The sequence below is a fragment of the Zonotrichia leucophrys genome, chromosome 19 (assembly GCF_028769735.1).
Source record: "Zonotrichia leucophrys gambelii isolate GWCS_2022_RI chromosome 19, RI_Zleu_2.0, whole genome shotgun sequence".
Lineage (NCBI taxonomy): Eukaryota > Metazoa > Chordata > Aves > Passeriformes > Passerellidae > Zonotrichia > Zonotrichia leucophrys.
Window position 1 is genome coordinate 10324606 of NC_088188.1, and position 69422 is coordinate 10394027.

A 69422-nucleotide genomic window follows, 5' to 3' on the forward strand; every position below is an offset into this window, starting at 1 on the left:
CACAGGGACCCTGTGTTTTCCCCACAGTGACACTCAGCCGTCCCCATCCCCACAGGGACCCCGTGTTTTCCCCACAGTGACACTCAGCCGTCCCCATCCCCACAGGGACCCCGTGTTTTCCCCACAGTGACACTCAGCCGTCCCCATCCCCACAGGGACCCCATGTTTTCCCCACAGTGACACTCAGCCGTCCCCATCCCCACAGGGACCCCGTGTTTTCCCCACAGTGACACTCAGCTGTCCCCATCCCCACAGGGACCCCATGTTTTCCCCACAGTGACCCTCAGCTGTCCCCATCCCCACAGGGACCCCGTTTTTTCTCCACAGTAATACTCAGCTGTCCCCATCCCCACAGGGACCCCGTGTTTTCCCCACAGTGACACTCAGCTGTCCCCATCCCCACAGGGACCCCGTGTTTTCCCCACAGTGACACTCAGCCGTCCCCATCCCCACAGGGTCCCCCTTATGTCCCCACCGGGACCCCTTTTCCCGTCCCACTGGCCCAGGCCGCGCGGGCCCGGCGGCGGCGGCGGCGCCTTTAAGCGGGGCCGGTCTCCCGGAGCCCCCGCCCGGGGGCCGGGCCGGGCCGCCCCCCGTAGCCTGGTAACGGCGGCTCTGCGGGCGGGGGCGGCCCCGGCAGCCGCGGTCAGGTGGCACCGCCGAGACGGAGCCGGCCGAGCACGATAAAAGTCCCGGCCCGCCGCCGCCACGGCTGCGAGGGAGCGCGGAGCCGCCGCCCGGGAGCCATGGTAGGGACGAGCCGGGCCGGGCGGGGGGAGCCGGGGCGCTCGGGATGGGGGGCCCGCCGTTCCCCGCCGTGATCGCTGTGCCCAGCCCGCCCCTCTCGCTTACGGTGCCTCCGGAGGGGCCCCCGGCGGGCGGGACGGGACGCGGGGAGGCTGCGATCCCCGGCGGGCTCGGGGCACCGGGGCTGTGCCGTGGGACAGCGGGACGGGCGGCGCTGCCGGGGCGCCCCGGGGAGCGGGACGCGGCGGGAGAGCGGGGGGCAGCTCCGAGCGGCACCGGAGCAGCCGCGGGCACGGCTCCGGGGGCTCCTCGACGGGGAACGGAACCAGCCCCAGCACGGGCTGTGCTCTAACAGGGCTCCATCCCCGCATCCTGCGTCGGCACCCGCCTCTGGCTGCTGCTCTCGGCACCCCCAGCTCAGCATCCATCTCTGGATCCTGCTCTTGCACTCCTGCTGAGGGTTCCCATCCCTAAATCCTGTCCTTCCACCCCTGCTGAGGGCTCCCATCCCTGGCTCCGGCTGAGGGCTCCCATCCCTGGCTCCGGCTGTGGGCTCCCATCCCTGGCTCCTGCCCCCGGCATCCCCAGCTCAGCATCCATCCCTGGATCCTGCCCTTGCACTCCTGTTGAGGGCTCCCATCCCTAAATCCTGCCCTTGCTCCCATCCCTAAATCCTGCCCTTGCACTCCTGCTCTGGGCATCCAGGCATCCATCCCTGCCTCCTGCCCTCGCTGCCACCCCAGGCTCCTGCCCTCCCCGCCCCGGCTCCCAGGGCAGCCCGGTGTCCCCAAGCCCCGGGGGTGCCTGCAGCTGCCCGGCCTCGCATCCAGCCCGGCTGCATGCACGGCCCTTGACTCAGCTCCGGAGCAGCTGCTTTGAGCAACACTGGTAATCAATGAGTGGCATTTGGCTGTAGGGAGATGGGGCAGGATTCTAACCTGTTCGACTGGGCAGCAAATGAGCCTTTTATTCTGGAGGTTTGAGTGTTGGCAGATGCCTTAATATCATGTTGCAAGTTCAGTTTATCCCTAATGCCCCTGCCTCAGGAATGGTGGAGGATTAGCACTGGCAAAACACTGTTTTCCCTTCTGAGACACCGGATCAGCTGCCCTTCTCTGGCAGGGAGTGCATTCCTCCCCCAGGCCTCGCTGTAAACCCTGGTGTTTGCTGTGTTCCCGGTGGCTGGGACGGGCTCTGTGGCACTCTGATTCCCAAGGAATGAGAAGGAAGGATCCCTCATTTGGGGGACACGTGCTGTTCCCCTCTGGCACAGAGATCTGATGCCACGGCTCGGCTGCCGTGACCCTGGTGAGCGTCAGGGGAGCAGTAATGCAGCAGGTTTTAATCAGTTTGTGCCTGGAAGGTGTGAACGTGCAGCTCTGCCTGTCCTTCCTGCCCCCGAGGGCTCGCCTGGGTCCTGGGCAGGGACACAGATCCCGGGTTCCTGCAGGAACAAAGGTGAAATCCCGGGGATTTCATCCGAGCCCTCCCTGCGGGGTCTGCTCTGGGCTCTGGCACTGCTTCCTCCTTGGTCAGGGCAAGATGGAAATTTGCATGGCTTAACTCAATACCTGATCCCAGCTGGAATCTCGGAGCTGGAAAGCCGGAGAGCTCACGGTGCTCTAGTGCTAGAAACGTGCAGGGTGTGGGGAGGGAGCAAAGGGGTGCAGAGCCACCACAAAAAAGCGTCAGGTTTGTGCTCTGGGAGCCAGAACCAGCTTTGTCCCATGGAACCAGCACACCTGGGCATGCAGGGAAAGGCTGGGAATGAGGAGTGGGGAAAAGGCCCCTGGGCAGGGCAGTGGGGCCTGGCAGCACCACTCACTGACCCCACCAGGGCCATGAATACAGGCTGTTCACCAGAGCAGCCTTCCAGGCTTCCTGCCACGGCTGCAGGACTTTCCTTCCAGGGTGGTTTTCCCTGGAAGGGAGGGGTAACACCTCAAACCAGCACAGGAGCCTCTCCCAGCCCCTCCTCTCCAGGTACACAGCGCACACACACACCCATTTATCGCTCCAGAAGGACACTCTGAGCAGACATAACATGCAGGGAGGGCTCTGGCATTCGGAAATAGCTGAGGAATCTCTGAACAGGAGCCCCAGCTCCCTGGATGCTTGGGAAGAAAGCCAGGAACTGGGAGGCAAAGGCACTGCCCACCCTTCCCGGGGCACCTGTGGTGCAGGCAGTGCGTGGGCTCAGCTCACACAGCTACTCCCCTGCTTTAAAAATAGCATAAAATTATAATAACCAGGCAGGTTTGGGGTTCCCAGCAGAGAGGATCAACAGGTGCTGCCACAGCCACCCCTAGGCCAGATGGGTCAGGGCTCCCAGGCCAGGGAGAATTAATTCTCATTTATTTTCACCATCCTGCCCTGCAGTGTGGGGGGTCTGCAGGTCCCTCCCTTCGGGGGCAGGAGTCCTTCATGGAGGAAATGTGAATTTGCACAGCATCCCTGGAAAAGGGAATTCCCCCAGCCTGGAGCAGCCAGAGGGGCCTCCTGGGAGCCGAGGGGTGCTGCCCACAGGGAAGGAGGGCCCATGTGTAAATTCAATGTCCCCGAACTGGTTAAAGTGGGCCTCTCTGCCTGTTACCCGACACAACCCCAGGGATGTGCTCAGGGCTGACCTCATTCCTCCCAGCTGCTGTGGGCACATCCCTCTGCTCCCAGCCTTGGGGAGCCTGGGCAAGGCTGGGCAGCCCCTGCCCGCCAGGAGTGCCTCCAGAGGGGAAGGTGCCACCATCGGGTGCCAGCTTTGGTCCCCCCTGGAAGCCAGGCAGCTGAGAGCACGCAGCAGTTGGCACTGGCCCTGGAAAAGGCCCGGGTGAGGCCAGCACGGAGGCACCGAGCTGTTTCCAGGACACGTTGCAGTGAATTTGCAGCTGCCTTCGATTTCATGGGCTCTGGGGTGGGCTGGGGCAGAGCCCCACGAGCAGCAGGCACAGCCCTGGGCCCGGCAGGGTCACACACGAGCAAACACACCAGGTCCCTGTGTTTTGTTCTGCTAACAGGGAAGAGATTGTGTCCCTCCTGTCAGCTGTGACCGCGCAGGGCACGGCTCCGGAACAAACAAGGCTCCATCTTGCAGCACCCTGTGAGCCAGAGCCAGGCCTGGGTCTGCCCCCTGAATGTGCCCCCATCCACCTCCCCCGGGTCACATTGGACACGGGGAGCAGGGCATGGAGCTTTCCCAAACTCCACCTGCAATCCAGATGCCATCAGCTGGCGCTGGAACGATCTGTGGCGCTCCAGAGGAGGCGGCGTCGCCTCTCAGGGCTGGAAAACAGCCCTCAGTGCTCAGCCCAGTGGGGAACCGATGCTGCCCGCCGCTGTGAGGATCCCTTCGTGCCTCCTCACAGCTTGGGTCTGGATTTTAAAGCATTTCACACAGTTCTGAAGCAGGATGCAGGTGGCCACGCCACTGCCGCGTGCTGGGGTAGCCCTGTCCCCCAGCCAGCAGCACACGGAGCCCGTGGCTCTGGAAGCACAGACGTGGCGTTTCAAGGGAAGATGGTTTGTTTTTCTTGCATCAAATCCTCTCGCTGCTTGCCGAGGGAGGCTTGTCCTCGCAGCAGAGCGAGGGTTTATGAATACCAGCGTGCCCCAGGTTGTGCCCGCTGCCCGTCTCGCTCTGTCCCTGCGGCCAGGAGCCCTCCCTGCGGCCAGGGGTTTGGCTGGCAGCTGGCAGGGCCCAGCTGGAGAGGGAGCAGTGCCTGTTCCTGCTGTGGAGGGGATGGCTGCATGGCAGGGACCATGGCAGGGTGACAGGGATCACAGCATGGCAGGGTGACAGGGATCCCAGCAGGGATCACAGCGTGGCCGTGGGCAGCGCCGCTGTCCCAGGAGCTGGTGGCAGTGGCAATCCAGAGCTACTGCCCTGCCTGGCAGCTGGGACCCTGCCCATGGCACCAATGGCATCCTCAGAGGAGTGCTTGCAAAAGCCTCACCGCCCATGTTTCCTGCAGGGCCAGGGAGGGATTTTGGCTGGCAGAGCACTCAGCCACTGCTCAGCCGGGCACTTTGGGCTGGGTTGGAGGCACCACCCTGAGCCTGGTGCCAGCCCGAGGCTCGGTGCTGCCATGTGGGAGCAGAGCTGTGGAGCGAGACAGGAGGCAGTGGGTGAGCCTTGCCAAGCCCTGGGACACAGCAGTGTCAGCTGCCACCCCTCTGGAGGCAGCAGGCTGGCATTGCCAGCAGGCTGGGACAGGCTCCTGAGGCACTGCCAGCCCTGCAGGAGCTGCCCTGGCTCGGGGGGCAGGCCGGACGCTGTGCTTGCAGACCAAACTGCTCACTCTGGGGTCGTTGAGCTTCCCAGAGAGCCCAGGGTGCCTTGTTGTGCGTTTTGGGCACGATTCCCCTTTTTGTGGATCCTCTGGGAAGTTACTGGTGTGTTCTGGCAAGCGCGGGGACCCAGCTGTGCTGGGAGCTGCACAGGCAGCCAGGCCTGCTCAGAGCTCCGGGCAGACAGATTATTATCTTGATTTAACATCTGACAGCTCCCATCCTGCTCGGAGAGGCCAGCCCAGGCTGCCAGCAGAAGCAGTCGGGGGTTGGTCGCAGCATCCTCTGTCTCAGCCCAGATCACCCCGCCTGCTCCCCTTCCTCCTTTCCCGTTCCAAACGGAACCACTCGACCTTTCCGTGGTGAGGATGTGCTGATGGCTCTGACCCACGCCTGTAATGGCTCCAGGAGCACAACCAGAGGCAGGAGAGCAGAGCCAAGGGCTGGGAAGAGGAGCCGGCGGCTCCCGCTCGATCTCTCCCCTCCCGGCTCTGCTTTGGGCTCCCTTGGACTCAGCACAAGCAAGCCCTGACCCCAGAATGGCTGCAGTTTGTGCTGTCTGCTGAAATTTATTTGAAATGCCACTCTCCAGGACCATTTCTGCAGCAATTTGCTGTTCAGGCTGGCTGGGAAGAGCCCTGAGCAGGCTCGTTCATTCAGCGCCTGCGATATTGACTCTTCTCTTTACTGCAGGATTAGAGAGCATTTGTCATCTCCAAAATGAATAACTTTTCCTCTCCTGGGAGGGGGGAGAAGCCTTGCCTCAGTACTGACATTTCGCACACCCAGCCCAGAAATCTTCTCCAAATCCCAGATGATGATCTGGGAATTAAAGCAGGGGCTTCAGTGTCTCTGTTCCCTGAGCAGAGCAGGGCCCACCCTGCACAAAACCCATGCTCCAGAGGGACAGAGGCCTGGGGAGCTCTCACCTGTCCAGGTAGCAGCCCCATGGTTGTGTTCCTGCCACACAACCCAACAGAAACTCAAGTGCCCCAGGAACGAGCCACAGCCTCAGCTCTCAAGGCAGAGGAGCTGCGTTAAAAAACAAACAAACAAAAAACCAAACCCTTAAAAATGAGAGCAAACCGCCCGGCAGCACCAGAATAAGAAGGCAGAAGCTCAGACTTGCCAACTCATTGTCTAGAGCCCGACCAGTTCTCCCTCCTGTCCTGGAGATCACAGTACTCCACTCACAAACTCACCCTGTTTGTCATCTGAGCTTCCAGAGGTGTTTTCAAGTCTTTCTCAGGAGGTCCAGGAGCCAGCAACGCTTTCCCGTGGGAATTCCAGCCTTTGTTAACAGGACTGCCTTCCCAGGAATGAAAGCAAGAGAAACAAACTCCAGCTGTTGCAAGATTTGGAGGAGCAGAGCCACGAGCGTTGCCGGCAGCAACCTTTCCAAGGGGCTGCACCACCAAAACACCAAGCACGGCTTTGGGATCACTGCACTGCTCTGGAAATCCTCTTACCTGCAAAGGAGCAGCTCTGGGGCCAGGAGATCCAGCCCAGGTGGGACACAGCCAGCCTTCCATGGGAGCAACTGCCCGGGCTGGGCACCTGCCTCTCCTCCTGAGACTGGGGAAGCACAAAGCTCAGCCTGGAGTGCGGCAGGAGCTACACTGAGAGCTGGAGATCCTGGCTGCAGGATGAGATCCGGGTGGATGGGGCTGCAGAAGTGTCCCCTCGCCATAAACCCGAGGATGGTGCTGGCCAAGAGCGCTGGTGAAGGACCTGGAGGCTTTGAGGAGCAGAGTGTTCTCCAGGCTGTAATTAGCCACTGGCTTCCCCCACCCCTGATTATGCAGAGGAGGGAAATGGCAGAACCCACCAGTCTGCCGGGGAGGGAGGAGGCTGCTCCAGTCCTGCCCTGCTGCATCAGGGTCCCCCTGCCACCCCAGGGTCCCTGCCCTCCCTCTGGGCACTGTCTGGGCTCAGTGCGTGGCAAGACCAAGGCACAGTCTGGAAAGGGATTTACTGTGGGTCAGGGCTGCTGCAAGATTAATTAATTCATTAACTGGAGTCAGCCCAGAAAAAGGAGGATGTGATGGCAGGAGCACCTGGATGCCAACAGCCCACTGTTCTCCTCAAGGACCATCTGCAGCCTCTGGGGATGTCAGGCCTTTGCAGGAAACCCCAGTGACATTCCAGCTCCTTTGGAGAGCGCTTCCAGTGCTGCTTTGGGGACAGTTCTGGCCCCAGCATCCCGGGGCTTTGGGCTGCTGTGACTGCCCAGCCTATGCCAGCACTCAGAAACCCAACCAAGGAGAGCTGGGGTTTTTATTTCACATGAGGTGATGCTCCCTGGCTGTACCTGGCAGTGCAGAGGCTGAAGGGGCAGTGGTGCCCCTCCCTGTGCCCTGCCAGGAGCCCCTTGTGCCACCAGCCCTCCCAGGCACAGCCATGCCAGGCTGTGTGAGGGCTTTGTTCCATCTCCTGCGATTTTCTCCTTTTTTTTTTTTCCCTGCACTCGGCAACGGCTGGGGAGAGGCTTTTCTTTCCTTTTCTGTTCCTCTGCCCCAGCACAATGAGGGGAATGGCTGCGTGAAGAGCAGCAGTGTTGGATTACAGGGGGTGTGCTGGGAAGGGCAGAGGGATCTCACAGGAGCACACAGGGGCACTGGGGCCGGGCAGGGTGCAGGGTACAGCCCTGGGGACAAAGAGGGATCTCACAGGAGCACACAGGGGCACTGGGGCCGGGCAGGGTGCAGGGTGCAGCCCTGGGGACAAAGAGGGATCTCACAGGAGCACAGCAGGGCCCTGGGGTCAGACAGGAGGGATGTGGGTGCAGCCCCGGGCACAGGTGAAGGCTCACACCTGCGAGCCTGGGGGAGCCAGAGCTGCTGCCAGCCCAGCCCCTTCCATGCCCAGCTCCCTGCTCAGCAGCAGCTGCTCAGCCGGGTGTGTGTGGGCAGCAGCGTGGCTCTGTCACATGCCTGAGCCAGCAGCCACAGCCGGTGGCATCGCGGCAGCTCCGCCGCACGGGAGGGACGCGGTGCCCGCCCTGCTGTGCCCAGAGCTGGGCACCGTCACCCCCAGGCACGGGGCTGTGGGCACAGCAGCCTTATCTCTCGCTGCAATAATGAGATTCTCTTCCAAATATTCCCTCCTCCTGGCTGAGAGCTGCTCTGGCTCGGGGGGAGCCGTGTGGGCCATTCCGAGCCCCGGGGATGTCGTGTGTGTGTGCCTGGGGTGTAACAGGTGGGACAGAGCAGCTGTGGCTGCCCCTGCGTCCCTGGAGGTGTCCAGGGCAGGCTGGACGGGGCTGGGAGCACCCTGGGATGGGATGGGATGGGATGGGATGGGATGGGATGGGATGAGCAGGTGTTTGCTGCCAGTGCAGCAGCCCCGGTTTGCAGAGCGAGCCCAGCCTGTCACATGCAAATCCCCGGATAAGTTCCTGCCTGCAAACAGGAACCACTTTATGGAAAGCAGCAGAGCCCTTCCCAAACCACTCCAGCTCCCCCAGGAGCAGCTGGAGGCTCTGCCTTGCCCAGAGCTGCTTTGGGGTGGCTCTGCTCTCACCCAGCAGCGTTTCCCAGGGGATTCCACTCTGGGGGCTTCTGGGGAAGGAAGGGGATGTTGGGAAGGGGATGTTGGCCCCATCCTCAGCTTTTTGGGAGCACGGTGCTGTGGCTCTGGCATCAGCTCTGCCCCTTCCCATTCACAGGAACAGGGGGTCCCTGTGGGGGGCTTGGGCACCATCAGAAGGACACAGACCTGCCCCAGCTGTCTGGGCTTGGGCAGATGCTAAAGGAGACATTAGAGTAAACCAATTACTTAAATGACTTTATTTTTTTTTTGAGCCATGACTTCTGTGCCAGCCTCAGATTCCTCAGGGCTCACTGTGATTCTGAGTGCCGTGTTGGCAGGAATTGGTGACATTCTGGTCTTGGCAGCAAGTGCCACCCTGAGCCCTCATCTCTCTGTGGGGAAGCCGTGGTGCTCCCTCCCAGTTCTTGGGCACCCCATATCAGATCCAGCACGGATCCCAGTACAATCCATGCTGTTTGGGCACCCCATGTCAGATCCAGCACGGATCCCAGTACAATCCATGCTGTTTGGGCACCCCTAATCAGATCCAGCACAGCTCCCAGTACAATCCATGCTGTTTGGACACCCCTAATCAGATCCAGCATGGATCCCAGTACAATCCATGCTGTTTTGTCTCCCCAGCCCAGCGTGGGACACTCTCCCTGAGCCACCCCAGCCCCAGCAGCCCCAAGCTCTGCAGTGCCGCGCCGTGACCGAGAGCGGGACCTTGTCACCAACTGTAAGTGCCCAAACCCTCTGCATTGTCAGTGAGAGCTGACAGAGCAGGGATATCCCCTGCTCAGAGAAATTTATTCCTCTGGAAAAACACCCCTTTCCTTGCTGCTGCAGCTGGGTGGCTGCACTGGGGGGAAGCTGGGCACTCGTAGCTGCAGCAAAAGCCTTGTTGGGGCAGGAACTTTTGCAGCTTTAGTCCTCAGCTGCAGGAGCTGCTCAAGTAGCTGCCAGCAGGGAAGAGTCACAGGGGAGGCCACGTTGTGCTCATTAAGTTTCTATAGCACAGAGCCAAAAATCCACTGGCAGCACCACCAGCCATTGCTGGGACCTGCTGGTGCCTCCCAGAGCACGGCATGAGGGCAGGGAAGCCACAGCCCTTTAAAGGAGCCTTTTAACATAATTAGGAATTCTGGAGGGGCAGATCCCTCTCCCCAAGGCCCTGAGCATCCCAAGTCCCCTCAGCTCTGCCAGTGCCACCAGGGTGGGCTCAGAGGTACCTGGGCAGGGACTCCCCAGCCTGCACAGACTGAGCCTTTCCCGTGCCCTTCTCCAAACAGAGAACACAGACTGGCAAATTATTGATGCTCCAGGGCTCATCCCCTTGCCTGCAGCTTCTCCCTGGCTTTGGAGGTGCCCCAAAGGAGCAGGAGGGTCAGAGCAGGGACCCTCCAGGCCCGTGTGGCTCTCACAGGCACTCCCAGGCCTCTGCCAAGCATTAGTCAGGCATTGAAGCAGGACAAGAGCCTCCCCTGTCCCAGCCTCTGCTCTTGGGTTTTACTCCCAGCTTCTGACATAACCAGGTCACTCTTTCCACACTTCCCCTGCCTCTGTGAGAGCTGATGACTGATGGGGATGGACGTGACTCACCGCCTTTCCTAATGAGCGACTTTCCTCTGTTTATGTGCTTTGGCGGGGCCTTTCCTGCACCTAAAAAGGAGAAGGGTGGCACTGGGGAGAGGGCAGCCTGCTGGAAATTGCTGGCATCTGCTGTTCCTCACCATCCCTTTGAACCGTGGCCAGCTGTGAAGCTGCTGTGTTTAGGCATGGAAGAGGTGTAGCTCATCCTCCACGTGCTGGGCCGGCTGAGATGCTGTCCGGGCCCACAGGTGAACCCTTGACGAGTAATTGGAGTTAATTAGGCTGAAGATTTTTTTGTTACTATCTGTCCAGGCAGTGCCTGGGGGACGGCAGTAATGAGCACTGTGGGCCCAGCCCCACATTCCCCACGGAGCCGTGCCAGGCCAGAGCAGGGCGAGCTGGGCTTTCCTGTTCCCTGGCTCAGGTCAGGGCCAGCTCCCGCTCACGGCCTCCCTTGTGTTTTGCAGTGACTGAGCAGCGGGAGCTCTCGCTGTCCTGCCGCCAGCGGGCCAGACAATCCTCCCTTGGCTCTCTCCCCATGATGGAAGCCTGAGCGCCAGGATCCTCCATGACCTCCAGAAGCCACAACTCCCTGCCGAGAACTCTGATGGCTCCGCGGCTGCTCTCGGAAGGCGCCCTGGGGGGCATCGCCCAGATCACGCCCTCGCTGTACCTGAGCCGGGGCAGCGTGGCCTCCAACCGGCACCTGCTGCTGTCGCGGGGCATCACGTGCATCATCAACGCCACCATCGAGATCCCCAACTTCAACTGGCCCCAGTTTGAGTACGTCAAAGTGCCTTTGGCCGACATGCCCAACGCGCCCATCTCGCTCTACTTCGACAGCGTGGCCGACAAGATCCAGAGCGTGGCGCGCAAGCACGGCGCCGCGCTGGTGCACTGCGCCGCCGGCGTCAGCAGGTCGGCCACGCTCTGCATCGCCTTCCTCATGAAGCACCACAAGGTCTCCCTGCTGGAGGCCTACAGCTGGGTGAAGGCGCGGCGCCCCGTGATCCGGCCCAACGTGGGCTTCTGGCGGCAGCTGATAGACTACGAGAGGAAGCTCTTTGGCAAGACCACGGTTAAAATGGTACAGACGCCCTACGGCATCGTCCCGGACGTTTACGAGAGAGAGAGGAGACCCCTGATGCCTTACTGGGGAATTTAACGGGACTGCAGATGGGAAACGCGAGTTGAGCAGACTGGAGATGTTCCCTTCTCCTTCTACAGCCAACTTTGGTTCTCTACCACACAGCAGAACCTCAACTCTCACCTCACTGACCCGCAAGGCCAACGATTCCCTTCGAAGCGTTTTTCTCTATGGGGATTTCCCATCTGCATCTCTGATTTAGTAAATCCGGGTCTCATTATAAGTTTATTCCTTCCATAAAGCCTCCATATTTTTTTCCTTTTTGTTTTTTTTTAGTCAGTTTATTAGGATCCTCCAGGGAAGGGCCTGAGAGGCATTGGGCAGAGTGGATGGCCCAAGTACGCTTCCTGCCTCAGTAGTAGCCTGGATATTTTGTTCTAGCTTGTTTGCTTCCTTGCACAACCCTGTAGTGGCTCAGGAGCAGCACTGGCGAGGCCCTGCCCCACAGCAGCAGGTTTTCCAAGCACCAGGGAGGCAGGAGCACAGGGGCTGTGGTGCTGGTGCTGGTGTTTTCTTTAACATCCGTAGTGACTCTCAGTATATAGTGTTTGAGACCTTTAGTCAGCTCTTAATCGTATTCAAAGTTAGGGGGAAAAAGGGAAAAAAACAAACAAACAAAAAAGATTGAATCAGTCCGTGTCGGCCACAAGTAAAATAAAAATTGAGCAATTCAAATCAAATAAATACAAGATCCTTTTTCACTCATTCCATGCCGGGGCAATAGTCCTGGAATACACTTCAACCACTGGAAAATGCTGGTGTGTTCTGTGGGTGGAAAGTTGACAGATCTTGTCCAGATGTGGCTCAAGGCAGAAGCAGGAGGGATGAAGCCTCTGGGGCAGCCAAAGAGACGCTCAGGAATGTGTGCATGGCCCTGCCAGGGCTGGGCGTGTGTGCCAGCATCCAGCAGCAGCCCAGAGCCCTGGAAGGGGTAAATCCCTCCAGGAGGGGGCGAATTCCCTGGGTTCCTGGGCAGTGTATGTGTGTGCCAGCATCCAGCAGCATCCCAGCCCCAGAGGGGCTCAATCCCCTGGGTTGCTCAGCTCCAGCTCCCCTCAGGACCTGCCTTAGCCACTCCTGCCTCGCTCCATTCTGTCCTCGAGGTGATGCTGCATCCCAGGGCTGCTCCTCTCTGTCCCCAGGGTGGTGACAGAGGCCTGGCCTCGCCCAGAGCGTGCCAGGAGCCGCTCCAGCCCCAGCCCTCCCTGGAGAAGCCTTGCTGGTTCCTTGGAGTGTGGCTGGAGCCCAGGAGAGCCCCTGGTGCTCCTGAGAAGGCACCAGAGCTTCTGTGGCCTCTGGAGGAGGGGGAGCAGGCAGAGCGCTGCGATCGCTGTCTGATTTCAATGAGATTCTATACTTGTAAAAAAACCAAAATCAATAAAGATTAAACCAGAACATGTGTTGGTTTCCTGTTCCAAACTGTGCTAGTGGAGCTCCAGCAGCAGCCTTTAAACAATTGTGCCTGAAGGATGTTTTCTGCTTTTCCCAGTGAGTTCTGCCCCACTGGAATAAAGGTGAGGTTCCATGGCTGCATCCCAGTTCCAGTTCAGGCAGACACAGACTCATCTTCCAAATTTATCAAACTCCAGCCAGGGAAATGTAAGTGAGGAACTAGAGAGTGAAAATCAGGATTAATCACTGGTCTGGAGATGTTCCAACACATGACATTTTACAGGGAAAAAAAAAAAAGCTAAAAACTGAAATCTGCTCACAAAATTAAACTTTACCTAAAAATGGGCAAAGTAGGGTTTTACAGCATTTCTGGTATTAAAAAATAGAAGGTTAAAAATTCTCCACTTGGAATTATTCTGTAGATTTTATGCACACACAGCCCGAGGAGTGAGGGGAGAGGGAAATGCTGATGTTCAGCCAAGAAGGCACCAAAGGCTGGCTCTAAACACAAGGGAAAGTTAGACCCATAAAAAGTGAAATTGCCTAATAAAACACATGAGAAAACAATTCACCTGAAATCCCCATTCACGGTTATATTACACTCTTAGTGCTTGTGGGAATTTCCTGCAAAAGCTCCTCTTGTATTCACTACAGCAAAATATTCTACACAAGTGTTTTCCCCCTCAAAATCCAGGTTTTTCTCCATTCTCAAATCCACAGAAACCAAAGAAAAGAGAGCTCTGGTTTAGCTTGGATTGCTCTGAGCGCACCCCTTCTCCTGCTCCCCACAGGCTTTTCCAAGTGGTATCTAAATCATCTGAAATATATTTTATATCTTCCAGTACTTGGTGAGACACCTTCCCCATCCCAGCCACAGAGCAGGTTCCACTTACATTATGATATAAATATGATATAAATATTTCAGCTTCCCAGGCTGGTCAGATATGAAACGAGCTTTTTATTGAACACCAGGTTTGAATCTCAACACAGGATTTATAAATCATTGCAGGAATTAAGGGAGTAAACAAGGTACTAAAGTCAATTAATAACACTTATTCTCACTGGATTTAAAATATCAGCAGCAACTCCAGCACAGCACAAACCCAAACAGCTCCAAATAATAATCACAAAACCACTTCTGGAAGCAAAATAACATTTGCCCAGAGGGCAGGAGAAGAATCACAATAGAAAGAGAACTTTTCTGATTGCTCTCCTTCATAAAATTATGACATTCCTATTTTAACACTGAGAACTGGAATTAAATACAGGTGCAGAATCAAAAGCAAATCCAAAGCAGCAGTTTGTACAATAGCAGCTTTATTGGAAAGAGAGGTTTTGTTTCAAGTTCATGGTTCCCAGTGCAGCTGCCAGGGCTCTGAGCAGCCCTTGGGTGTGCAGGGGCTCCTGCTCAGCCTGGGCTGAACCTCAGCCCCTCACCCCGAGCCTCTGCAGGGATTCAGGGCAGGAGCTGCTCCCACCAGCCCAGCCTGGAGCAGCTGCTGCAGGGGAAACGTCTGGAATGAATGGAGAGGGCACAGGTGACAATGGCAGGGCACAGTGACATCCCAGGGCTGCAGGGACACAGCCAACACCAAACCCAGCCAGGAAAGGTCTGGAATGAATGGAGAGGGCAGGAGGTGACAATGCCACAGCACAGGTGACATCCCAGGGCCACTGCAGGGACTCACAATAACACCAAACCCAGCCAGGAAAGGTCTGGAATGAATGGAGAGGGCAGGAGGTGACAATGGCAGGGCACAGTGACATCCCAGGGCCACTGCAGGGACTCACACCAACACCAAACCCAGCCAGGAAAGGTCTGGAATGAATGGAGAGGGCAGGAGGTGACAATGCCACAGCACAGGTGACATCCCAGGGCTGCAGGGACTCACAGCCAGCACCAAACCCAGCCAGGAAAGGTCTGGAATGAATGGAGAGGGCAGGAGGTGACAATGGCAGGGTACAGTGACATCCCAGGGCCACTGCAGGGACTCACAATAACACCAAACCCAGCCAGGAAAGGTCTGGAATGAATGGAGAAGGCAGGAGGTGACAATGGCAGGGCACAGTGACATCCCAGGGCTGCAGGGACTCACACCAACACCAAACCCAGCCAGGAAAGGTCTGGAATGAATGGAGAGGGCACAGGTGACAGTGCCAGGGCACAGTGACATCCCAGGGCCACTGCAGGGACACAGCCAACACCAGGAGGGAGGGCAGGGCAGAGGCTGGAGCAGCCCCAGCACCAGGGGGAGCTGCCAGGGCAGGGAGCACCAGGAACACAACGGGGTTAAGCCATAAATACGTTAAATAACTGAGCAAATAAATCCTCAGAGCTGCAAATGTACACACAGAGACAGAAACCCCACTTTGCACAGGTCACGCCAAGGCAGCCCCTTTTATCTAGCTAAAAAAAACCAAACAAAACCTCATTTCTCTTCTCCAGTGAGAGAATCCATGCAGGAAAAGGAGTTACAGGTCTGAAATCGGGCCCAGGCAGAGGGAAGGTGGGCTGTGACAATCCTGTCACCTTGGAGACAGCTTGGAAGGACACTGGGCTCTGGCTGGCAGCGGCACCCGAGGATGCTGAATGCTCCAGGGAGTCACTGGGACCTGCAGCTGGTCCTGCTGTGCCTCTGTCCAGGCTCCAATGCTCCAGGGAGTCACTGGGATGGCTGGGATCTGCAGCTGGTCCTGCTGTGCCATGCCTCCATCCAGGGATCTCCCTGCAAACCCTCCCTGTGTGCCCAGGGCTGCAGCTGGGAGCAGCATCCCTGCCCCACAAGGACAGGATGGTGCCACCACCCTGCAGTGAGCTCTGCTGCAGCTGGAACTGGAAATGTCCTTCCCTTTTTCATGGGCCAAAGGACACGAGAGGGGCTGAGCTGGTGACAGGTGCTGAAAAACCAGCATGGAAACGCCCCTGTGACAGCTTCACACCATGGCCTCTTATTTGTGGCATCTTCTTTCAATTAAGGGGGACAAAATCCTCTCTAGCAAAGTGCTGGTGGCTGACATAAAATCCCATTTCCCAACACAGCATTCCCTCAGCACCAGCCTCTCCCTGTCCCCAGGCTGCTGAGGGAACACTGCTGAGGGCACAGCACCTCACTGTGCTGCACAAGGGCTGTGGGCACAAGCTGGGCTGCTGCAGCTCCTTCCCACCTGATAAAACAAAGGGAGAGAAGCAAGGAGCTGTCTTCCTGCATTTTTGGAAATTGCTGGGCAGGATGTGGGAAGCAGAGCACGGGAAATCTGCCTCTGGATCAGCTGGAGCTGCAGGCACACGGGGCTGCATTTCATGAATGAGCTAATTTGAGGCAGCAAGGAGATTTATTGTAATTGGTGTAAGGAAGGAGCCAGACACCTCTGAGCCAAGATTCTTTCATTTGGGCTAATTAATAGTTTCATATAACTAAGCCTGTTTGTTTTTTAAATACAAAGCATCGTTTTCCTCATTGTAATTTCTGTTTCAGCAAATAACCACAGGTCAGTGTCAGGTACTGGTAATGGGGGCAGGATTAGCTTGGAGAGGCTGGAGGAAAGGAACAGATGTGAGAGACTAAGCCAAGGAATTAAGGAGAGAGTTGCACCCTATGGATTTACAGCCCATTGCATTCCCTGCAGCCCCAGACAGGGGGTGGGATGGCTCTTGTAACACCATGAGGCTGCCCCAGGTTTAAATCCTGTAACCAGCACTTCATTGCCTGCACTGTCCTCTGGATACTGGATCTGAAGGAGGAACCAGGTGACATTTAGTGAGAGTCTGTGACACAAACCTGTCCAGAGAGGCACAAAGCAGCAGGGACACAATGGCTGTTCAAGCACAGCTTGCTGAGACCACCAGATTCCAGGGCTGGTTCCCTCTGGCTGTTCAATCCCACTCCCTGCTGCAGGAGCCAGCTGTGAGTCACAGAACACGTTGCTACAGGTAGCACAGACTGCAGGATCACACAGAGCCATCCCATCCCATCCCATCCCATCCCATCCCATCCCATCCCATCCCATCCCATCCCATCCCATCCCATCCCATCCCATCCCAGCAGGAACAGCATCTCCACAGCCAAAAAAGGGAAAGAACCTCCAGAGCACAGATGTGCTGCATCAGCAGAGCCCAGCTCTCAGCACTGCTGCAGCCACACAGCTCCCAAAGGGTCAGGAGAGACAGAACCCTGCCTGGAGCTCAGCACAGAGCCAGGGAAGTTTATCTGTATTTACAACAAAGAGTGGAGTTTGAAATTCCAGCTGCCTGCACTCCAGAATGCACACAGCACAGGGAAAATTCCAGCAGTTTTCCAGTCCTCACCCTCCAGCACTGACCAGTTCTGCATCCAGCACAACTTCCAGCACAGAGCAGTGCAAGCACCAGCACCCAGCAGCTTCTCCTGAGTCAATAATTCATCCTGCCTGGATGCTGTGTGATTCATGTGCTGTGATATCACAGCAGCAAATACTTACAGAACATCAAGGTCTGGGTCCCAAAAACGGTAAGGAAAAGATTTGCTTGCAAATGCAGACTTCAAGTATTACAGTGGGTGTTTGTATGCAAACCAGCCCAGCACCCCAGGCTCTCAGGGAAGCTCCATGCTGGCCTCTCCCATGCACAGCTTTGTGCACATGGTTCCCAGGCTGCTTTTGCACAGGATAACGTTTGCATCTTCACAAAGACTGAAATGCCACTCTTTTTCTTTTTTTGCCATACTATATATTATCCAGTTATTCCTGAAACCTTGGCCATTACAAGTGAATTCTTCCCCATCTGTAACAGTGGCTTTAATCTGTTGATTTTTGGACCAAAAATCAACCCCAAAGGTTTGAAAGGCTGGCCTCCAGCAGAGCATTACCCCAGGTGCTGCAGGGGGAGCCCAAGGCTCCACCTGCAGTGCAGCTGCTCTCAGAGCAGGTCTGGCAGGATGAGACCCGGGGGTTTGGGCTCCACACAGTTGATCCAGAAGTTGGCACAGCTGGCGTGGTACTGGTGCCCTCCATATGCCAGCTTGAAGTTATCTGTCTCTGAATTAAAGGCCTGCAAGAAGAAATGAAACAAGTGTGACAGTCTGATCCCCTCCAGGGCCTAACCCAGAGTGGGAAACAGCCCAGGACTCTCCCCTGAGCTCCACCCCATCAACTCCATCTGATTTCAGTTGCAGGAGGACAAAACCTTCAGCCATCACACCTGAGCCAAGCTCCACCTGCAGGAGGGAGCCCTGGAGCTAACTCACCTTGTTCTGCATCTCCTGCTTCTGTTCCACCTCCCTACCAAAGGGGAACCTTGCCCTGCTTGCCAGCAGACAGCTCCTGCACTTATTTCCCTGGCTCCAGCCTGGCTGTGGGTCAGGCAGGTGCAATTCTTGCTATTAGTGTTATTTCAGGTTGAATTTCATCTGCTTCCTCCTGTTAATTGAAGCTGCCTTACAACAGGAGCCTCTGTGAAGCCATGAGCAGGCTGAAACCACCTCGCTGTTTGTTGCTAGGAGATATTTTCCAATGCCTCACAGCTCCCTATTTAAAAAAAAAAAAATATCCCAGCCCTGCTCTCCACACCCTGGATTTCCTGCAGAGATTTCTAAAAATGCCACAGCCTGCCAGACAAAGGCAAAAGTCAATATTCCTAGCACAAAGGCCCTGAAATCCCCCCTCTCCTGTGCTAGAGACACCCAGGCAGCACAAAGTGGGGAAGTCAGGGATTTTGTGGCACACAACAGGAGGAGCACAAGCCCAGAGAGCTGGGCACAGGGCACAGCATGCAGACACACGGGGGGAGGCTCTGGGGTGTGTTAGTTGATCAGATCGAGAGTTAACGGCCACAAACACGACTGGAGCAGAGGATTAATGATTGGTACAACTGAAATGACAGCTGAGAGCCCAGCAGCACCTCAGCCTTCCACACTCAGGAAGAATGAGTCTAGAAAGAATGCTTTTTACAGGTTCATACTTTTTTGGGAAGCTCTTCCACAGGTTTCTCTTCTTTCTGAAATAACGTTGAAACCAAAAAGAGTCAGGAAAAGTGCCTCTAGGTTTAACTGGCTGGCACAGCTCTGCACATGTCCTGGGAGGCCCTCCCAGCTCTGCTCCCCTCTGGTGAGCCATCTCATGAAGAAAAGTCATTAAAGGATTTTTATTTGTTAAAAAAAAAAAATGTATTTTTAAATCTTACTATGGCAGTTTCTTGCCCATTACGAACAATTAAACTCAACCCTTCCTCCACAGCTGTGTCACACCAGAGCCTAAGGAACTCTGGACATTCCTTTATAGGATTTTATTGAGACCCTTCTACAGCTCAGAGTCTACAAATTATAACCAGGAATATTTTTTCAATACACCCATCCCTGAAGGTGCCCAAGGCCAGGCTGGACAGGCTGGGACAGTGGGAAGTGTCCCTGCCCATGGCTCTGGGTGGGTTTTAGGGTCCCTTCCAACCCAAACCACTCTGGGGCTGTACAAATGGAAGCCCAGGCTGTAAATGCAGGATTTCCAGCAGCACACACTCACCTTGCTCCTGGAATCCACGTTCAGCAGACACACCCCACAGGCAAGGTCCTGCGCGTTCTTGATGCCGGGGCGCAGCATGCAGGAGGAGAAATCCAGGGAGTTCTCATCTGGCTAAAGAGAGCACACAGCACCTCTGAGCATTCCCAGTGCCTGGGGAGGTTTCAGACACCACAACAAAAATCAGTGAGCAGCATTAGCCAGGGTGTCACCTGGCCTGACAGGGTGACACCATCAGCAGGGATCTGCCATCCCCACCGGCACCAATTCATAACACTCAAAGCCTTCAAAAAGGCCTCAAGTACAAAGGAAGGAATTCCTGAGCTGCACATTCCCCCATCCAAAGGGGAAGGAGCCCTGGGAGCTGGGGGAAGGCAAACAGAGGGTCTGCAGGTGTTTGTGCAGCTGTGGGCAGGTGGCTGCAGCAGGGTTCATTGTCCTCGACTCCCTGGGATTGCCTCAGCAAAAAAGGGCACCTGGTTTTCTCCTTTTGGGGTTTTTTTTGAACCTACAATATGGCAGAGCAGTACAAAATGGGATATTAAGGTTAACCAAACCATGGAATTGAGGCCAGCAGCCACACACATGCTCAGGGTAAAGACAGCAAAGGGTGGGAGAATAAACCTGAAAATAATAAATTATTGTGGTCACTTTTCCAGTACTTAACCTCACATTTCAGCCACAGGATAAACGATCAATTAAAACACTGCACAAAGATGATATAAAACTGTTCAAATTTTGCATTGAAGATAGCAAATAAAAACAATGATTAGAAATGCAAGAAGCTTTAAAATGGTGTGATCCCAGGCCATGTGTGTCTCAATGCCCACTGTGGGTATGCTGCTCACACTGCCCTGCAGAATGGCTGCAGAGGAACTGCAATCCTGAAAAAAACCCCTTTAATCTCTGAGCAGATCAATCAAATTAATAAAGGCACTCTAATATTTGTTTACCAAATGCATGAGTGAAGCAAATGAGAAGGTCATCCTGCAATTTGCTGTGAAAAACCACAAGGCTGTGCATAAAATTACCTTGTAACAAAATCCCTTAAAAGATAAAATTAACCTTTCCAAGAGCATGCCTGGGAGCTGGAATCCTTCCCTGCAGTTAATTGGCATTTCTGCATCACTCAGGATCCTGTAAGAGCAGAGGTGCGGGTTCCACACTCCCAATGGGGAAGAGAAGCAGGAGCAGGGGGGATCTGGGGGATTTAGGAATCCTGGTTTGTGTAAGCTCAGCTGGACTCTGGTGCAGGTGAGAATTTGCAGCTCCTGTTGTGCTCCAGCTGCAGCCACGAGCCAGGAGCTGCTGTGGCTCAGGGAACACAGGGCCAGGCTCTGGACTTCAGTAATCCCTGTAATCTTCCAAGGAAAAGCACTTCAGCAGCTGTGTTCTAATCCACCTGTTTAAATGAGGACAAGATCCTGGCAGCTCTTGGGATTGTTCCTATCAGCAAAGCCAGAGCTCCAACAGGTGAGTCCAGGTCTGTCAGCCTCCTCTGCCAGGCAGGAAAATGCTGAGGAAACAGAGTTCCTAGGATGGCAGGCCCTGTGCACCACCAAAACACCTGGGGAGGTTTGAAATGTGCAAAAGGAGTGTAAAAAGGGACTGCTCATTTATAAACACCTGCCTTGCAGGGAAGGACAGTGAGCTGGAGATGGGCATTTCAGGCAGAAGCCAAGAATTCCAAGCCTTACTGACAAACGGGTGTTTATTGGGAAGGAAAAACCTTTTGTGGGCACAGCTGCAGTGCAGGGAGGAAGCCACAAATGAAGCAGCTCAGAGGGAACCTGCCCATGGTAATGATGTGCTCAGTGATGCTTGGGGGTGTGCTGGCCCTGAAGGCTCCTTGGATGTGCACTGAGTCCAAGGGATCTGGGTCAGTCAATACAAAGCACTCAAAAAGGGGTGATTCCCTAAAATGATGAGGTTTTCCATGGCTAAAGGCAGTGATTTTGGGCATTGCATCTCCTGCAGCACAAACCCCACAAGGTATTTTATTCAATTTGCCTCACTGGAGATGTCCACAGACACCCAGGATATCACCTGAATCACTGAGGTACCAAGTCAGACAACATCATGTCTGTGCATAAATAACACTTCTCTTAGGGGGTTTTAAACTGGCTTTCACAAATATAAGTTCATTTCCATTTTCCAAGACAAGAAACACAAACAGTCAACTCAGCACACCCTGCAAAGCCTCTTTAAATGAAATTATGACATTTGTTTTAGCAACCAGGCAGCTTGTTTGGGCCTTACCGTGAGAGCAGCCAGGGACATGAAGCTGATCAGGTTGTTCCACACTTTATCAATATCCTTCAGCAGCTGCTGCAGCTTCTCACTGCACACTGCAGTGGCTTTGATGCCCAGCTCCACCCTCTTTGTGACTCTGTAGACTTCAACAACCCCTGTGGATGTAAAACAGGGGGGGATTGCAGGGAATGCACTGGAAATGGCAAAACCAGAGAGGCACAGGAGGGGTGGCCAGGGAGGGGCAGCTCAGAGCTGGAGTTTACATTTATTTGGCAGAGTTCCTCATTATTCAGATGCAGGCAAAGATTAGGATTTAAAATAATGCCATGCAGGGAAGAGTGACTCTATATTCCTGGTTTTTAGGGAAGAACTTTCAGTGTAAAGCACGTGGAAAGTTAAAACATACCCTGTAAATATTCCATGCCTTGGGCAGACTGGATGACTTCAGTGCACACAGATGAGCTGCTGATTCCATTTAAGGTGTCGTTGGCTTTCTTTATGACCTGGTGGGAATGGATTCCATAAAATGATGGGGTTTCTATCTTTGAATAATCATTACAAACAAGATTACCCCCAGCAGAAGCTGCTCTTCAGAAAAGGAGACAAATTAAACAAGAAATGACTGCCACACTCCATCACATGTTTTATACACTCCTGCTTAAGCAGATCAGGGGAGAGTGTGAACATTTAAAACCTTAATGTATTCCCCCAATAGTTTCATTACCAAAATAAGAGTTTTAAGAGCATGCTTGCCTTGCTGTCTAATTTAATAAGAGCATGCACAGTTTGGGCTGTCTAATACTCAACTGCAAAGGAGAAATGTTCAGGAGCACAGATGTGGCTGTGCAATATCCCCCAGCAGCACAGGACTGGGCCCTGGGCACAGCACAGCACCAGCTCTGTCCCTCAGGGAGCCCTGAGGAGCCAGGCTCTGGTACCAGTGCCCAATATTGGGCACCCAAACAGGGGAGCACCCCCTAACCAGAGAGCTGGGATATTCAGGGAGAAGCCAAACTAACCCCCAGCCACAGGGAGAGCAGTGTGGGGGGCTCAGCTGAGGAGGAGGTGGCAGTTTTGGTTTAAAAACTGCAATTCCCAGGGCTGATTGCCACAGTTTCTGCACCACTGAGTGAGGCAGGTCCTGAGGGAGGAGGAGGAGGCACACTCACCTGCAGGGCACTCTCCAGGCACCTCTGCCACTCGTAGGCATACCTCTCACTCTCCTGCAGCAAAGAGAAGCACAGGCTCAGTCTTGTTCCTACACTCATTTCTCTCCCTCTCTCCTACACAGCAGACAGGTATTTCAAAAGACTGTTTGCACATCAGCTGTGTCAACTTTTAACACATCTGTTCCTAATTTCTCCCTATTCTTTCAAGATCCTCTGTGCACCTGAAGTCTAAAATTTGATTCCTGGGAGTGGGAACGAGTTTCAAAAGGAGAATGTATAGGGGTGGGTAAAAGGTTTCATTGCACACAGCTCCTCCTGACACATTTGTTCCAGTCTGCTGTTCTAGCAATGGGGATTAGCAGAATTTAATCTGAGTCCTTTTCCCATCTCCTCTCAGGATGAGCAAGAGAAATAACTGCCACACAGCCAAAAAGCCATTCCCAAAGCAAACACTCTCTGCCAGAGCTGGGATTAGATTTAAACTGTAACCAATTTCCAGGCATAAGCTTAGGCTGCAAGGTCAAGTGATTCTGTGTTTCAGACAACATTCTGTGTGTGTTTCAGACAATATCCTGTGTTTCAGACAACATTCTGTGTTTTCCCACCTCCTTTAAGGACGTGAGAGAAGAAACCTCCAGGCCGCACTCACAACATCCACCTGCACCCGGACACATCTCACAGTCACACCATCCTCAAACAGGTAAAACCCCAAAAACTGGGACACAGGAGCCCCTCAGGGGTGTCCCAGGCTGCTCCTCACCTCCACCTCCCCCGTGAGGTCCTTGTACTTGTCCCTGATGACGGGCAGGGCTGGCTTCTCGCTCAGCGTGTTGGAGCGGTCCCTGAAGGGCTGCTCCAGGGCTGCCAGGGGCGAGCAGCGGCTGATTTCTCTGTCCCCCAGGCTCAGGCTCCTCTTGTGAGACCCTAAAAAGTCAGGTTGTAAAGTTATTCCTGCCCTCTGAAGACCCAGGCTGTTTAAAATGAATGGAGTGGCAGCAAGGGCTGTCCCGCTCCTGCAGAAGAACAAATATTTCTCTTTACTCAGTGACTGCTGCAGATCTCCCCAAGTCCCTCAATTCTTACAGGTTTTTGGCACAACAAATATTTCCCTTGTAGAAAAAGGCCTGCTCCAAATGCCACGGAAATCAATGAGAAGACTCAGGTCGTTTCCAGCAGCCTTTGGAACAATCCCCATTAGCTGATTTATAATTCAATTAGGAAAATCAGCCTTTGATGAGCCCATGCACCATGAGGTTCCTCCACCACGGGCAGGCTTACCTTGCACAGACAGGTCAAAGGTGGCCAGCTCACTCCTGATCATCTCCTCACTGGATTTCACCTTGCCCTGGGAAGTGGCCACCAAGAAGTCGAACTTGCTGATTTTTGGTTTCTCGCTTTGGAACTCCCCAAAGTCATCCGTGGCCTCTCTGCGCAGCTCAGGGGAGGCTCCAGCGGGGAAATCATTGCCCAGGGCTGTGTCAGCTGCTGCTGCATCCTGAGCTTCCGAGGGGAGCCTGGCAAAGTCCCCAAAGTCCCCGAGGTCGTCGTCACCAGGACCGGACACCGGCCCCGAGTCCTTGAAGTTGGCAAAGGGCGCGAAGGGAACGTCCTGCAGAGCATCCTCGCTGGAGAAGGTGGTCACTTTGGAAACCGTGGTCATGGTGATGTTCTCTGAGCTGCCAAAGAAGGTCTCCTTCTTCTGCAGGACGGCGGTGGCGGCGCAGGGGAGCCTCCTGTCCCTGTCCCTGTCCTGCAGGTCCCTGTCGGAGCTCGCCAGGCTGCCGAGTGCAGAGCCACCAGCACAGCTTCCAAACGGGCCGCCCTTAAAGTCATCCACATCTGAAACAAAGCCCCACAGTTAGGAGCTGAACTCCAAACCCTTCCACTCTCCACCGACCTGCTGAGAGCCTGGAGGAGCTGCAAGGACAAGCACAGAATCTCTGTCTCGCTGAGGCTTGAGGTGTGCACAAAAATTTCATACAGAAATTTCTCTGTTCAATGAATCTAAGCCTTGACCTTTGAATGCTGCCTTGCATTTTAAGCTGAAAGTCACCATACCACTATGGTAGTGAAGAAACACTAAAAAAAAAAAAAGTTTCTGGCCAGTCCAGACTGCACAGATCACCAGTTGAGTTTTCTGGCTGCAGAATCTACAATCAAAATATAAATGTTACAACTCAAACACCTTTAATGAGTTGTTTCATCTTATCAAATCCAACCACACAGAAGACTGGGCTGACTTTTCCATTCCTCTGATAAAGTATTAATACACTTTAATTTTATATTCATGCTTTGATACAAATAACATGTAAAAATGTGCTGCAAGGATCTGAAAAAGCCTAGAAATCCTGTTGGAGCTTATCAGGGCTCCTGCAGTGCTGCACGGCCGACTCGTCAAACTTCCAGGTGCCAGCACTGACAGGGACATTGCAGAGCTCATGTTTTAACTGAATAAATAGTTTGTAAAAGCTAAGTCTAGAGAAAATCCAATTATTTTGCAGAAAGCTCCAAACATTTGTACCCACCTGGTGATTACATGGCCCAATAGGTTCTTCTCCCTGCCAGGGGCAGCTGTGAGATCAGAGAGGGATCTTTCACCTCCAGACTGACTCTGATCCCCAAAGGCACCCAGAGCAGGGCTGGGCAGTTTGCATTAGAGCATCAGCCCCCTCCCCAGCAAACCAGCCCTCCTTCCCTACTTCTGGCATTGTTTTCCAGCAGGAACTGTCAGCTTGGGTTGCTCAGGGTCTGGAGGCTGCAGGGACAGCAAACCCAGAGCACAGAGAGTTTCCCTGAGCCTCCCTGGGGCTCAGACCCTGATGCTGAGCAGGCTGCACACTGACAGAGCCACGGGGAACAAGCTGAATTCCCAGCTGTGCTTCCTTCACTGCAGCCTCAGCAGCCCGAGGATGAAACCATTCCAACAAACCATTTATTGGTTTGTTCATCCCCCTGGAGGGGCACAGCAGGCCAGGCTCCAGGCTGCTTCCCAGGCATGACCCACATCCATGGCTAATGAAAAACCTGACCAGCACATGGCACTGCTTAATGGCCACTGCTGTGGGTCAGTGAGGCACAGCCATCCATCCATCCATCCATCAGCCCCTCCTGGAGCTGCCACTTGTCCTGCCAGCACCCCAAACCCAGAGCTGAGCCCTGCACACAGATCTCCCAGTGCCCCTGGAGCTGTGGGTGAGCAGAGATGGAAGCACCTGAGTGAAAGGAGCCCAGAGGGGTCGGTGATTTATCACCACACCCCACACCCTGGGCTCTCACGTCTTTGTTTGAGGAAGGGAAAGGAAAGCTTTGCATGAAAGAGAGAGCCAGCTGTAATTAATGCTGGGATCCTGCACATAGCACCAGCTTCCCCTGACTGTGTGCTGGCTGCAAAGGCCAGCTCAGAGCCCACCTTGCCGTGGCTCTGCAGAGAGGGAGGAGAGCTGGTCCCACCCCAGCAGCTGCACACTCCCACCCCATCCTGCTGGGAATTGTTCCTCTGACAGCTGCTGACACTCTGAGCTGCAAACACATCCTCAAGGCCCAGCTCAGGGCTCTGCTGACCCAAGCCTGCCTCAGGCTCAGGCAGGACCAGCAGCAGGCTCCGGGGGAATCCTGGCTGACCTGCAATCAATAGGGCAGGGAGGCAGAACAATCGTTTAATTATTCACAAAGCAAGGGTCAGGATTCTCTGCCTGTGAATTCAGGCAGACATGAAACCTCTGAAGAGGTGCAAGGGCTCAGGTGAAATGTAATGGTTCAATTCTGTACATTTGATTGGGGTTTTTTTATATAATTCCAGAAGGATCACTCCAGTGAATAAACCTTTTCTATTAATATTATATTACTGAGAAAACACTGCATTCAGAGTCAGTGTTAACAGCTCAAGCAGTCCTAAAGCAATTTAGTGAGAAGTATGAAAAATAAGAATGTGGAACCCAAAGTCCAAGTGCCTGATCATCACCTGGGGCCAGGTGCACCTGCAGGAACCAGCAAGGGAAAGCACTGGCTGCAAGGAATGCACAGCAGGATGAAATACAGTTAAAAACACTGTTATCCAGTCCTATCTCATCTAAAGGAAAGCTTCCCACCCCTGATTTGAGCCAACTATAATAATTTATTGCAACTACCAAGGATTAAGTTATGGCTGGAGGCAAATTACGAACTGGAGCCTTCAATGTCAACAGTTTAATCATTTAAGGAAAACCCTTGACAGCATTAGTGCCTATCTGAAGGAAACTGAGACAGACAACTCAGGGACATTGGGATAAATTTGGGGATTTCAGCCAGCACAGGAGACTTTCAGGTTTTTGTATTTCAGTGGGTATTAAGAGTCTGATGAATAAACCTAGCTCTGGTGCCACGTTTTGGTTGTTAGGGTGACACAGGTGGCAGCTGTGGAGCTCTGCTCCTGCAGAGCATCAGTGCTGGTACCCTGAACATCCCCAGTGCTGTCATTTCACCCTGAACATCCCCAGTGCTGTCATTTCACCCTGAACATCCCCAGTGCTGTCATTTCACCCTGAACATCCCCAGTGCTGTCATTTCACCCTGAACATCCCCTGCAGCCAGAGCAGCAGCCCAGGACAGGCCCCACCTCTCCCTGCTCCCTCAGGAAGGGACAGGAGGATGCAGAACAGTTTCATGCACTGCTGCAGCAACCTGAAAAATCCCAAGCCTGTTTCTCAGCTGGGCAAGCCTGGAGCAGTTAACAAAAAGGATTTATTCCCATTTTCTTTCTCTAAAGAATGGCTGTAGCTAAGGTGGAAAGCATCAAGAATGCTGACTGTAAGGTAAATAACAGCAGAGAAAAGGCTCCAAGCCTTGTGGAATTACAGGATTTGCCAATTATTTTGAAATGATTGTTATAAACAACGTTTCACTGCAGAATAAAAGCCCAGAGCTGACACTGGGAGCTCAGTGCCACAGAGGCCCTTGGGAAGGCCATGGCAAACACATCCACACCCTCCCTGGCAGAGCCCTCCTGGATAAACCAGGGAGGAAAAGCTCTTCTGTGTGCAGAATTAACCCAAGTGAGGCCAAGGGAGCCAATCTGACTCAGCCTGGACAAAAACATCACAAATACAGCCATGAAGGTTCCTCTGCCTCCTCCAGGAATGGCTGAACAAACACAAACTGCACCTGCAGAATTAGGTCTCAGCTTTATATTCAAAGCTTTGGTTTAAAAACCTTCAGGTCTGGGCACAACCTGGGATCTCCAGAACCAAGGAGGGGTGTTATGTTTTTCTCCCTTTTTCTTTTTTTCCTTTTCAAGCCTCTCCAGTTTGGTGTAAAGAAGAAAAGCCACATTCTGCTTCCTGAGCTGGTTTCTGCTCTTGTGGCAACTCCAAAACCCCAAAACAACATTTGAACTATTCCACATCTCAATTATTTTTAGCTTTTTCTCTTGTCTGCTAATTTGATGCTAATCCCAAGCTGTCAGTGGCTCAGGAGCTGGAGGAATGTGAAGTGACATAATTGCATGCCAAAAATTTGCAGCTGTCATTCATGTTTGAAAGTTTCAGTATTTAAAAGGTAGAACTTCCCAAATGGAAAATTTACTTTGGGGTTCTGGTTAACTCACACTGGATTAGGTAAATAAATATCAGAATATTATTGAGTGGGCTTCTACTCATAAAAGTCTAGACAGCAACACAGTTTCAGTGCCAACTCACAGAAACAACCCTGCCACCACACATTTCCTCCACTCCATCCCCCTCAAACACACATCACTGGAAAGATATTATTGAGGTTGATATGTAAAGATTCAGGAGGTCACAGGGAGGAAGCTCAAAGTGCTGAAGAGGAGGAGAAGGAAGCTCACCCACACCCTGCTCTGCAAGAGAAAGGCTCCCACCACCTTAAGGGGACACCAGAACCTTCAGCTCTGTATTTTTGAGGAAGCAGAGATACATTGCTAGTTTGCAACAAATCACACACACCCCCACGTTTTCAAAATATGCCAAGATAATATTTATTAACACAGCAGGACTTACAGATCACAAAAGATAGTGATACAGAGGAGCTCGGGAGGGCGGTATCAGAGAAAAGCATGCAGGTCAATACTTGCAGAAGAGAGATATCAAAGCAGATCTGAAAAGGCACATTCACACAGGAAATGTTTAGTTGAAATCAGACATTAGAAAAAGCAGCAAAAAAACCTGAAGTTGATTAAAATATACAGAGAATCTCCAGTAATGGCAAAGAAAAAGGAACTTTACAGGTGTGTGAGTGCAGCAGATAACCCTTTGAGGGTGCCTGGGGCAGGGCTCCTCTGGCTGCAGCCTTTGGCAGGAAGGACAGGTCAGGCTCACCCAACAGGAGCAGGTGCCCATTCAAACGCTCTCAGCTCAGAGTGAAAGGGAAATTTGGTGTAGAAGCAGCAGCCTGGTTCAAACTAACAGCATGCAGCCAGTGCTCAAAGGGTTACAGCAGAAAATGCAGGAGGAATCAGGCAACATTAGTACAATCCACCTTCCACACACAGAGTTAGCAGCTTAAAGAGACTGTATCCCCTCTGGAGAGAGAAAATCTGGGAACCTTTCACCCCTCAAGAGAGCACAGGGGAAGCAAGCCAAGGATCTCTCCCTGATTCCCAGCACCAGCACCTACCTGCCCATACCTGGAAGCTACAAATGCCAAAGCTCAGAGCCCAGGGACCAAGAGCTCGGTGTGGGCACCATCTCTGCACAAACAGCTCTGTGTGGGCACCATCTCCCTGCACCTCTGTGCTGCTGCTGCTCCCCTGGAGCTGGGACACGGGGGCAGCTCCCCAGGACACTCCCAGCAGGGAGGTGACACAGGGATCCTGCCCCTTTCTGACATTACATTTACAGATCGAAGGAAACGGTGAGGAAAAAAGGAAAAAAAAAAATAATCTGCTTTTTAGGTTTTGTGTAAACTGAAAAAAAAGAAAAAAAAAAATAAAGGACTGGACCATCAGCAGTTCACAGCTTGAAATGCATCAAACACACAGAAAGGAACACGTGAGCACAGGAGTGTTTGTAGCAGTGTCCAGAGCACGTCCTGCTACCAAATCCAAACACTTAAATGGAGCTAAACTCTCCCTTTTAGAATAACATCTAACTTGGCACCATAGGAGAATACAGACTTGTTTAAGTTCAATAAAAATAGCTTCTAATTAATACTTCAGAGTTCAAAAGTTTAGCAACAAGCACATGAAGGGCTAACCCCTTTAAACAAACCAAAAAAAAAAGAGGCTTTCCTGCCACAAACAGCAATTATTCACCACGGGCTGCTGTGGCAAAATCACACGTCCTGTAAAGAGCTACAGAAGTCAAACTACCACCAAAAGAGGCTAGAAAAATATTAGGAAAAAGTGCTTTCAAACCCAAAGTAAACATTCAAGAATACACTGTTGGTGCTACGTTTTGCCAGCTCACTCAACTTGGAGTTTTCCCAAGCAGTTATATGAAAATTAAATGTCTTTGCTAATAAATTATTCCTGATATTTTGTACCCTGTTAGAGAGTATCTTCCACATCGAAGTTGCCGACTTAATTCTCTCCCCTACTTAAAAATATCATATAATGCAAAATTACAGTACTGTATATCTTTTCTCTACCCATATCTGCAAAAAATGGAAGAAATATTTCATGTGGAAATAACCAATTCTTGCAGTAAGAGCTTTTACATTTACAGTTTGTATGTTCCCCCTGTTCAGAAAAGCCTTTGACTGCATAAAACTTGTCCTAGAACACAGTAATGTTCCCGTGTTGTTGAAGGCCACAGAACATTTAACTACAGCTTATCTCCTATGTATATATGAAAAGAAAAAGCAGGACACTTGGGAAATTTGTTTTATGATATGTGATCAGGTCAGAGATGGTCAGTTCACTCCCTCAGGAATGTTGTCATAAAGGGAAATTAAAGAAGGTGGAAACCTGATAAAGTGAAAGTCTCATGGTTTAAATTCAGGTCCAAGAGCTCCCAATCATGAGACCAGCACTTGCAGCCCCTTGGCACAATGATTTCCACGAGGGGTTTAACACTGGAAGGTGTGTGAAATACTCTAAACTGCAGTCCTGCAAAACCCTGCCTCCCCAGAGTGAGCCCCACGGTAAGGGGAATACACTGCTCTTGGTGATTAGTCAGCTTCTCATTAACAGCCCCAATTAGTGACCCTTGGGAAGCGCCCAGGGGGAAGTCCCCAAGCCAAATGCTCTGTGGAAAACAAGAGATTAAAGTGAGACTCTGCCATCATCTTGCTGACATAAATGGAATGACACTGTTTGCACTGGAATATTTTCCACTCGAGTCCCTTAATGGCGAACAGGTACCAGTATGATGATGTTAAATCTCAAAAATAAACTGGCCTGGAGTTCAAACTGTTCCAGCTAGTTATATTTATAGTCTTCTAAGACAAAAACTAAAGAGTGCCCTGCTGAGGGGCCGTGGCTGGCGGGGACACACACTGAGGAGTCTTCCACTACTGAAAGACGAGTGCATAATACTGTAATTGAGCACAGAGAACACGGAATCTGCACCGCCTACGTTACCAGAGCAATCTAACCAGTTCCTCACCTGCTGCTGGTGGATGCTGGCCACTAACTGTTGGCAAATCCAAAGAGCTATCAGACATGACATGCTTAAGATCTCCTCCCACATCAGCCAGTTTCATGTCAAACTGAACAGACAGCGCGTCTTCGGAGTCCTCCTTGCCCACGCTGCTGCCGCCGATGGAAGGCAGGTCCAGGGATTTCACCGAAGCAGAGTCTTCTTTGGCCTGCTTGAAAGCTGCCACCTTGTCCACCAGCGACTTCTCGGCGCCGCTGGAAGAGAACTTGGAGTGGAAGTCAGCAAAGTCATCGTCGCTCTTGGCCGAGGAGAGCGCGCCGTCCTTGCCCTCCTCGAAGGCCGCCCCGGGGCCCTCCAGGGACAGCTGCTTGAAGATGTCGTACTTGGTGGGCGTAGCAGTGGTGGCAGAGCTCTGCCCACCCTTCACTGTGCTGCCTGAGGAGCCAGCCTGAGCACCAGGGCTGCCCTCCAGCTTCAGTGCATTGTATTTGTCCTCGGGTTTTTGTTCGGAAAAGCCGCCGCTGTTGTTGAACGCCATAAAATCTGCAAAGTCATCTTGTCCACTGGCTGATGCGCCGTTAGAAAATTCCCCAAAGAGGTTGAACTCTCCAAAGTCATCAGCTAAGCTTGAAGTTTTGCTGGGTGCTGGCTGGGCAGAGGCTGAGGGAAGGGGTGGAGGGGGAAAGGAGCCCGGCTTTGAGGTGTTGAATGCAGGTGGGAAGGATGGCTGCTTGTTTTCTCCAGGAGAGGAAAAGAGCTCCAAGTCTGCCAGGTTCAAAGGGGTCTTGGCTTGTGTTGGCTGTTTTGGCTGAGCTGGCACAGGAGGGAAGGGTGCAGGGAAGGTTTTGTCCTTGGAGGGTGGCTCTAACGGGGAGATGCTGTCAGCGGTTTTGAAATCTGTGAAACCATCGTCGGCTCCTGTGGGCTTGAACTCTGCAAGGTTCTCTCCTGGGAATGAAAACAGGGAGAAAACAACAATTAAACCCTGCACAACAAGCACAGCACATTCACACCATGCAAGCAAGCAAATTATTCCATGCAGTGCCAGAAGGGTTTAGGCAAACTTTAAATGGAAGCCCTTGGGGTGCACACGGAACTGCAAACTCAACTTCCATGAGCCACACAAGTGTCAGGGGCACTGATTCTGCTCTGCACTCCAGCAAACACCTAATTCTCTCAAATAGCCCCAAAGTCATTTTAAACTCCCTTTACACCGAGTTAATATCAAAACACACCATGGCAAAGGGATTCAAAAGGAGATCAATACTGCCTCATTTGGCTTCCATGCAAGTTGTTCTCCCCACCTCATCCTCTTCGTGTTTGCCAAACAACGAATGTAATTTTGAATTTCACTTATACCAATACAGTGTTTGCTTTTTATGGAAGCAATTCTTCCCTTCCTCCCTCTGAAATACTGCAGCTTTTTCAGGGGGGATCACCAGATGGCTGAGACAAAACCAACATGAGGTAAGAATGTTTTCATTGAATTTACATTCAATATTTTGGTGGGTTAATTTTATAACTTTCTTCTTTTGAACATGAAAACATTGTTTAACCCATTCACCAGCACGTACATACTTGGACTACTTGTAATTTTAAAGTACTGATGCTTACTTTAAGACAAGTGTCCAATAAATAGATTTTTTCTGTTTTAGAAACACACCACTAGCATTTCATTATTAAGCTACCTCAGTGTCACACTTTAAATCAGTTTAACCAAGATTTAAAAGAATACTCTTAGTGATGGCACTACAGGACCTCAACTACACCTGACCTTTTATTCCATTCTCCCTCCCCTCCAAACAAATTCATTTGGCTCAGCAACAATATAAATATTCCTGAAATTGCTACTCATTGATCAAAACTGCAACAGCACAGCAAACTAAACTTACTGAAGAATTGCAAACTTTTCCATTAGAAATGGAAGCTGGTGAAAGGGTTAAGAGTGGTCAGACTTTGAAAGCAGGCAAATACAGCAACTTTCTATATTTTAGAACATGTACAGAAAGAGATCAAATGTTATTTCATTTTACTGCAAGCATTTAATCCTGAAGAGGTTCCAAGCATGAGAAGCTCACAAAACACCACAGGGGTTTCATAAATGAATGACTCCTTACTTAAAACAAATTCCAACCACATCATTACTTTAAAATAAAACTCAGGAGCACCCAGAGGAGATGCCAACCTTCCAGAAATACCATCAGCACATTGTTCCAATAGGATATTGCCCTGCTTTTACAAGACACTTCCTACCAAGTTTTTTAGAGAAGCAGCAGCACCATTATTTTAGAACTGCAGAGAGGGAAATTCTGCAGCTCAAAGAGAAATGCTACAAATGATAATGAAAACCCAATAAAGCCCCAGTGCTTACCCAAGTATTTGCTTTCTGCTGGTTGCTCTAATTCCCGGAAAGCACTGTACTTGTCCCCTCCGTCTAGAGAAGAGCAGAAAAGAAATACATTTACACAGAGAAATGAGGAATTCATACACCAAAATGAGGAATTCATACAGCAAACGTTACATTAATTGCTCTGATTTTTAAAGATGAATATCTTATCAATGCCAAAAAGAAGATATATGAAATTGTACAAGAAATTACTCATAGCGGTTGTGTATTTGTCCTTTTACCTCCAAAAGCAGCTGCACTCTCAGAAGGCTTCTCAGCTGCCATTCCTTTAAACACAGCATATTTGTCAGCTGGTGAAAGTGGCTTAGTACCTGGGAGTGGCATTAGTAAAGAAGGAACGCTAAAAACAAAAAAGATAAAAGCAAAGTTCCTTAATAGATCCATAAGAAATCTGCATTTCCAGTTTTTATTTAATAGAGCCTCTTATTATGCCTACACAATTTGGTTCCTAAACCTAAGCTTATGCCTTAATGAGTGTTTAATCCAGCCCCTGATGTAAGTGACCTCAGCTGGGTAACTTCCCACTTTATCTCACCTAATCATATTTCTTTGGTTCAAAGTCAATTTGCACCGTTCCTGATTTTAATTTCTATCAAAACCATGAACAGAACACTCCAGAACTTTATACCAAGGAATCTGTAGCCCAGGAGAGAACAAACACACAGACACACCCCAGGAACCACTCCTGCTTAATTTATTCCTATGAAAATTCCCCCTAATAAAACTAGGTACAGTAAAGAGTTAAAACTGCATGAGATTTTAACAGCTCCATACTTTCAGCTTATCTCATTCTGATTATATCTCATTACATATTGTAAAATTAGGATAATAAAGTGGGATCACTGTTCAAAGGAAGGAAAATAATAACTCTGAATTCCTGTCAGTGCCAATCAGGTATCTAGTCAGCAAAATAAGGATTAGTGCACAGTTACACAAGCAAGTCTTTTTGCATAAACACACTCTATTTTATCCAGTAAAACTGCCACAACAACCTAACACCTTGTTAGCAGAGGCTGGAAGATTTAGGAGAGAGCTTTGCTTGCCCTCCACACAAGCCCTGTTATCAGACCCTGGCAGCTCCACACAACAGCATCCTTTACATATGAATGATGCATTCTACCTCCAGTTTGTGTCACTCACACTGGAAACCTGAATGAATTTCTATTGCATTCTTCAGCCCGGAGCAAGAATCTTTCCAGAGCCATTTAAATCTCCTTATCAGCAGCCTACAAGCAACACACAAACCAAGCACTTGCACACATGTGCTGATGCTGGTCTGTGCTGCTTGCAGGCAGACAGTGCAACGGCAGAAAAACAGAGCTTATGGTAATATAATTAAATTTCCCATCCCTGCAAAGCAGGCTATTAGATATGCAATCTTGGCAAATGGAATGGTTAATCAGCTGTACTCCACAGATGGCTTTTTTTTTAAATAAAGCTCCATAAGCAATTAGATTATAGCTCATTGTAACATTTTGTTCAAAACTGAACGCTTTCACAACTGAATAAAGAGAACTGCTGCAGTGAAAAAGAAACACCATTTTCTGAAATATTTCTTCATGATCCTCTACTTCCCATTGTGCAACTAACAAACAGTTTTCTGTCAAAACTTTCAGTAACAGATTAGCTTCAGCTGCAAAACAACATCTAACACAAGATATACTTAAATCAGCATCTTCAGACCCATGTGGCATTGACTGACATCCCTGGGAGAGTCCAAGGCCAGGCTGGACAGGGTTTGGAGCAATCTGGTCTAATGGAAGGTGTCTCTGGCCCATGGTGGGGGTGGAACTGATGATCTTTAATGTCCCTTCCAAACCAAAACATTCTGGGGTTGTATTTAAAATTATATAAAATATAAAATTCTATTTCTTACACAGAAGCATAAGAGAACAATTGGGTTAAGCATCCCCCATTGATGTCACTGCTGAAGGAAGCACCTGGTAATCAGGGCTCACATGGAATTCAGAGCTGTTTGCCACTAAGAGCAGCCAGCTCCTACCCAGAAAATGTGTCTGTCTACAATCAGACACCTGGGAGGTGCACAAAGAGGAAAGAAGGCTGAAATTTTGTAGTCTTTGTACACCTTGAAAGGTCGACTGTAAACTATCAAAGGGAGGAAACATGTTTATTTATTCTGTTATACAAAACCTGCCTGATCAGGAATTACATCTTGTCTCCCAAAGGAAAAGCCAGGATTGCTGGAGTCTGAATGATGCTTCAATTGAGATTTATAGTCAGGTATCAAAAGTTCAGGCACTGGCCAGAGAAATGACAGAAACACCAAGGAGCTGGTACCTGCTGCGGTGCTGTGAGCTGGCTGCTTTGGCTGCCTCCCCCTGGAAATCAGTGAAGGAGTCATCCAGGGAGCCAGACTTGGAGGCATCCTGAAACTCCTGGAAGTCATCATCTTCTGGTTTTACTACCTGAGTTACAAACAACACAAGAATTGCTACGCTGCTGCCTCTTCAAACTGTCATCCAGCAAGAAAGCAGCTTGGAGCAGTGTGATTAAGAGGGGGAAAAAAGAAGGAAAAGAACATTTCAACACCAGCATCATCAGCATTTCCACCTTGTCTGCACCTCACCCTACTCAAACACACACAGGATTACAGGGAGCGAGAATGAACAATAGTTCATTATTTCACAATAAATGTCTTATTGATCGTAGCCAGGTCATCTTTTAATACAAGACAAATATTAATAATTTAAATCAATGAATAATTTAAAATTAATAGCACCACAAAAAATATTTTCTGAAGGATGAAGCGTGTCTGCAAACAGCAAATTTATCCCCCACGATTTACCTTTGTAAACTGAAGGTTTTCAGTGTTCTCAGCTGCTCCTGAAACTCCTATTTTACCAGCTATTAGAGTCTGCTGCACAGTTTAACCTAAAATTCCATTTCGTGTGCGTTACAAAATCCTAACTACAACTAAAATCCTCTTTGGAACACAGAACACTTTTGTACCTCTTCTAATGCCACCAGAAAGAACCGCAAAAATAAAAGAACGCCCTTAGCGGCACTTCACATTTTCAGACGTCACATGCTGGATTTCAGCTCTGGATTTTTTTGTGGCATTTACTCAAAACCTGTTCTCATATAAGTGTGGAAGAGCCAGGCTAATGTCCCTTGCAGGGAAGGGGTTTGCAGGCAGGCAGGAGCTCAAGTGGCTGGGCGGGTAGAAGGCACTTCACATTTTCAGATGTCACATGCTGGATTTCAGCTCTGGCTTTTTTTGCCATTTAGTTAAAATCTGTTCTCCCCATGTAAGTGTGGTAGTGCCAGGCTAATGTCCCTTGCAGGGAAGGGGCTGTTCTCCCCATGTAAGTGTGGAAGAGCCAGGCTAATGTCCCTTGCAGGGAAGGGGCTGTTCTCCCCATGTAAGTGTGGAAGTGCCAGGCTAATGTCCCTTGCAGGGAAGAGGCTGTTCTCCCCATGTAAGTGTGGAAGTGCCAGGCTAATGTCCCTGGCAGGGAAGGGGTTTGCAGGCAGGATGAGCTCACCTGGCCGGGCGGGTAGGAGGGCAGGAAGGCTCCGGAGGGCTGTGCAGGAGCTGCTCCCGCCGCAGCCGGGGCCGGGGCTGGAGCCGGGGCCGGGGCAGGGCCGGGGATGCCCATGCCCATCACGGAGGGCCCCATGCCCAGCCCCACGGGGGCCGGCGCAGCCGCGGGCAGCAGCGGGGGCTGGCTCACCCCGGCGGGCAGCGGCACCGGGAAGCCGGACAGGGTGGGGACGGGCGCGGCCGGGAACTGGTTCAGCACGTCAGGGCTCACGGCTGGGATCCCTCTCTGCAGAGACAACGAGCACAGTTATTCCAGGTGCAGGGCTGAACAAAGGCTGCAGTGTGCTCTCAGCTCCAGCCTGCAGCTCCTTGGGCTGAAGCCAACTACGAGCAGGGCACTGGTCAAGCTCCCACTAAACCTCCCACATCCAAATGTGCCAACAGAGCCCATGTAAGGGAATTATATTCAACACAGAATTACTGAGGTAGGAAAAAGCCTCCAAGGGCACTGAGTTAATCCTTTGACCCATCCTGTCACCCAGCCCAGAGCAATGTCCTTCCTTGGACACCTCCAGGGATGGGGACTCCACCACTTTCCTTTCCAGTGCTTAATAACAATTACCTTTCCCATGAATAAATTCTTCCTCATGTTACATCTGAAACCCCCCGCCACAGCTAGAGGCCATGTATTCTTGTCCTGTCACTCGTTACATTTGATATTACATATACATATGTAATATGTATATTTTGTAACTATATCTGTTTTGTAACTATATCTAAGAACTTCAGTTGACACTAAAGGAAAGACTAACTGAAATATAAGTGATGAAATTGATAAGATTACAACCCCACTGAAGTGACAATGGCAGTTTCTCTGCTGCACTTGAACAGGAGCATTTTTACAGGAGGTGTGCAGTGCCTGGCCCTCAGCTCAGGGGCTCAGGTGAGAGCATACCTGGGTCACTGCTATCACAGAGCATACCTGTGTCACTGCTGTCACAGAGCACACCTGTGTCACTGCTGTCACAGAGCACACCTGTGTCACTGCTGTCACACAGCATACCTGTGTCACCGCTGTCACAGAGCACACCTGTGTCACTGCTGTCACAGAGCACACCTGTGTCACTGCTGTCACACAGCACACCTGTGTCACTGCTGTCACAGAGCATACCTGTGTCACTGCTATCACAGAGCATACCTGTGTCACTGCTGTCACACAGCATACCTGGGTCACTGCTGTCACAGAGCACACCTGTGTCACTGCTATCACAGAGCACACCTGTGTCACTGCTGTCACACAGCACACCTGTGTCACTGCTGTCACACAGCACACCTGTGTCACCGCTGTCACAGAGCATACCTGTGTCACTGCCATCACAGAGCACACCTGTGTCACTGCTGTCACAGAGCACACCTGGGTCACTGCCGTCACAGAGCACACCTGTGTCACTGCTGTCACAGAGCACACCTGGGTCACTGCTGTCACAGAGCACACCTGTGTCACTGCTGTCACAGAGCACACCTGGGTCACTGCCGTCACAGAGCACACCTGTGTCACTGCTGTCACAGAGCATACCTGTGTCACTGCCGTCACAGAGCACACCTGGGTCACTGCTGTCACACAGCACACCTGTGTCACTGCCGTCACAGAGCACACCTGTGTCACTGCTATCACAGAGCACACCTGGGTCACTGCTGTCACAGAGCACACCTGGGTCACTGCTATCACAGAGCACACCTGTGTCACTGCTGTCACAGAGCACACCTGTGTCACTGCTGTCACAGAGCACACCTGGGTCACTGCTGTCACAGAGCACACCTGTGTCACTGCTATCACAGAGCACACCTGGGTCACTGCTATCACAGAGCACACCTGGGTCACTGCTGTCACAGAGCACACCTGGGTCACTGCTGTCACAGAGCACACCTGTGTCACTGCTATCACAGAGCACACCTGGGTCACTGCTGTCACACAGCACACCTGGGTCACTGCTATCACAGAGCATACCTGTGTCACTGCTGTCACACAGCATACCTGTGTCACTGCTATCACAGAGCACACCTGGGTCACTGCTGTCACAGAGCACACCTGGGTCACTGCTGTCACAGAGCATACCTGGGTCACTGCTGTCACAGAGCATACCTGGGTCACTGCTATCACAGAGCACACCTGGGTCACTGCTGTCACAGAGCATACCTGGGTCACTGCTGTCACAGAGCATACCTGGGTCACTGCTATCATGGCCAGCACACAGTAGAGCTCCTCCTTGGTGAGCTTCCCGGGCGTGGTGCGGTTGGCCAAGGCCCAGATCTGCCCCAGGGTCTCTCTGGGCAGTCCTGAGGACATCAGGATGGGGTAGAGCTTGGCTGTGTCGATCCCAGCAGGAGTCAGAGTGGTTTCTAAGATTTTCTTATACAGCTCTGTTGTGAGGGAGGCAGTGTTAGACACTGACAACTGCTCTTTTCAAACATTATTGCTTTTTTATGTTGTCTCAAACTCATGATATCAAATCAGGAGCACTCAGTGTAAGGTAAGGCAAGAGCATTCTGGCACTGTATTCTATCACCATGTTTCATCTAAATGTGTTATTGGATGGTCTTTACAGACAAGTTTAACTCAAGCTGAGAAATATTTTATATCAAATACACTTAGTGCTGCATTTCAAACCACATTTCTTTAATGAAATTGCAGGATAAGCCATATAAAAAGATAGTTCTAAGAGCCTTATGTACTTAAACCTCAGTGTAATCAATATTTACTACAGCGATTCATTTCCTATTCACTGTGTTATTTACACATAGAAGACAAATAGCCTTCAGAAATGAGCCTGCCTAATTACAAGACATGCCAAAAACCAGAATACCCATGAAAGCAGCATTATCAGCAATGCATCCTCTGCTGGGATAAGCTGCTGCCATAAATGTTTAATCTAGAATTTGTTAACATGCTCCAATAAAACCCCTGTTTCTTCAAATGCAGATAAGACACCATAAATATGTAACATATCAAAGATTCAGGATTCTATTGATGAGGGAATAAAGCTTTGATCAATAAGTGGCCATGCAAGCACAGGCACACCCACACCTTGCACTGCCCACCTGGCCAAATGCCCCTGCATGCTTTACCTGGGACCAAGCTGTCGTTGTAAATCCAGGGAGGCATCATTTGCTGGATGGGGTCCTGGGGAGGGAACACTCCAACTCCTAAAGTATTCCATTCAGGAAGAAAAACAGCTGTGTTAGGACACAGAGCACAGTGATCTTAGAGGCTACACCACAGCTGGTCAGCATCATTGAGCATTTCAGGCAAAGATTTCAGACAGGAATCACTGTGCTCAGAGGAAAAACAGATACTGCAGGAATATGAAATAATAACTAGAATGATGTGGCAGTAATAGATTATAGTTATATATGTAATGAAATAAGGAGCTCCTCATGTGCCTCCCTCTAAAATGCAGATGCACAGAACCTAAAGTCTCACTGTCTTCAAGTTTCACAGCAGTTCTGTCAGAACAAATTCAGCTTCCCATCAGCTCCCTGCTATTAGGGGTATTTGTGGAATAAATAAATCCATACCTACCATAAACCCCTCAATGTTCCCCCAGAACATCCTCCCCTGGGAGATGCACAAACAGCCCAGGGACTGAACCTCAGCAAGATCATATCCCACATGCACAAACCTGTATCCACTGCTCCCAGTCTGCAGCTCCAGGGGACACCACAGCCACCTTCACTCCTACAGTAACATCATCTGCCACACTTCACCCCCCAAAAATTGGTTATTCCCTTCTCCACTAAGGGGCTCTTCCCCTCAGTCTCCCTCAGCAGATTTTATGCTCATCTTGGATGGAGCTCTGACCAAATTCAGCATCACTTCAGATTTCATTGTCTTTCTCAGTACTCTTGCATCTCATCTTCCACTTGGATTCCCTCTTGACTGCAGTCTAATTTCTAATTATCCCACAACCCCAAGCACATTCTTGTACAAGCAATTCCTTTCATTTCATCAACCAAGTAAAATAAATTTGCCACTTCCTCAGATCTAGTTAATTTTCAGTTTTAACCCCTCTTCCATACTCAGTCAACAGTTTTAACAAAATCCAGACTGGAACAAAGCCTTGTTTTAAGATTTCCTCTAGACCATCTTTTGAATATTCAGGTGGTTTTACACATAATGTGTATGAGCAGCAAATACTTGAGAAACAAGTATTAACTAGCTAACTTTTAACCTGGAAAGATTTTATCCCCTCAAGGTTAAAAGATTAAAACCCACCATGGCATTGACCATCTTTCGTGGTAAGTTTCCCTGAACAGTTTTTTTAAAATATCTTCAGACAGCACAACTTCTTTTCCCCAAGACAGGATAGAATATTTTAAAACAGCGAACCTGATTAAACAAACACGTTAAAGGTGATTACAACAATAAATTCACATGGAGAAAGTTCAGAGCAAAATCATAGCAGTTACACCTTGAGCAAGGAGCAGGAGGCACTGACATATTATTCAAGCAGGCGTTCAGAGCAAAATTACAGGGTTGGCCTTGGAATTAGTGAACAGAGCGTTAGCACCAAGCAGCATCTCATTAGATTGAAATTCTGTCAAATGTTTTCATTGCTCACCACACTCTTCAACTGCTCTGTTTTGTTCTGAAGCCTTGTGCACCTCTGCAGCAGCACTGGGACCACTTTCATGTCCACCTACAACATCCCAGTCACTGCTGGTGGGACTGGGATGGGCTTGGCTTGCAGCCGAGGCTTTGTGCCCAACTTCGGACGTTTTAACTTTGGTTTGCTCTTGTTCAGATTCATCTGAGCCATTAGCTAAGGCTTTCTCCTCCAAGGAAGAGCCTGAATAAACAGCAGGAGGAATTATTTATACTTTGTTATGATCTGCCCAGACTGCACTTGCACACTTTTGGTACCACTGATGAGTTAGAGATGATCAGCCCCAGCTCAGACCAACAGCACCACCCTCTCTGGACCTTTCAGAGCCTGGTTCTGCCCTTCATTTACCACAAACACAACAAACTCAACAAGCAAAAAACAAGTAAGAGGAGGAAGACACAAAGCTATTTCCTATGTTAGGATTATTGTTGTGTAATCATCCAGGCATCAGGAGCAAAAGTGCCCAGTGTCTACTTACATCTCCAAAATTCATGTTCATCTCAGCAACATCCCTTCAGCCTCCAAGGGAGGAAGTACACAAGTGCTCCACAGCAGCATAATCATTATTTCATATACCACCATCTCAGCTGTGACTTTTTCTACCCCACAGATTTAGGATGATGCTAAAACACAAGATTTAATTCACCTAAGACCAGGCATGTGTATATTTAGCAATACTTGGATCCATACATGACTTGCTTTTACAGGCAGTTCTAAGGGAAGCAAGAAGGGAACTTAAATCATCTTTTCCCGTGGACCAGCAGGTTTCTGCTTAATTGCCTAAATTATTATTCCAGCCAGACTGAAAAAAAAAAAAAACCCAACAAATTAAGTAAAGACTTTGTGTAGCTCAGAGGGTGACATGTAAAAGAAGATACTTTAGAGTTACCTGTTTTATGGGTATTGGATGGAGATGCAGAGGTAGGAAAATAAGGAACCTGCCCAGCTGTACCATGCAGGGTGGATAGCACTGGAGCCTGGGCTGGAGGGACAGGATGGAGCACAGCCCTCTCTGAAAGCAGCTGCCCAGCCTCAGAGGCAGGATGGAAAGGCTGAGAGGTGGACTGAGGCACCAGTTTGGGGGTTTCAACAGGCCCTTGCATAAAGTCACTAAATTCTTCATCATCGAGAAAAGCAGAATGGGAAACAGATACAGCACAATGGGATGGTGTGGGATGATCTGCAAATGGAATGAACACACAAGGCAAAGTGATGAGGAACAGGGGTCACGGGTGGGAATGTGGAAAAGGGGCAAACAGTGGGAATACACAGCAAATGGGCGAGGAGGAGCAGCATGGAGTCTGTGTGCTGACACGTGAAGGGTGTCACTGGCACAAGGCAAAACTGAGCAGCCCCTTCCAACCACTCATCTTCTCTCCCAGGATTTAGGATGTGAACACTGAAAGCTGGTTCTTAACACTGGCTGTGAAAGTATTCTGTCTGTCTTCAGCAGACAGGGTTAAAACAAATCCAGAGGTAATATTTCAAACTGGACACAATGGGGTCTGTCAGGGGGACATTCTCCCTCAAAAGAATGTTTTATCCACAGAAACTCAGCAATGTATCATGAAGTACAAAAGAAATGTCTGCTGATGTAGACAATTTTCTGCTTGATGCCTTCCAGTGTTACCCATTTTAACAGAACTGGTGAAGGACAGGCAAATCTACAGACAGAGGGAAGTTGTCAGAGACCACCTGTAACTGCAAACTTACCAAGGAGTGAATCCAGAGCACAGACACAAATTTTATACAAGAAAAAGCTGGCCTAGATAAGCTTTGTTTCAGGCTAGACACTAAAAATACTACACTACAGACCATAAAAAGTCTTAAGTAGCAATTGTTGCCAGTGTAATTACTGAGAACAGAGGCTTGGTTTGACCATGCCCAACAACACATCAGCCAGTTGTGACACTCCACTCAAGTCTTTATATATGGTTTTGATCATTCTTAGCACTTAAATACCACTTCTCATCTTCAAAAGCACTCTGCAAAACATTAATTAATGCTTTGACTAGAAAAGAACAAACGCTTTATCAATTTCCTTGATGTTTCACATTTAGCACAGCACATGAGGCTTCCTGTTAAAGATTTCAAGTCTTTTAATAAAGGCTCATATCTATCAATATTTCACCCTCATACCCTGACCTAGCAAACAGTTGCCACAATGACATTTAATTTTACAAAACTGTTAATCCACTCATTTTGTACCACCAAATAAAAATACTTGTTGGAATTAGTTCCCCTGCTGAGGATTTCAAATGCTGGAGTTTTATTTTCAGTTGGAAAATGAGGAAAATTACAAACCTGGCTTTTTTGGATGTGTTGCTGGTGTTGGGTGCATTTTAGCGTCTCTAGAAAAGCCATCTAGGTTCCCTTTAATGGCTTCCAAAGCATCATCTCTGCTTTTTTCACCTGTCTGAAAGAGCACAGAAAAAGTTTTGAAGAATTGACAGAACAGCTCAGTTTTCCTCCAATACCCACACTTCTTCAGTACCAGAATCAGCAATGCCTGCTGCTGGCAGTGTGCAAAGGACTGACTCTTCCAGAGGCTTTTCAAGCCACAATCTGGCATCTCATGCAATTCCCACTGATTTGCTTGTTGAAAGAGACCCTCCCATTAAATGCTATTAAAAAAAAAAACCCTGAAGAAAGAAACATTATCAGGCCATACCTTGGGTTTCACACTGCTCAGAAGTCTCAGCTTTTGTTTCTGCTCTTCAAACTGCCGCCGTTTTCTTTCTTCCTCTAAGAACTTCTGCTGGTGCTCAAACCTCTTCCTGAGGGAGAATTATTTTAAAAAATTTTTTTTTAAAAATTAAATATATAAAAATAATTTTTATGAGACTTTTCACATCAGGTTTGTGCTTGATTTCTCCATTTCTACTGTCTCAAATTTAGGTGGTTTGGTGCACACACTCCTGCTTCTTCTCAGACCTGGACAAGCACCACAAACTTCACAGACAATGGAATATCCAGCAATATCCTACAGCCCCCCACACTGCTGCTGCAGAGAATGCACATGTCCCCTGCCAGAAGGGCTGCCCAAGAGCCAGGGAGGTGTCACTTACTGCTGCTCCTCTGCAAACTGCTTCTGCATGTCGGGGCCGTACTGGGGGCCGGCGGGGCGCATTCCCAGGAAGGAGGCCTGTCCCATGTAGGGCATTCCAGCTGCTGGCATGGGCCCCAGGGCCATGCCACCCTGCAAACAAGCACAGCACACAGCTCCAGGGCACTGCTTTCTGCTCCAGTGTATTTTGTTTTCCCATAGAAAAAGCCAAACCACTGGCAGTGGCAGCAAAGCGGCGGAGTCGGGGAGTGCTGCAGGAGCAGTGCCCTCAGTAGATGGCACTCTTCCTCTCCACAAGCACTCAAACTCGCAGCTTTTGGGAAAACTGGCAAAAATCTGCTCTGCAAATCCAACCTGTCCCAGGAGCAGGAAGGTTACAGCCATCCTACACTGTTCAGTAAGGGTTTTCTGGGGATTTCTGGTTCCTATTCTAAGGGATTTCATAATATTTTTATATTCCCTCCTACCAAGCACAGATGCTGGAAAACGTGGTCTAGGCATTTCCCAGACAATATATGATAACAGCCAAGAGGAACCTTGTCTGAATAAACCGTATCAGAAGCATTTGCTGAGAAATATATTCTGGGACATTTAGAGCAGCAAAGCTGCCTAATATAGAAGGAGCCAGAAAATAATTTACTTTTCTTACCATTCATTTTGCATTTGGTCTCAGAACACGTAGGAAGAGAACAAAAGTTGTTTATTATTTTTAGACCAGCTCTCATAAAAACATCTTCCTACCATAAATTTTGCCAGAATAACATAATAAATTGCAGATGGGGGAGGGAAGGGAGTGTAAGGACACGGCAAAACAATAAATTCCATTTGTGACACAGCAATTTGGTTAGACAGTCATGCAAAAACATTAAATTTCAGCAAAGTGGATATTTGTACATAAGCACATACGGTGCTAAAAAGAAAACAATAGATTAAAAGAGAGAAAATACAGCATTATCTGCTCATATTTAATTCTTATTCCTCAATTAGCAACAGCAGCACTAAAGACAAAGTTACTTTAAGGAAAAAGAAAAATGATAGCGATAGGACAGAGGGAATGGCCATAACCTGAAGGAGGGCAGGCTCAGAGAGGCTGTGGGCTCCCCATCCCTGGCAGTGCCCAAGGCCAGGCTGGATGGAGCTTGGAGCAGCCTGGGATTCTGGAAGGTGTCCCTGCCCATGGCAGGGGTGGCACTGGATGAGCTTCAGTGTCCCCTTCCCCCAAACCAGCCTGGGGCCCTGCAGTTCCAGCCCACACACCTGCATGGCCATGGGTCCAGGAGGCATCTGAGAGCCATAATTCATTCCCATCATCCCTGGCATGTTGGTCTGCATGACAGGAACCATTGGAAACCCTTGCTGTTGCATAGGAATCATCCCTGCAATGAAACAGTAAACAAGCCAAGTGCCCAGTTAATGTTAAAAGCTTTTTTTTCCCCCCTTCACTAACCCTGCCTCCCCCATTTAATTATTCTTTTTTGTTTACTAAACCAGCAAAAGAAAGTAAAAAACTCTGAGTTGTGCTGGATGGTTTAAAAATAAAAATAATAACATTTGCTACACTGCAGGCAGCCACAGAATTTTCTTAGTTTAAACACTGGTCAGTCTACAGGGAAAAATATTTCAGGGCTTTTCAGTAACTAAGCTGATGAATTATCCCACCATCCTAAAGATTCTCTGTGGGTTTCTTCCCATATGATTTTTGGAAGGGTCATTTCCAATTAAAAAGATTTAATTAACCAGGGTGACTGGTGCTGGCAATTCCCATTTCTCTTGAAACCAGCAGCTTCTGAAAATAAATCTTGGGAAATAAAGTCAACCTTTCACAAAGCAACTTCACACTCTGACCTGGCTCGATAATTTGCTGTAGGTTAATTAGCACACTTCAGGTTAATTAGCCCACTACACGTGTTAGAATGGTAACAATACTTGTCAGTAAAAGTTAAACATGCACAAAATTGGACAAACCAAGCTGGAATGTGTTAATTCACTGAATAAAGCAAGCGTGTTTTATTTCAGTATCTTCCTGCCTCACATTTTGCTGTCTTGGGAGACAAACACTAACATGCACTTGCTACCAGCACACCATGAGATAATTATGCAAAAACACTCCAGGAGGCCATGACACAGGCAGGAATAATCCATGAATCAGTCCCTGGGATTTTAATAAAAACCTCTCCATTCTCCCCATAAATTCTCTGCATATTTTCCCCTAATTAAACAAACAGCACTGCATCAGGAAGGAGAACAAAGGCAATTTAAGGCTGGGGCTCTCCCATTGTATTAATACTTTCCACACAGGTTGTGACTCTTGTCCCGGGGTCTTGATGTGCTTTGTAAATATTTACCAGCTCTTGCAACACCCACACAGCATGGGTGTACACAGCTGGGAGATGAAGCAGAGAGAGGTGAAATACCACACTCAAAACAACAGCAGAATCCAAAAGGCCAGTTCAGGTTAAAAAGGGAGATGTAGCTTTCCTGGACCTTTAATCCTCATTCTGGTGACGCTGCCTCAACAATACACAGGTTTTCCCAACAGAGGAGTGAGAGAGCTGAATTCAAGGGCAAAACCCAGCCATGGAGTTCAACTAATAATCACACCTCTGAACATCACTGCAGACCTGGTTTAGGTCTAGTTTGTCTAAACAAAATCAAGAACTTTGTGCTCAGCATGTGAAGCTGATACGTACCTTGGGGGGGGCCCAAACCGCCTGCGACGGGAAACATGAAGCTGCAGGAGGAAAACAAGAGTACATGAAATTCTGTCACTTCAGTGAAAATGGAAAACCCACCTCAACTTCCACATCAGCACCACCACCAGGAGCCTCCCAGCCTCTGCTCCTGCAGGTCCCACAGAAAACAATACCATCCAAGGGAATGGTTATCCATCCCTCAGCGGGATCCCAAAGCACCCCGGCAGTGCAGAGCCAGGAAACACAGAGCTGATCCTCCCAGCAGCCCTGACACGGCTTTGACTCATCCACATCACCCACAAGAGACTTCCAGCACCCACACAGCTCGGGAACAGGTCAGTGTGCTGTGTGGGCTAAGCATGCAATGAATAAACAGCTCCTCTTGAAGTATCTGACTCAGCAGGACCACCAGAGAACAATTCTCAGCTGCTTAGGAACAGCTTTTCTGAAGAAAAATAAACTATCCACAAAACCCCATCACTTTCTGCCTCTTTTAGAAACATCACAAAATAATGGAGTTTCTATTTTCTCACTTATCTAATTACAACAAAAATAGAACCTTGGAGAAAACACTCATTCACATATCAAGGGTCAAGTGCACCTAGAGGAAGAACCATTAAAATTTCAACTAAAATCCTAATGGAAATTGCTAGCCCTCACTCTCAAACAGCTGCCAAACAGCAGAAAAGGACCCAGTTTAAAATTCTCATTTGCAAGCAACTTGCAGAAACCCACGTCAGCAGCAATTTCCCAAACAAGAACCTCACTCAGTGTCCCAGGCAGTTATTACATCAAAGTGCTGTGGAAGAGAAACACACTTATAGATATTCAATGTTCAATTTCAAGCGTGGATGTAAAAGAAACTGACGAAGAGTACAAGAGACAATGCTGCTGCAGGAAGTGCTGAAAGCCAACCTGCTTTATAAATATAAAAGAGATGTGTAATATGAGCACTAGGAGAAAATAGGGAATTTAAATTATGCATTTATCCAGGAGCAAATTGCACCTCTCCACTGTACAGGCAGCAGGTCAACGGTCACCAAGACAACCCTTTGCTCTTCACTTCATCCTCCACTCAGGATCTTCATCATCCTGAAGCTTCTTCTCCAGCCCTGAGCACTGTGTGCTGATTTCTCCTTCCACAACTATCACACACCTGTGCTTCCCAATGCTCCAGTCTTGCCATCCTCCACCCCATCATTTTGGGGCTCTCCCTCCAAAAACTCTGCAGCCTCACACAGCTCAGCCCCAAACATGGGCAGGGCTTGGTTCTCACCACAGCCAAGGTCTGTTTAACTCAACTCAGTCATTTTAATCCACTCCTTGGCACACAGTATCAACACGAAAACAAATAGAATGATGAAATATTAAATGTAATTTCTGAAGATCTCCTAAGCATGCAGAAGTGTTCAAAGCGTCATGCTTCCCTTTTTGCTGGGGAACCTGATCAACAAGAATTCTCCAAACCAACAAACGCAACATAAACAGAACAAGCGTCAGGAGGTACCACTGCTTGTTGGGAGCAAGTAAAGGCCAAACTATTAAATATTTATCCCTTTCCACAGAGCTCCTGGTTTATTTATAAGTCCCTGCTGAAAAAAAATAAAAAGAAACAATCAAGCAAAACCCCCTCAGCTGATTAGAGGGCACGGGAAGAGGAGCTGGTCCAAAGCAAGCTCTGGCAGCACAGCCCCGTACGTGCTGCTCAGATCCACCACAATTCACTCCAGGATTCAGCGTGCAACTGCCAGCACCTCACCAATGGGGACTGATGAGTGAAGTGCTTTTTTGGAGCTGCAGAATTGCCCAGAGCAATCAGAGAAAGCAGCTGGCTCTGGTGACGGTGCTGTGTGAGCGCGCCCTGGGCACGCTGCACAAACACAATGAAGGGAAGGGAACAAAGTGATCACCCTGCAACAGACCTCTGAAAGCAGCACCAGAAATCTGTACATTCCTACTAAATCCGTATTTTAAATATGGAGCTTAAAAAAACCACCAAGCCCCAAACCAACTAAGCAACAGCTTCAGCCAAAACGCAGGAGCGGAGAGCAAAAACTTCTTTTCTGAATGGAGACTTCACTGTAACAGCTCCAAACCACACAAAACGCTTTCCCATCTACAAGTGGATTTTTAAACCCCTTAATTCCCAAGCAGTACAACCCCATCGATGCAACAGACTGTCAGAGTATTTTTGAATGGCAGAAACGCACAAAAATTGAAGTGAAATCAGGCAAAGAACCACACAGACAGAACTTTTCCTCTACCTCCAGACTTTGTCCTCAAAGAAACCAAAATACTATCAATGGGCAATGGTGATTTGTAAATCCTTTCAGAACATTTATTTCTGAAACTGACAACAATTTCTGAAACTGACAACAATGACAACACTCCCAATAACACTGACAAAACCATGGGATTCGGATTTCCAAGACAACTCAAAGAGCTTAATTGTCAAATGCAAAATTTCCTCAGCTTCCCTGGAAGTAGGACAAGAGATAAATAGCAGACAAGAACCTACATTGAAAAAAACACATTACTAGAGTCTTCAAAGGTGGTGAAATCCAGTTTTCCAACCTCTCCATAAACACAACATCTCTTTTAGCACTGGTTTTTTTTTTCCCTCCTGACAGGATTCCTCAGTCCTCCCTGTGGCCAAGGTGCCCTTTGTGAGAAGGAGGGGAAAAGGGAAGTCCCCAGGGAGGCTGGGTCCCAGGAGGACACAGACAGACAGACAGCCCACGGTGACAGAACATTTACTGTGGTGGCACCAAGCAGGGCTGGCAGAACCCCCAAATCCTTCCCACCCCAATACCTGAGATGGCAGCTGCAGAGCCTGACAGCAAGGGGGGCACAACTGCCCAAGCCTGAACACATGGGGGAGATCAGGAGCCCCAAAATGTGAATAATTCTCAGCAAAACTCAGAGCTACTGTGGCTGCATTCCCAACAACACACCTGGGACCTCCCCATCCAGGACCCCTCATCCGGCCTGGGCCTCTGATGTTCCATCCGGGATCACAGGTACTACACCTGAGACCCACACACCCCACCCAGGACCCCACAAAGCCCACTTGACAACCCACGAACCCCACCTGGGACCCCCACCCAACATCCCACGAACCTCACCTGAGACCCCCTGTACCACACCTGCGAGCCCCACACCCCACCCAGGATGTGCCACACCTGAGACCCCACAGACCCTGCCTGGGACCCCCAGGGGCCAGCCAGAAACCCCGCCCAGCCCACCTGGGCCCAGACATCCCACCTGCCCTCCGAGCCGCCACCCCAGCCCGACCATCGCCCCCATCTCCGCCGCCCCTCCCTGCGTCCCCTTCATTCCCCATCACCGCCCTCCCTTCTTTGTCCGCTCCCTCTCCGCAGCCCCTCGCCCGCTGCTCCCGGTGACACCGACCTGGCGGCCCCGGCCGCTCCGCCGCCCGCCCCGCCGGCGCCCCCCGCGCCGGGCCCGGGCCGCAGCGCCATCTTCGCGCTCGGCCCCGCCGTCTGTCAGCGGAGCGGCGGCGGCGGCTTCCGGGGCCGGCCCGGGCAGGCACCGCCCCCGGCCCCGCCGCTCCTCGGTTCCTCCGGTGCACAGCCTCAGAGAATCACAGCCCCTCGGTTCCTCTGGTCCACAGAGCCACGGCTCCTCGGTTCCTCCGTCCCACAGAGCAAGAGAATCACAGCCCCTCGGTTCCGCCGTTCCACAGAGCCGCAGCTCTACAGAGCCACGGCCCCTCGGTTCTTCCGTTCCACAAAGCCACGGCCCCTCGGTTCCTCCGTTACACAGAGCCACGGTCTCTCGGTTCTTCCGTTCCAGAGGCACGGCCTCTCGGTTCTTCCGTTCCACAGCCCCACAGATGCACAGCCCCACAGCTCCTCTGTCTCAGCCTCAGAGAACCGTAGCCCTACATCCCCTCGGTTCCACAGCCCCACAGCCCCACATCCCCTCGGTTTCACAGCCCTACAAGCCCACAGCCCCTCGGTTCCACAGCCCCACAGCCCAGCTCCATTCCTCCGTCCCACAGCCCCCTCGATTCCTCTCTGCTCCACCGACCCAAAGCCCCGTGGGTTCTCAGTTTCACAGCCCCACAATTCTTTGGTTCCTCACTCCCACATCCCCTCGGTTCCTCAGCCCCACATGCCCCCGGGAACGGCCTGGATGGGATGAGTGGCCCCGGCCTCCCCGGGGAACGCTGGTTTCCAGCATCCAAACCACCGCTTTTCCGTAAAAAAGGAAAAAAAAGTGTCGCCTTTCCGCCCGACCTCCCTCAGGGGTCACCTGGGGACGTGCGACAAGAGCCTGAAAGTGACAGGACAAGGGGCAATGGATTCACAGCGACAGAGGGAGGGTCAGATGGATATTGGGAATAAATTCCTCCCTGTGACGGTGCTGGGGCCCTGCCACAGGGGGCTGTGCCTGCCCCATCCAAACCAGATTAAACCAAGACAATCCTGTCCAGAAATTCTTCCTGAAAGTATCGCAGTTGCAAAGAAGCCATTCCTGCCTGACTGGAATTCTGATGACAAAAGCAGGGTGGGCTGAGAACACGCTGGGCAGATGAAGAAAGGGAAAATGCAAAGAGCTGGGCCTTTTTTGCCTGCAGACTTGTTCCACTGAGGCTGCACAAACACACAGGTCTCTGAATTAGCATTTTATGACCTTGTTTATTCTAGTTTCAGGCTCAGTTATAAAACCATACAAAATTAATGGCACATATTAGTTTATTTCAAAATAATTTTGTAGAAGAAAAACAGTAGGAAGAGCAAGGCTTTACTTTCACATACAAGTGGGTTTGATTTGGCTTTTTTGAAGTGTCCAGGGAAGTCTCTGACAGTTGCACTTATCAAACCTAATGGTAAACATTGTGGGGTTTTTGTCTCTGAATCTCCTGGAAGTGTCTAAAAATGTATTAGGGGTGATCTGAACACAGACAATATTTTCAAGGAGCAGTACAAAACTGGGTGAAAGTAACACAAACTGCTGCTGGTTTTGAACTACTCTCAGAAATACACAGCATTCACTGCACGAGCACATGCTCCAGCTTCTATAAGAAGCATCCAGGAATTCTCTTCTGGCATTGCAGCAGAGACTTTCTAGCATGGTAAATCTCCACTCTCACCCCAAAGGAAACATGAGAAATGTTCTTCTCCCTTCACCATCGCTGCTATCTTCATTCTTCTGTTCCAGCACAGACAGAGGTGTCAGCCCCAGCTCATCAGCCTGAATTCAGCTTTCTGCAACAGTCTGTAATTTACTGCCATTTTTGTCTTCTTTACCTTTCTTCTTTCCCTTAGTATTTTCCTTTGTGGTTTTCCTACAAGAAACACATCTGAGATCAGACACCTGAGCGTAACCAGTGGTTTAAATTCAGGCTGCTGTCACCTGACACATGGCACCACACAAGGCAAAATGTTGTCATTAATCCAAGCTCCAGCAGACAGATTCTGACACTAAAATTCATCACTAAAATCATTATGACTGGGTGGTTCATCCAAACAAGTTATCTATTTCTTTGCTTAAATTTTCTGGGCTGTTTCTTGACAAAAAGCAACTCCTACCTCCTCTTCAGCAAAAGCTACTTACATTTTTCTTTTGTCTTTTTTCAAGAAGCACTTTGGGGTGGTACAAATGGATTCTCTTGTCAAAGGTTTCTTAATGAATTTCTTCTTTTGTTTGCTGAGAATATTTAGCGAAGAAAGATGAAATTACTAGGGTTTCTAGTTCTAGAAACTCCCATAAGTCATTAAAAAGCACTGATTAAAAGACTGGTTAAGTGCTGAAATGAACATACCTCTGCAGTTTGGGCAAATGTTTTATGTATTCTGGCACAGGACAGCCAGCTCGCTGGATCACGTTGGCAATGCTGGAGAGGAGAGGAGGGAAGAGATCAACTCCAGTGCTTGGACAAGTGATAAAGACTTTTTGTGGAAAACAGCAAACCAAACAAACTGGCTGGTTTGTTGTTGGTCTTTTGTTTTGTGGTGATTTTTTTTTAAAGCAAGAAATAAAGACATTATTAATCCAGACATATTACCTGCGTAATAAAGGTTTGTCATCTTCTGTGAAGAAAGTGACTGCCTTTCCTCTGTGTCCTGCTCTTCCAGTACGACCTGCCAAGCACACATTTTGCAGAGTAGAGATTTTACTTCAGACATCTCCTTTTCTTCCTCCTCACAGCCCCAGCCTCCTCCCCAGCACAGCTATGTCTGAAAAATCTAAATAAGGTTCACAGAGTGCTGACAAAAACAAGAGCATCTACATTAAAGACCTGAGAAATGGGGAAAAGGAGGTGATTTGTGAGCCATGCCTCACCTATCCTGTGGATGTATTCCACTGCACTGGTTGGCAAATCATAATTGATGACCATGTTCACACCTTTGAAGTCCATCCCTCGAGCCAGTAACGCAGAGCAGATGAGCACCCAGATCTTCCCAGCTCTGAAACTCTGCACTACTTTGTCTCTCTAGGAAAAGAACAGAAAAGAAAATTGGAAACAGTTCCAATAGTAATTGAGAAAAAAGGTGAACTTGTTTCCTTAAAGTTGTCACGATGTTAAGGGATAAAACTAAACCTCTGAACAAAAACGTGCAGGAGTTTGCTGCTATGGTTACCTGGAATTACATTCCAACACTCTTGCTTTCACCTTTCTTTCTAAATTATTTCTTGAAAAGAAATAAAATCCTCCTACCTGTTGCTGAGTCTTGTCTGCATGGATGACATCCACATTGATGCCTTCATAAATCAGCTCATGGAAAAGCTCTTTAGCCCTCTCAATAGACTGTACAAAAACAAGGACTGGAGGAGCAAAACCCTGCAAAAGAGTAAGTTTATCTCAGGTTCCAAAATCCTCTTCTTTGCAGAAACTGAGACACAGCAGATTTGGGCAATGGTTTAACATGTGTCACAGAGAAGTGTTTGAGCTGGGAAATTGGGAGTCTCTGACAGACCACAGCTCACTTGAGGAAGAGGAAGATGCTCAGTCTCTCCAAAATACCTTTTTAACAAGCTCTCTCATTGCTGTTAGCTTTCCTGTCTCAGATCCAACAAACAGCAGCTCTTGTTCTACTGTCTCTGCTGCAGAGTTTCTGAAACCAGAAATCCAATAGAAACACTTTAGTATTTTTCATATACATTAACAAAAACTTATATATTAATAAATATATGTTGTATCTATAACCCTCATAAAAATATAACTTGGTGGATGAGAAATGCTGCACAACAAAACCAGTGCATGCTCCTAAGACTGATGTTTATTTGATGATAAAGTAATTGGCAAAGGAAAAGAACACTTTATTCAACACAAGAGAAATATCTCAGTGCCTACACAATTTTCTCTGAGACAAACAACCTGCAGTGCTGACTAAGAGCAGCCACAAAACCAAGCAGGCTGATGATGCAGAGAAAACAATTTCCCATGAAACTTTTTTAGAAAAAGAAGCAGACAACACCTACCTTGCCCCAACAGACACCAGCACCAGGTTGTCCAGGTTGAGCTTACACCACTCCTCCACGTCGTGGGCAAAGGTGGCGCTGAACAGGGCCCTCCTGGCCAGGTGGGAGGTGCATGCCAGGAAGATTGTGCCCAGCTGCTCCCTGAATCCTGACTTGCCATCCTCAAACAGCTTGTCTGACTCATCCACCACCAGCCACTCCACGCTAGGAACAAGAGGTTTGGTTTTCAGGAGAGCCTCTCCCGAGTGCCAAAGCACACTGCAAACATTCTCCTACCTGCTCAAGTCTATGGCTGGAGGATCTTCTTTCAGCAGATAAATGAGTCTGTTGGGAGTAGTAACCAGTATATCTATTAAAAAAAAAGAAGCAAAATGTCAAAAAAAAGACACAAATTAAACCAAACAAACAGAGCACCAGATCCAACCCAATGTGCCAGAGGTACAGTTTAGCAGAATCCATGTCCTCTCACTTCCCTTTTCCTCCCTGCCACTTTTTAACCACCTCTTTAAAACCACACAGCCCAAAGACAAAGGTCAGTGACAATTTTTAATTTTTAGAAGCACTTCAGTCATTAGAAGAGTTACCAAATTTCTTGGAAGACTTGGGCCCAAACTTCTTGGCTGCCTCAGCTGCCTTGTGGATCATGTGGATTCTGAAGCCTGTGCCCTCTGCCAGCTTCACCAGCTCCCGGTGGGTCTGCAAAGGCAGCAGAGATTGGGTTCCCAAACTGAGCTGATGAGCTTTTCCAACCACAAATCTGCTGCCCATCGTGGAGTCATGGAATGCTTTGGGTTGGAAGGGACATTAAAGCTCATGCAGTTCCCCCTGCCATGGCAGGGACACCTCCCACTGTCCCAGGTGCTCCCAGCCCCTTCCAGCCTGGCCTGGGCACTGCCAGGGACCCAGGGGCAGCCACAGCTGCTCTGGGCACCCTAATCCTGAACCTAGAGCTTCAAACCTCACCCTGATTTCAGAGTTAAGAGAAAACTCTCTGTTTTCCTTAGCATAATAAAATGCAGCTCTCTAACAGGCATTATTCACATCACTACCATATGTGGCTCCCTCTTTCAGATGAATAAAAACTGCACAAAGGTGGCATTTTTATATCATTTATCAACACAGCTTTGTTATAAAGTTATCCCTTGAAATTCCAAGTTTGGGACAAACAGATAAATCTCTCAGAGCAATCTCAAGTAGGAAAGGAGGCTTTAAGAGCACCTGAGCATGGGGCAGTTTAAAATATGATCAAAGAATCTTGAGCCCCTAATCTAATCACTGAGATTAGACCCAGATAATAGACATGTACCTACTCCACAGAAGTCAAAAGACTTGAAAGAAACATTTAAATTAGTTTTCTCTGATATGTGAGGGCAATAAAGGAAAAAATATTTACTGAGCTGCTGTTTTGCTGATGCAGAGTGACAACACTGCAGCCCATCAGGGTGAGACCCCTCAGCACACACCTGGCTGGCAAGTTCTCGGGTGGGAGATATGATCAGAGCCCTGAATCCTTTGTTCCTGGGCTGTTTCAGATGTGTTAAGAGAGGGATACAAAATGCCAGTGTTTTCCCAGACCCTGTGGGAGCTGAAGCCAGAAGCTCCCGACCCTGTAAGAAAAAAAACAAACTTATATTTCAGCAAGGGAAAAAAGAAAAAAATAGTAAAAATTCCATTCCCACAAACATCAATGCTGCAAACTGACCCAAGGTACCTCAGGCAAACTGAAAAAGCCAAGCTCTCAGTCTGGATGAAGCTGATCCAGCTGTGATACACACAAGGCAGCCCCAGCCCAGGTTCTGTGGGACCCCTGACACCCAGAGGACTCACGTGCAGCATGACAGGGATTGCCTGCATCTGGATGGCTGTGGGGACGTGGAAGCCTGCAGCCTGGATATTCTCCAGGATCTTAGGGTGCACTTTGTACTCCTCCTGAAGCTGCTCAAAGGTGGCAATGGGGTCAGGGAGATCTGTTCCCTGGATGCTGATCCTGTGCTGGTGCCTGAAGCGATTGATCTGCAAGGCAAAAGACAAACTCCTTTTTAATTTGCACCCCAAAACTCACCACCTATGGATTCCTCCCCTGCCTCTTTCCCCCATCCTCCTGAATGAGGAATCACCCTAAATAAACCCCAATTTTGGATCAAACACCCACAGAACAGCAGGCACCTCTTGTTGCACCAGAATCCCCTGGTCCCACCTTTTCTCTCCTCAAGCGTTCAAGCTTCTCTGCAGTGGGCTTTTTCTCTTTTGCATCTTCAATTTTTGCTTCCAGAGAGGACATCCACTTTATTCCATTGTTTTCTGACAGCTCTGGCATTGATACTGCTCCTGGAAGTTGCAAACAAATTGAAATTTCCTTTAGTAAAATACAGACAGGCATTACTTGGAGACAAAGAAATCTCAGAGCCCTTTTTCTCTCATTCTCAATAAAACTAATGCAGATTCCAGAAGGATGGCAACCACATCCCCAGCTCCCAGCACTGAATCTTGGCCCAGTTGTGAGATCAGCTCTGAGCCAGGCCAGCCAAGGAACCCAGAAATGGATGGGCTTCAAGGTCCCTTCCACCCCAACCCATTCTAGGATTCCCTGATGGTTCTGCCAGGGATACACGTGTGTGTGTGTGTGTGTGTGTGTGTGTACAGATACCTCGTGCCTTTTTCTTTTTTCTTTTCCCTTCACTACTTTCTGCCGTTCTTTTCCTCTTTCCATCGTTCTTCCCTGCTCCATCGTTCTGCTGCTTCACCTCCTCTTCAGCCCCTGCGAGTCCCCTGCCCTCCCCGGCAGCTCCCTGAGGTTCTCCCTCCTTGCTCCCGAAGAAGTCGAGGTTCTCCAGCGAGACGCTGCCGCGGTTCCCTTTAACCACCTGCGGGAGAACAGGAGAACGGTGAGACGCCATGGCCGGGCCCCGCTCCTCAGCGCCGCGCCCGGTGGGGACGGGGCTCCGGAGCCTGCCCCGCGCACGGGCCGCTTCCCGAGCGCTCCCCTCGGTGGCCCCTCACCCCGAAGCGCCGCGCGTCGAGCCCGAAGCGCCGCACGTCGAAGCGAGCGCCGGCTCCGAGGCGGCGGAACAGCTCGTGGGTCTCCATGCTGCCCCGCTCCCGGCAGCCCCCGCGCCGCAGGAAACGGGAGCACTTCCGGCCGCTGCCATGGCAACCGCTCCGGCGGCATGGCGGCCCGTTACCATGGCAACGGCAGCGGCGCGGGCAGGCTTCGCTAGGCCCGGCGACATGGGAGAACTATCGCGACAGCACGGGGGGGACAAGGGAGGGTTCCTTCCCCTGAGCGCAGATGGGAACGGCTATCGCGACAGCACGGGGCTGGCGAGGGAGGGCTCCTGTTCCTGTGCGCAAATAGGAATGCTGTCGCGACAGCACGGGGCTGGAGAGGGAGAATTCCTTCCCCCGGTGCCTCCGCGTGGCCCCGTCCGGCCCCGCCTGGAGCCCGGCAGGGAGCAGAGGATGGTGCGGGTGCTGCCCCGTGCACACCCACTTTGCTAATCCTTGATTTATACAATCCTGCCTCGCAAGGTGCCCGAGGAAAGAAATGCTTGAGGCTGTGGCAGGAGCAACCTGGCAACTGGCTGAGCACCTCAGGGCATTCAAGAAAGTTTGCCCAGATTAAGATCAGAATTTATTTAATTAATGGATTTATTCATTATGATAAGCTGTGAGGTCCAATAATGCAGGTAAATCTAGTGCTCTCTATCAGATCAAAGAATACAGATTTTTTTTCCTGGTTGTTCATGAAGGAAAACAAACAGAAATTTAATTAGCAGCAACAGAAATTATTTAATGTAATAAAAGTCTTGAGGGCTAAAGGTTTATGTTGCTGAAATCCAAGAGCTCTAAGACATATAGGCTGTTCCTTCTGGAACATTCACTACTTTAATAACAAAGCTTGAGATGAAAAATTGGGTAAACCTGATCCTCCCCTCTGCCCTTCTCTGCCTGATTTATATCCACTTTCTTTGCCAGACCTTTAACTTCCCAGCACACGGGTGGAAGCAGAGCCAGGGGCCTGGGTGCAGAGTCCCACAGCGGTGACATTTCCCTTTCTTGTGTCCCCAGCTGTGCATTTCCAGTGAATAAAGAGCCAGCTCTGCATCCTGGGTGCAGTTCCCAGGCCGAGGCTCCTGCTCTCTGCTGGTTGCTGCGAGAGGATGGGCAAGAATGTGGAGGCATTTGTGTAACAAAGAACCATAAATCATCTCCAGTATCCATCACTCACCAAGGGATGCTGCTGGCAGATCCAGGAGTGAGGAAATGGAATATTCTCCCCATGGGTCAGCTGGGAAATCCTTCTGTGTGAGGGTGAGGAGCTTCCCAGGGCAGAGAGCCCTGGGCAGTCACTGGGCTGTGCCCCAGGCATGGAGCTCAAATAAAATGCCATCAGATGGCAAAAGAGATCACCTGAGTGCATTTATTCCACCACGTGCACAGCCAGGTCTGAGTCCCTGCAGCCATGGCCTCCTGCAGAAATCCAGCATCTGTTGGCCTTGTAAAAAGAAGTAAAAATATTTCAACAGTGCCAGAGAAAACAACACGAAATGATGAGGACCCAAATGTTGGTGTACCTTTTCCCTGTCATATACAAGTGAACAGACCATGTAGACACAAGTCCTTGTGCTTTGTGGTGAACAGTCACAGACTCAGACACGTGTGTGTCCGTCTGTCCCACAGGTGTGTGGCAGGGACACAGGACAGCGTGCCCCGTGCTCCATCACCCTCCCTGCATGCCCGTGAGGGTCAGTTTGTGTGGCAGGGGTGCAGGACAGTGTGCCCTGTGCTCCATCACCATCCCTGCATGCCCCTGAGGGTCAGTTTGTGTGGCAGGGACACAGGACAGTGTGCCCTGTGCTCCATCACCCTCCCTGCATGCCCACGAGAGTCAATTAGCCCGGCTGAGCACACTGCTGACCTCTGGCCCCTGCTGTGTGCCCCATCCATTAGCAGGCCCCCAGCCCTCAGCTCTCAGTATGAATTGATGTAGCATCCATTCTCTTGCAGCACAGAAACATGCGTCCTCATTCAGCTGTCCATTTCCACTTTCTGTTCCTTTGTGCTGCCCTCCTGTTCCCTGTGTTGCTAACCTGGTCACCACTTCTTGACCCCACGTCCCCGTCCCTCCCAAGGGTGTTGTAATCCCAACCACTACCAAAAAACTTTTACTTTTCCCCCCTTTACTCACATCTTGTTTAGCGAAAAATGGTTTCCAGCAGTGTGGGAGCTTTGATCCCCTATTCAAGAAATCCTTGCAATGTTTTTTTAAAGACTTTCTTTCTAAGGCAAATGAATTCTTCATAAAGGGGGAAATGGTGTGCTGGTTGGGCTCTGTTCATCTGAGGAAGACAAATGATCTGTTTTATTACTTGAAAAGCAAAACAGTTGAGTGTGTAGATTTGTGATTTATCTGTAATTAAGAATCCATTTGAGCAGCATATTAATTACAGAGAGGAGGATTCGTTTTGCTGAGTAGAAAAGTAAAAATCAAAGTCCCTAGAATTAGAAGGCAGCGTAAAACGCCTGAGGCTTTGGTTTTCCATGGCTCTGCATCACGCCTACACTGGGAGAGGACAACTCTGGGGCACATTTGAGTTTTTCGACTTTTAAATTTCCTCTCTGGGTCAGAGAAATAAAGTGCAGGGGCTCAGAGACCTCTCCCTGCGGGTGCTGGTGGCTCCCCCAGCGCTGCCGTTCTGCTCGGGGCTGCAGCAGGGGAAAGGATGCTGCAGGATTCACCGATCCCTGGCTGCTGCTTGTTCAGGACAGCAAACTGTCCCAGAGCCGTTCCTGGCTCACCCCTGTGCCCCATCACACCTGGTGACAGACTGGTGAAGCTCTGCTGCGGGCACATCACGGGCAGGGCAGCGATGGGCGATGGGATCAGCACCTGGCACGGGGAGCGCTCGGGCTGCGGGTCCTGACCCGGGTACAGCCCGATCCCGCATGGCCCCGCACAGTCCAGCCTGGCACAGTCCAGCCTGGCACGGCTCGGCCCCACACAGCCCCGCTGGCGCTGCCCTTGCCGCGGGCACTCCCGCCCAGCCGGGCACCGGGCACCGGCCGGACTGGCAGAACGGGTCCGGAGCGGCCGCGGGCGTGTGCCCGTGTGTGTGTGTGTGTGTGAGCCACGCTCTTGAGCAACCAAGAGACACCGAGAGAGCGTCCACAGCCCCTGAAACAGCTGAGCTGCCACTGTCCCATTGTCCCAGAGCCGATCCGTGCCCTCCTGGCCAGCAGGACACCAGAGGGGTGACCTGGGACCCCCTGAGCACTCCAGTGTTTGCTGCTGGCCCCTGTGAGCCCAGCCAGCACCAGCTGCTCACAGCCCCAGCACCAGCCTGGCACCAAGGTGGGCACAGCACCGGGCTGCAGTCACACCCCTGGGGACAGGGACAGGCACCAGGCCCCAAACTCAGCCCTGGACAGGCTTCCCTGTCTCTGTTCCTCCCACAGTGATGAAAATGCTAAAGCCTCGTGACAGCCCGTGGATCCTCACGTGCAAGGAATTCCCTTATTTGAACTGTAAAATAATCACCCGAGCCTGTAAAAAATTGTTTTGGTCATAAACGAACTTTGTCATGGCTCTGCTGTGTCTTTGCCCCATAACAGCTGCATCAGACACAAACACCACGTGCCCCACAGCAACAGGAGGAAAGAAGTATCCTCCAGGAGCTTCATTTGACATGACACGGCATTTCCCAGCCATTTAATGAGGCACCAGGGCACCTGTGGGAGCAAACACCCCGCCCAGGGCTTCTCCAGGCAAGGTGAGGTCCAGGGACAGCCCCAGCCCCAGCCCAGCTGCTGCAGAGGCTGCTCCCAAGAGTTCTGTGTGGTGTTTGCCACTCAGAAGCGCTTCCTCAGGCTGATTTTTAACTCAAAACCAGAGGAAGTTTCTCCCCACACAGGAATGTGCAGCACCCACAGCACCCTCAGTAACCTGCCCTGATTCCCTGGGGTGGGAAGGGACAGCACAGAGTCACTGTTCAGCAGCTCCAGAAACCCACACCTCTGGGGAAATTACCTGTTATTAATCATTTGTTCTACTCACATTATAGACTTTATCCTGTCTGCTTCATCACACCGTGCTCTGGGAGCCACCTGCTCCATCTGTGCCTTCATTTGTGCCATTTTCCCCCCTTGTTTTTCTGCCTCTGTCCTATCTTCCTTCACCACATCCCTCTGTGGTGGGGTCAATTCTCAAAGCCTCCTTTTCCCAAGGTTTTCACTTACCTTCCTTGCAGAGCAGCACTGACCCTGGATTATTTCCCAAAGGGTTTTCCACACCCCAAGCTCCATCCTTTCAGTCTGTGACTCTCTTACAGCCGGTGCAGAAATCAATTCCCAAAAGGCTCAGCTGCAGCAGGTCCAGTGCCTCCCTCTCCCCCCTGGATTGTCCATTCCTCCCTCTGCAGGGCCACTCCAGCCTGGATTTACAGCAGCCAGGAAAGCCCCACATTATTTCCCATTAACTCCACCCTTTCCCAGTGCTGTGCTCAGTCACTCAGCTCTGTTAGCTCTTCACAAGCAAGGCTCTCCAAGAGCTCTCCAGCCCCTGGAGCACACCCTGCCACCACCTCCCCCTGGGGCTCAGCATGCCCAGCACACAGGGCTTGCCCTTGGCACTCCCCTCCTGATTTCCTGACTGCTCAGCTAAAGGGCTGCTAAAGCCAGCAGGGAATGAGGGAGCACTGCTGGGACAAGGACAGCATCATTAGGGGGTGAGGGTGGCTCTCCCCACCTCCAGAAGCCTCCTGGCTGACGCCTGGGGGTGCACAGGAAACCCTGGACATGCAGGGAGGTATAAGTGACATGGTCATTGCAAGGGACAGCAGCAGGGACGTGCCACCAGCCCGTGTCCCCTCAGCCCCACCTCTGCCAAACCACCACACATGGTCACTGGGGAGCTCACAGACCACACAGCAGCAAGGGCTCAGAAAAAATGGTATTTAATTATGGTATACATTAAATTAAATGTAATTCTGAGTATTGGTCTCCAAATTCCTGATGACATTCACCAGTGGGCAGCTCCTGTCAGTGCCAGCCAGGTGAGGGTCCCACTGTGAGTCCAAGAGTTCTTCTCAGCCCAAAGAGAGCACCCAGTGCTGTCCTTAGCTTGGCTGTCTCTCCATGGGCACCTCTGCTGCTGCCCACCTCTCAAAATCCCTCTCAGCACTTGGCACATGCCACAGAGTTCGTGGAAAATCGGCACAACTCGGGAGCATGAGATCCATTTACAGAGGGGAGCAGGCACAGAGCAGCTCGTGTCTCACAGAGGGCAGACGATGCCTTTAACACTTCCATGGCTTTGGGAGGTTGTGGTGTGTGTGCTGAGGGGCTGGACACGCCCTCCCCACAGAGCTGGGGTCATTCACAAGCTGCAGATGTTTCTGCAGGGCTTCCCATGCAGGAGCTGGTGCCAGCCGAGACAGGGCAGCAGCTGGAGCGTCCACACCACAGCCCATATTCCATCCATACATCCATCTGTCCATCCATCCATCAATCCAGGGCACCACAAGGACCAGAGCACCCTGTGCACTAAGAGTGGAGCCAACAAGGTTCATCATCACCTGCTGAAGGTGGAAAGAAGCCACCTGTGCTGGCCATTCACTGGGCAGGAGATGAGGCAGTGACTGGGCACCCAACCCCTTCTGCGCCCTGGGAGAGGAGAAAAGGGAGAGTCTGAACCCACTGGGGCAGATCCCATCAGAATTCCGTGTGGCCTCATTCACTCTGTGCTGCAAATGCTCCAGGCTCACCTGGAAGCTGCTGACACATCCCAGTACCTGGGTGTGCTCCCCAGGCTGCTGAGTCCTTCCCCACCCACCAGAGCCCCCTCAGAGCCCCCAAAAAGCAGGGAAATGCATTGAGATTAATTCATATCACAGCTGTCCCCACATGGACCATCCAGGTCCTGCCAGGGCTCTGCTCAGCTTGCCCTGTGCCCTTCCTTCACGTGGGATGTCACCGTGCAGGGGACACTGTCTGTCTGTCTGTCCTGCACAGCAGAGCCCAGTGCTGCCTGGCCAGGGTCCTTGCCAGCCCCAGGATTGCAATCAACTCATTTAAAGGAAAAAGAGAAGTACAAAACCAAAACCATCCTCAGCTCTGACCTTTACCATAAAAAAAAAAAATCAAAACAAAACAAAACAAACAAAAAAAAGAAAGAAAAAGACAAAATGAAGATATTCAGGACCAATATATACAGATGGGGGAATTGCACTTAATTACAGTAGTTTACATCCATTGGACAAAATTTACTTCTTTTTTATATAAATCTCTATGTATAGGAGTGGGAGGGGGGAGGATGGAGCAGACTGTACCTATATTTACAGGTTAATTGGCTCAGTTCAACAACACATGCAGTTCCTCCCTCCGAACGCCAAGTAACAGACCCGGTCCCTCTCAGTCCGAGTGGAGGAGTACAACTCAAACATGATCCATCTTCCCCTTCTGCCAGCTCCCAGCACAGCCCGTGCCTCGTTCCTCGGGAGAGCCTCTTGCAAGGCAAACACTTCAGCAAAACAATCCCCAAGACACGTCTTGGAAACACTGCGTGGAGGGATGGAGAGGCAGGACCGGGAGAGCCCCGGAGAGGGAGCCCCGGGCCCGGCTCCGTGTCGGGCTCCTCGCTCGCTGCTGGGCGCTGCTCCGGCAGGCGGCTCCCGGCGGGATGGTGAGGAAAAGGAGATCCCGTTGCTGTGTGCAAAAGCAGCGAGGTGTGGAGCATCACCAGGCTTGCAGGGGACACTGTGCAAGGAGAGAGAGCGGCACAGTGAGCGGCGCCGGCAGGAGGAGGCAGCAACACAAAGCATTCGGAGGCATCGCCTCCTGCATCACTCCTGCATCACCTCCTGTATCCCTGCATCACCTCCTGCATCACTCCTGAATCACCTCCTGTATCCCTGCATCACCTCCTGCATCACTCCTGAATCACCTTCTGTATCCCTGCATCACCTCCTGCATCACCTCCTGCATCCCTGCATCACCTCCTGTATCCCTGCATCACCTCCTGCATCCCTGCATCACCTCCTGCATCCCTGCATCACCTCCTGCATCACCTCCTGCATCACTCCTGCATCACCTCCTGTATCCCTGCATCACCTCCTGCATCACCTCCTGATCACCTCCTGTATCCCTGCATCACCTCCTGCATCACCTCCTGTATCCCTGCATCACCTCCTGCATCACCTCCTGATCACCTCCTGCATCCCTGCTTCACCTCCTGCCCTGCTCTGTGACCACCTTGGTTCTGCCCTGCTCAGCCCCCAGCCCTCCCTGGCACCCCAGTGGGGGAGCCAGTGAGAAAATACTTTCTTAGCCAGCTATTGCCACCCCTCCCAAAAATAATAACGCCAAAAAAGGTCCTGTTTGTGCCTAGGCTGTGCCAGGAGTCCTGTTTGTGCCCGGGAGCAGCCAGGCGTGAGGCTGAGCTCGGCTGGGGTGGGAGCAGTGCTGGGGCTCATCCCCAGCAATGCTCCCATCTCCAGGGACAGAGCCCCCCGTTCCACATCCATCCCACTGCAGGGGCCCCTTCCCCATCCCTGCCCATCCCGGGGGTCCCCCCGATCCCGGCGGGCCCGGCAGGGGCGGGGTGACCTTGCACAGCAAACATCATCAGGCGCAGATAAGGAGACGCCAGGAGGCTCCCGTGACATGTCATTAGGGACTGGCCCTGGCTATCAGGTGTTTGCCAACGTCATAAACGCCGTGCCTCGGCCCCGAGCGTTGTCAAAGGAACAGAGAGGTATTTGCCCCTTCCAGGTCTAACAGCAGCATCTGATAAGGGAGCTGGGGGTGAGCAGGGACCTCCCTCCAGCCCCATCCCCCTGGCAGGACCTGGAGCAGCCACCTCCGCCACGGAACAGGTTTTGGGATCTGGTGGGGGCTCCCTGCCTTATGCCGAGGCAAAGTGTGGACGAGCCAGGGCACAGCCCCTGGCAACTCCAGTCAATGATAGAAACCCAAATCACCGAAAACATTCAGGTATTTGGGTGTTGAGCTGCATTTATCGCCCCCCTACACTGCATCTGTCACACTCCATCCACCTCTGGCTGATGAAACTGCTGACCACCAAGAAAGAAATCCATGCCCAAAGATAAATTTTCCTGCTATATCTTGGGCACAGAATGGCTGGTAGGAAATAGACCCTGGGGGCTGGGAGGGTTTGCTGTTGGACACAGCTCACATCCTGCCCTGGTGCTTGCAGGATCTTTATCGTGTATTGGGCGTAACAGGGGTGGGTGCAGGGTCTTGGCCCCATATCCCTCCTGAGCCCTGCTGGAATTGAAGCGCAGGAAGGTGATGGAGGCAGAGCCCCGGCGTGGTCAGGGTAGGCTGATCGCAGGGCCCCGGGCAGCAGGGGATGGCCGGGCTCCATCTCGCTGCCAGGGACATTTCCTGTGTCCCGGGGCTGCCGCATCAAAGGCAGCAGAGCTCGATTAATCAGGGGCAGTTCGGGCTGAGCGCGCAGCAGATGGGCCGATAACGCCGCACGCAGGAAATGGAGCCAGGGGCGGCCGTGCCTGAGCGCTCACCCTGGGACTGCCCCGAGTGGGATCCCCCGGGGGAGCCGTTCCTGACCCCTCCCCAAGCGCCCCGAACCCCCCAGGTGTCCCCTTTGCAGCCCCTTCCTCCGCCCCTGCCCAGGATCCCGCAGCGGTGCTGGGGGGGTCTCTCAGCAATCCCACGCTGTATTTACTCTGTGGTCATTGCAGACATTTTTTCCCTGTCCCCTGTCAAACCTCGGGAAGAAAAGTTTATCTGAATGCAAGTTCAAGGCTCTCTCTTATTTATCTAGCGATCAATAAGGGCCACATATTTCCCACAGTCCCCAGAGTTGGCTCTCAGAAAGAGACCATTGTCTCAGGAAAACCTCACACACCTGATTTGAACCAGGATAAGTCCGGCCTTACACCTGCAGTGGGCAGATGATAAAGGTTTATGGGCTGGGGGAGGCTGGGCAGCCTTGGACTCCACTTGACTCCAGCCAGGGTTGATCCCCTGGATGTGGGCAGCAGAACCTGCTTGGTTCTGCCTCCTCAGCCCCAGCAGGATGCTCCACTCTCAGGGATGAGCAGGGCCTGCCTGGTACCACCAAAACCACCCAAATCCCTTCCCACCACTGCAGGCAGGTGTTCTGGAGCCAAAACCACCCAAATCCCATCCCACCACCACAAGCAGGTGTTCTAGAGCCCATGAAGGGACTGCGGTGGGGTTCCCATCCTCAGCTCCCCCCAGGAGATGGGGTCTGTGCTACTCCCCCCTCCAGCCCCACATGCAGAGGGGGTAAAGCTGCCCCCCAGGCTCCCAGCCCACCCTGTGCCCCCTCAGCCAGCCCTGTGGGCATTACCTGCTTGCTGGAGGACATGTTGGTGAGCGTGCTGATGCTGCTGGTGTCCGTCACCACCATGGCCGAGGGGAAGCGCGAGGTGTGCGAGTACTGGGGGGGCTCCTGCTTGTGTGTGTACACTGTGGGCACAAGGGGACAGGTCAGGGAAAAACCACCCCAGACCCTGCCATGGCATGTCCAGGAATGGGAACGGGCAGCAGGGAATGGGGATGGGATCAAACAAGGCAAGGGAAGAACCCAGCACTTCCCTCCAAGCCGCTGCATCTTCAGGCAGCAGCTCACCCCCAGGAACCCGTGGGGATTGAGGGGCTGTGGCTGGACCAGAGGGAGGAAGGGATGAGGCAGGATGTGACCAGCCTGCACTGCTGAGCATCCATGGGCTGGAGCCATGAGAGGGCCAGCAGCCAAGGGCAGGGCAGGAGGAGGAGGGCCCAAGCTGATTTCCCATGTGAATCCATACAGGGGCCCGTGCAGCTCCCCAGGCCTTACTGTGTGAGTTCTGCAGCTGGGTGACCGTGGCCATGAAGGGCTGCTGTGCCATGTGGCCCGGGGACTGCTGCATCAGGGGCTGCTGGTGCGGGCTGTGCAGCTGCTGGGAGAACTGCACGGGCTGCAGGGCTGCCAGGCTGCCCGCCACGCTGTTGATGACGGGGACGCTCTGGGCCTGCGAGGTGTTCAGACCTGGCAGCAGGGAGAGAGCAGAGCGGGGCATCAGCAGGGGCAGCAGGGCCACCCTGCCAGGGCAGGGCAGGGCACCAGGGGAGCTGGGGGGGCACTTACTCTGGGCGATGGCCATGACCCCCGAGAGCGGCGTCATGATGAGGTTCTGCGACTGCTGCGCGTTGTGGTGGGACAGGCTGTGGATGTTGGTCAGGGTGCTCACCGGGGGCAGCCCGCCCCCCGACACCGAGATCTGCGGGGCAGGACAGGCACAGTCAGCACAGCCCCCTCCTGCTCTCCATGGGAGCCATCAGCAGAGCCCCCTCCTCCTCCTCTCCATGGGGACATGGGGACCATCAGCACAGCCCCCTCCTGATCTCCATGGGAGCCATCAGCAGAGCCCCCTCCTCCCCTCTTCCATGGGGCTTGGGGGCATCAGCAGAGCCCCCTCCCCAGAGAGAAGCAGCTGCAGTCCCGCTGGGTTTCACCCCAGACAGCCCCCCCTGACTGCAGCACCTCAGCTTGGTGTTAATGTACAGCAGAGCAGCGTTGGGAAAGGCTCTGCTGGCACTGGCCTCCAGCTGCACTGGAGCATGGCACTGGAACACAGCACATCCCAAACCCTGGCTGCTCTGTACCCCGAGTCCAAGCTCCAGCCCCGGGGACAGCTGAGGGCTCTCAGCACTCATTAACTCCTAACCATCCTTATGAGACTCAGCCATTCTGCTTGCAGGGGAAAGTGGGACCTATAAACTCAGGGAAGTGGAGAAAAATGACGGGAGGAAGGTTAAAAGGGCCTCGTGGTGATGATCTTAGTCACCAAGCTGGCAGGATACTGGTGAGACAGGGCGGGTGTGCACAGCCAGAGCCAGTGCTGGGGTTTCGGGCCAAAGTTTAGGGATCAGACAAAGGCACTTGGCATGTGCTGCCAGCACTGGGGCTGCTCCCCAGGACTGTAAGTGCCTCATTTCTTTAACTGCTGCCCCTTCCCCTAATTCCTGCTGTTAGCCCTCCTGCACAGGGTGATCCCAGTCCCAGCACAGAGCCATCCCTGCAGCCCTTCAGGTGACATTTCTGGACACCGGTGCCGAGCACCTTGTTTATTTTGCACATGTGAGCTGGAGATAGCAATTGAAACAAATCCATCAATAAATTCCACAGCCCGGGAGTGACTCACGTTTCCTGATCCGGTATTTTCCACTTTCCAAGTGCCTCCAAGGCCGGGTTACAGCACACTCGGCTGCACAAGCCAAACAGCTCCCGGCGGGCACACGCTGCAGCCCTGGCTCTTCTCATGGGGTGTTTGGCCCCAGAGCACTGCACCTGCACTGGGCATGATGGAAAAGACCCTCCGGGCACTGGGCCCTCAGGGCAGACCCTCTGGCACTGACACAGCCCAGGCAAACACCGGAGCAGGAAAGAGTGAGCCACGAGGGATTTCAGTAATGCTCTTTCCTGAGAGATGCAGCAACTTCCTTGGCAG

General features: G+C 51.1%; 4 protein-coding genes across 10 annotated transcripts in view; 1 reads left to right on the top strand and 3 right to left on the bottom strand.

The window, feature by feature from the left end:
• The first annotated feature begins 608 nt into the window (after positions 1–608).
• DUSP14 (dual specificity phosphatase 14) lies at positions 609–12694 on the top strand. The gene is made up of 3 exons (XM_064729057.1): positions 609–749; positions 9202–9298; positions 10620–12694. Exon 3 carries the CDS (start codon positions 10721–10723, stop codon positions 11315–11317), a length of 597 nt encoding a protein of 198 aa, XP_064585127.1. The 5' UTR covers positions 609–749; positions 9202–9298; positions 10620–10720; the 3' UTR covers positions 11318–12694.
• Positions 12695–13629: 935 nt separating this feature from the next.
• On the bottom strand, positions 13630–50978 carry SYNRG (synergin gamma). 6 transcript variants are annotated; one of them, XM_064729521.1, is made up of 23 exons: positions 50884–50978; positions 47470–47510; positions 46037–46155; positions 44781–44911; positions 44384–44489; positions 44017–44128; positions 42602–42892; positions 41668–41895; positions 40175–40252; positions 39273–39469; positions 37050–37334; positions 35842–35969; positions 33765–33883; positions 33508–33570; positions 31143–32084; positions 23881–24441; positions 23363–23526; positions 22603–22656; positions 21840–21936; positions 21440–21588; positions 19184–19294; positions 18627–18662; positions 13630–17717 (listed from the first exon to the last, which is right to left on the bottom strand). In XM_064729521.1, exons 1-23 carry the CDS (start codon positions 50952–50954, stop codon positions 17586–17588), a joined length of 4215 nt encoding a protein of 1404 aa, XP_064585591.1. In that variant the 5' UTR covers positions 50955–50978; the 3' UTR covers positions 13630–17585. The 6 variants fall into 6 exon arrangements, with proteins under 6 accessions (XP_064585591.1, XP_064585594.1, XP_064585593.1 ...); XM_064729524.1 differs by lacking the exon at positions 42602–42892; XM_064729523.1 differs by lacking the exon at positions 41668–41895.
• A 1138-nt stretch (positions 50979–52116) lies between these two features.
• On the bottom strand, positions 52117–58041 carry DDX52 (DExD-box helicase 52). The gene is made up of 15 exons (XM_064729148.1): positions 57925–58041; positions 57572–57788; positions 57122–57252; positions 56752–56937; positions 56388–56531; positions 55509–55620; positions 55201–55273; positions 54925–55128; positions 54467–54557; positions 54161–54283; positions 53785–53935; positions 53507–53582; positions 53264–53335; positions 53056–53148; positions 52117–52786 (listed from the first exon to the last, which is right to left on the bottom strand). Exons 1-15 carry the CDS (start codon positions 58009–58011, stop codon positions 52699–52701), a joined length of 1848 nt encoding a protein of 615 aa, XP_064585218.1. The 5' UTR covers positions 58012–58041; the 3' UTR covers positions 52117–52698.
• A 6087-nt stretch (positions 58042–64128) lies between these two features.
• HNF1B (HNF1 homeobox B) overlaps positions 64129–69422 on the bottom strand; it is a 20918-nt gene continuing 15624 nt past the window's right edge. For both annotated transcript variants that reach the window (XM_064729220.1, XM_064729219.1), the window contains exons 6-9: positions 68060–68192; positions 67769–67960; positions 67280–67398; positions 64129–64677 (exon numbers count right to left, since the gene is read on the bottom strand). In XM_064729220.1, the coding sequence (XP_064585290.1) occupies positions 64657–64677; positions 67280–67398; positions 67769–67960; positions 68060–68192 (465 nt within the window). In that variant the 3' untranslated portion in view covers positions 64129–64656. The remainder of the gene's footprint in view (positions 64678–67279; positions 67399–67768; positions 67961–68059; positions 68193–69422) is intronic.

Coding starts and splice junctions, on each gene's coding strand:
- SYNRG (XM_064729521.1), bottom strand. CDS start 50,954: ATGGCGCTGCGGCCCGGGCCCGGCGCGGGGGGCGCCGGCGGGGCGGGC. Junction 46,156..47,469: donor CGGTTTGGGCCCCCCCCAAG/GTACGTATCAGC, acceptor GTTTCATTGCAG/GGATGATTCCTATGCAACAG. Junction 18,663..19,183: donor ACGTGGATTCCAGGAGCAAG/GTGAGTGTGTGC, acceptor ACGTTATTTCAG/AAAGAAGAGAAACCTGTGGA.
- DUSP14 (XM_064729057.1), top strand. CDS start 10,721: ATGACCTCCAGAAGCCACAACTCCCTGCCGAGAACTCTGATGGCTCCG.
- DDX52 (XM_064729148.1), bottom strand. CDS start 58,011: ATGGAGACCCACGAGCTGTTCCGCCGCCTCGGAGCCGGCGCTCGCTTC. Junction 56,532..56,751: donor CAATCCCTGTCATGCTGCAC/GTGAGTCCTCTG, acceptor TTTTTCTTACAG/GGTCGGGAGCTTCTGGCTTC. Junction 53,936..54,160: donor CAGACAAGACTCAGCAACAG/GTAGGAGGATTT, acceptor TTCTTTTCCTAG/AGAGACAAAGTAGTGCAGAG.